Source organism: Mirounga angustirostris, unplaced genomic scaffold (genome assembly GCF_029215605.1).
Source record: "Mirounga angustirostris isolate CCGP_5_RB_7025 unplaced genomic scaffold, mMirAng1.0.hap1 SCAF_6, whole genome shotgun sequence".
Classification (NCBI taxonomy): Eukaryota; Metazoa; Chordata; class Mammalia; order Carnivora; family Phocidae; genus Mirounga; species Mirounga angustirostris.
The window spans coordinates 141,713,277-141,785,132 of NW_026991714.1; the positions used below are offsets into that span (position 1 = coordinate 141,713,277).

The following is a 71,856-nucleotide window of genomic DNA, read 5'->3' on the forward strand; positions in this document are numbered from 1 at the left end:
GTTTTCACTCTAAAAAAAAACCTCTTAAAATACTAATAACATTTTAATCACAAAATTGCATTTTTAAAATTAGAAAAATCCAGTGTTAACAGTAGCAAATGTGTTTTTACTCCTTTTCTGACTTGCTTTTCTAGGTTGTAAGTTTTCTTATTTCACATTTTAATTATTCTCTGCACTAAATCTGCACCTCAGCTTGTTTTGTTTTGTTTTTTTTTATCACTCAGATTTTTAGAATTCTGCCTTTCTGGTCTTTCATCTTTTCTAATTTAAACCTTATTTTCTGTCACTTCTCTTTATTTTCAAATGCAGAAATTTGCTGTAATATGTTACTCTCCCTGCACACAACTGTCCCTGTTACCAATTGTATTTTTGTATTTGCTGTTTTTCCTGATGGTTCCAGAGTTCTTACAATTAGTAACTGGGTTCCTTTTAATATTCAAGCTTGATTGAACAGTTACATTTTGTTACTGAAAAACTATTAATGTTAATGGAAACTACAGCTCACTCAAAGCAGCAGTTTACTTTTACAGAAGTTGTTAAAACCCAGCCTGGCGTCAAATTTGCTGAACACACAGGTTCACGGTGATGTAATTTTGCAGAATTGAATATTTTAAATACACTTGAAAAACGGTTGGAAAGCTAATCAGTCATGTTTACCTGATGACCATATCTGAAAGGGGAGAAATGAGAACAGAAGTAACTTTATTTGAGAACAGTGTGGTTTCTTTGGACATTTAAACAAATCTCAAGTGAGTTAATTACAGTTTGCTCTGATTTTAGCTCCAGCAAGAGGAATTTTCATGGCATTTAGATAATTTATCAACCGGGCTACGTAACAGATAAAAGGTGACGTTTTCCTTTCCAACATTTGGGAGGGACATTTGTTCAATAAAAGCAACGATTTTGAAAGATCGGTCTAGACTCAAATGAATGAAAATTATGCTTGTTAACTGTAACGTCTGGAGTCTGAGGTGGGGGGTCAGCCTTGCCTATCCGTGGGCCACCGTAGTCAAACAAAGCTGCTAATTCGAATGTTTTAAGTTTCGAATTGAGAAATATTGTTCTAATATGGCAACAATGGGGCTGTTGACCTTCCAAGCGCTCAGCGATGGCAAGCTCCTTACAGCTCGTTTTATGCAAAACGAATGGCAGGTAATTGTGATTTAATTCTTTTCAAGTAAATTACAGTGAGTGCGTGACACAAAGCCGCGGCGGACCCTCCTTTCTCTGTCAGTAGTTGAATTAATGATGGCAGGAGTAAAAACAGCAATTGTGCACAATAGCCCTCCCCGGTCCCCACCCCTGCCAAGGGGGGACATGCCAATCAGGCCGCGCCGCCACGAGGCTGGCAATCCTCCGGTTGCGGAGGTTCGGGGATGCAACGTGCGGTGTCTCGGCGGCGGCGCGGGGGTCACGGAGCCCGGGGCCGCCCCGGGCCACCCCCCCCGCCCCCGAGGTGCCCGCACGTCTGCGCGCTACGGGCCGGGGCGCCCCCCCCCCCGCCCCCGCGTGGGTACCCTGGGCCGGGTGGGCCCCCGGGGCCGGCCTACGGAGCGGGACGTGCTCGGCCGAGTTGAGGGCAGAAAGGCTTCCCGGTGGCCTGGCCGTGCCGGCCTCCCGGAGAGGCGCCCCGAGGGCTCCCGGAGGAGGCGGCGTGGCCGAGCGAGGGTGCGGGGAGGCGGCTGTGCGAGCCCCGAGGGGGCGCGGCGCTGGAGGGCTGGGCTCCGCGCGGCCCCGGGCGCGCCTGCGGTCCGAGGGGCCCGGGAGCAGAGCCGCTCCGCGCGCAGAGCGCCAGTTCTCGCCCCCAAACCCGGGGCGCTCGGGTCGGAAGGGAGACCCGGGGGGAGCCCCGGCGGGGGTGGGGGAGACGCGCCGGGAAGGTGTGAGGGGGGTGGACGGGGGCGCTGGTGGGGTTCGCTTGAAGAGGGGCGCTTGGCGGGTGTCCCGACCGCAGGCAGGCTCACCGCAGGCAGCCTGGGGCGCAGGAGGGGGCTTTGGGATGGGGCTGGGCGCCAGGCACCCGGTGGGCGCCAGTAGTCATTGAACTGACCACTAACATATTGTGTGAGCTGGTCACTTCCCCTTGTACTTGAACAAAACCCGAACTCCCGGCTGAGGCCCACAGGGGCTGTGTCCTCTCGCTCTTGCCTGGGGTCTGCTCCAGTGAGTTCTGGATTTGTCAGAGGTGTCAGAGGCGGAGTCCTGCCTGCCCTGTCCTCAGTGGGTCACTCTGGGCAGGTTACTTAACCTCTCTGGCCTCAGTCTCAGCCACCTAAATGGAGCTGATAATGGAGCCCTACCCTCAAGGGTCCTTCTGGGCACGTAATGAACTGCCGGTCAGGGCCAGGATGGTGCCGGATGCAAAGTATCGTGTCTACACGTGTTAGCGGGTCTCACTCCATCTCAGCCACCTGCACGGTCTCCCTTTTCTTGGACCTCCCTAAATGCGTCCCTGCCCCAGGGCCTCTTGCCCTTGCTAGGCAGAGCTCTTCCCTTGTTCTTGTCCTGGCTACTGTTTTAGGCTTCAGCTCAGCTGTCACCTCGGAAAGATCTTCAAGACCCTCTGGCTCTCCCATCCCACCCCTGGCTATTACAAAGCTCTTTGTTTTCTTCCTAATATCTAATCCTGATCTGAATGTTTTTCTCTATTTGCTTTGTGTTTATTGTCTGTCTCCTCCCCAAATTCTAAGTTCTGTGAGATAGAGACTTCATTGGTCTTTTTCTCTGCAGGTCCCAGCTCCTTGATCAGTGTCTGCTCTGTCGTAGGTGCTCAGGAAAAACTGTAGATGGATGGATGGAGTCACATCTTCTGACCTGTACATCAGAGTGGTTGAACCACATCATACCTAAGTGCCTCGTTCTCTTGTTCAATGAGTGAAATTGTCAGCATGGAAGTTCTATTTTTTTAATTAAAAAGATAATTTTCTGAAAGAGATCGAGGTTTTCAAGAAGGGTGTCATTTAGAGACGTTTCTCAGGGTCACCATCTTTCTACACTGACTAGTTTTGACCCTGAGGTTGGAGCCAGTCTATTTTGAGCTCTCCCCATGGCTACCTGATCCTGGGAGTTCCTGATGGAGGGGCCTTCTGGATTTTCTTCCCAGTCCTGATTTCTTCCCTACTTGCCCGGGAACTCTACAGACCTCCACCCCACAGAGCAGCAATGCCTATCCTCATCTCAGGCTACCTGCCCTTCATTGTCACCCCCCAAACCCCCGCAGTGACTACATCACTGGGCACTGCCCTTCTGTCCTCCATCAACCCAGCCAGAACTTTCCTGCTCCTTTGATGGTCCCTCTTGGCATTAATCACAGATTCACACCTGCTTTTCCTCCTCCCCAGAACCAGCTGCTTCTAGTAGACTGGCTCCTGCCGGGCTTGCCAGACCATGGGAAGGAGCCAGTGAGGGCCGAGAGAGGCTGGGTGGGGCTGCCTCAGCAGCTCAGCTTATGTTGGGGAGATGAGTCAACTGGCTAGGGTCACTGTGTCTCCGTACCCAAGCTGGAGCCAGGGACAGAGTATTTCTGGAAGGCCTGGCCTGGCTCCCCCTCTCACTCTATTTATTTACTCGGTGAGGTCATTATAAATAATGAGTATCTCGGACACGGTCACCATCCTTGGTGGCCAACTCCCATCCCAGGGTCATATCTTTGGATAAGAATTTGAGGACCTCTGGCTATCCAGAGACCAAGAAGCACAAACACTCAACTCATTCATGCATCCAAAACCGATTGCTTAGCTCCTTTGGACTGAGCACAGTGATGGGTGCTGGGAACATCGATACAATAATAGCTCATACTTGTTTAGCCCTTCCCTCGGGCCAGGAACTGTTCTAGGTGCTTTGTGTGTGTTCCATCACTTACTGAGTTATAGCTCTATGAACCAGATTCTATTATTATCCCCTTTTCTGCAGAAGGAAACGGGCTCAGAGTGCACAAACACCGAGTTCACCAGGGTTACACAGCCAGGGAGTGACGGGGTCTGGACTTAGAACCAGAGCCTGCGCTCCTAACCACCACCCCACACTAACCCTCTGTCTTCATCTCCAGGATGGATAAGACAGCTTCGGCCATCCAGGGGCACGGAGCATCAGAAGAAAACAGAGAAGGTAGGTGAGCGGGTGTGGTTCCCCACGAAGGGTATCAGTTGTGATGCCTAATGGCTCTTACTGTCTACACCAGGCCCCGTTTTCATGGCTTTACACATATCTCAGCACTCTAAGTGGGAGGAAGTGACATCAGCTCCATCTCATAGATAAGACACAGAGAGGTCCCGCAGCTTGCCCAAGGTCTCAGGGATAGTAAATGGCACAGCTGGGATGGGGACCCATAGAGCCTCGCTCCAGGGCCCATGCTCTGAACCCTGGCGCCCGCCTGTCAGTCCTCAGGCAGCCGAGAGCGTGCTGAGCCCCTTCGGTGTTGCCAAAAAACACCCTGCGTTTGGAGCCAGAGGACCAGACTTAGAGCCCTGGAGCTGCTACTTGCTAACTGAAAGCCTTGGGGAGTCTCCATTTCCCTGTCTGTAGAAGGGGTCATGAGGTCGGCTCCACCTGCCTCCCAGGGCCACTGCGAGCATTAATGAAGATCGTGTCCGGGGACGAGTGCAGTAAAGGGCGAACTGCTGACCTCAGAAGTGTTTGGTTCTGTGGGCACTGGTCCCTGCTGGGCACGGTGGGCCGGGGGACAAGTGACTGGCCTACCTCATCGATCCTGCTGCACGGCCCAGGACAAATGAAGAGGTGATTATTTTAACTGCAAAACAAATGACTATAATGAGGTGTCTTGTTTGGTGATACAGATGACTAGACAATTGAGTCTGTTACTTGTTGTTTGTTTGTTTCTAAGAGGACCGTATTCAAAGGCCCTCCGGGCCAACACTTGGATTTGGCTTCATGCCAGACCCTGTGCTTGGTGCTTCATGTGCTCAAGTCCCCAGGCCTTCCAACAGCCCTGTGAGGTGGGACAGACATTATACCCATTTTACAGGCCGAGAGACTGAGAGGTAAAACAATGGGCTAATGAATGGAGGAGCCGGCCTTGAAGCAAGTCTGGCCGACTCCAGTCCTGGTGTCTTTGCCAGAGCTCCACAGGGCCCAGCGTGGAGCCAGCATGGAGGAGGGGGGCTGCCCTCATCCCTTCTGCTTCTGAACGTTTGGCTTTAGCTCTACATTTGTCTGAAGGTTCCCCCCCTTCAGCCTTGGTGTTTTACATCCTTCAGCCCTCCTCAGTCTTGGGGGTCCGTCACCACACAAGGCCTCTGTTGAGTGCCTCCGGGCTGATTCTGTATCCCCTCCACACACCCACCCACCAGCCTGCTGCTTTTGTGCAAGAGCTTGAGGTCGACACCTTGGCCTTGTACAAGGCGCAAAGTGAGGACACGATCTGCCATCCCCAGGACCTCTCCCTGGGGAAACAATCCCTAGGAGGGCCAGGGTGGTGTGAGGAGAGATGTTGTTGCCTTCGTTCCCCTCCATGTTCACCCCAGACCTGCTTCTGGCCCCATTAACTAAATTTATTTTGGCTTAAATGACGCAGTGGTTGGAGATAGTAAAAGATCTACCTTCATGAAACCATCAAGTGGATTGAATGGGGTTGGAAAGGGGAGGGTAGCCACCCCGTGGGGTTACAGCAGCGACCCTACATGGGCTGATGGGCTCTGTCATGGTGCTCCCAGATAACGGGTGGCTGGGGACTCTGCTGGTGTGTTGACATGTCCTTGGGAGGATTCCCACTGTCAGGCTATGGTTTTGGAGGGAGAGGGGCAGGACCGGGCTGCATGGTGGGGGCTCAAGGATGAAGGATACACAGTCTCTATTTGCCTTGATCTCATGGGGTGGCCTAGAGCAACTGCACCCTGAATGGGTGTACGCACGGCTTGGTGGGGGCAGTGCATACCTATGGGACTGGAGTAACTGCCAGGGATGGAGTCCCCGTTCCCCCACTTACTAGCTGTGGGGCTTTGGGAAAATTGTGTCACTTCTCTGTGCCTCCATTTTCTCATCCATAAAGCTGAGATAATAGCTAGATGATCTTATAAGGTCAGTGGGAGGAGTTAATTATGCAATACATGGAAAAGCATTTTATTTTTATTTATTTATTTATTTTTATTTTTTTAAAGATTTTATTTATTTATTTGAGAGAGAGAGAATGAGAGAGAGCACATGAGAGGGGAGGGTCAGAGGGAGAAGCAGACTCCCTGCCGAGCAGGGAGCCCGATGTGGGACTCGATCCAGGGACTCCAGGATCATGACCCGAGGCGAAGGCAGTCGCTTAACCAACTGAGCCACCCAGGCGCCCTGGAAAAGCATTTTAAATGGTGTCTGGCACAGAGTAAGCAGTCCATAAATGTTAGCTGACCCTAAAATACAAGCTCAAAATTATCTTCTCCATTCACGTTTGCTTTCCCACTCAAAATATGTAATACACAGAAGTCATAGAATGGAGTGCCTTTAAAACTGCATGTTGACAAGAGAGGAGCCTGAGGTATATTCTGGGTTTCACCATTCATTACCGTGTGATCCTTTGCAAGTGACTTACTCTTCTGAGCTTCAGTTTCCTTATCTAGTAAATGGATATAAAATAAAAAAATCTGCTACTAATAGTTAGGATTAAATGAATAATGTACATAAAGCAAATGGTATTTATTAGTCTTCTTTATACTCTGCCTTTCTTCCCCCCCATACAAGTCCTTTTTGAAAGACTCTGAGATACATTCTGGAAAACCAGTTTTCCTTCCCTCCTGGGTACCCAGGAAGACTACATTTCCCAGCATCCTTTGCAGTCAGGGGACCCATGTGACCAAGTTCTGGCCAATGGAATGTGAGCAGGAGTAACGTGGGCTGTTTCCAGGCCTGGCCCCTAAAGTTTCTTGTAAGATCACTCATGCTCATTTTCTCCTCCATCTGCCAACAGGATGTCAGTGTTCACGGTGACCTCGGAGGCCACGTGGTGGAGATGGTGGAGCCCCTGCCAGCCCCTGCTCTTCACCACTACGCTTTATCAGCCTGCTTGGACTGTGACACGCTGCATTAAGCCATTGAGACTTAGGGGTTGTTACTGCAGTGAGCAGTTAGTCTCTCCTGACGTATACAGAATCGTATAGAACCTCTACCTAGTAGAAACAGCTGCATACCTTCATGTAAGATTTTGTACATATTTGAGAGACTTCCTGGGTCCCAGCCCTCTTAAGCTCATCCACATGGCCCAAGGTGAAGACCTCGACTGCCTTAAAGAATAAGATCCAGCAGAATGTGGCAGTTAAATGGTCCTGGGAACGTCTTTCTGGTTTCAGGGCCTCCCTGCAGCAGAGAGGTTCCGAAGGTGACACCTTACTTAAGGGATTTTAGTGACGGCCTAGCCTCCCAGGGAGAAGGTCTCCTATGAAGGCCTCGCTAATCACACAGACGCTCTCTGCCATGCTGCAGCTGCCAAAGTGCTTGCTGTCATCCTCGTGGCACATCCAACAGATCTGATGGGTCACAGGTCACAGGACCAGGCAGCAGCTCCTCCCAGCTGAGTCCCTGGGACTTTGCTCAGGGCCCCCAGGCATGCAGCCCTGCCCTCCTCCTGCCCTGGGGGAGATCAGCTCTTTCTGTCCTGCCTCCCCTGTTCAAATAAGTGCCCCCTGGGTGGCTTCTATCCCCTTTCTCCTCACAGCCTGCTGCGGAGTTGGAATGAGGCAGACATCATGTGTTTTGCACAAGGTGGTTGATTCTGGGGGTCAGGGACCATCTTTATGGTGTTCTAGAAAAGTAAATATTCTCAGCTTGGCTGAAGGTTATATTAATTAAAAATAAGATATTATTACTCATATATTGAATGTTTGTTCTGTTCCAGATCCATCTGTTATTTCATTAAATCCTTCCCCCTAATCCTATCAGGTGAGTTTGAAATAGCCTATGTTCCAGGTGAGGAACTGGAGGTATAGAGAGGCAGGGCCCAGGGCCCAGAGCTGCTGGAGGTGGTTTAGAGACTCTACTGGGGTCAATCCAATGGTAATGACTACAGACTTTTTCTAAGCCCCTAATATGTGCTAGGGACCATGTATCCTAAGTGCTTTTGATGCATTATTGCATTTAATTTTGATAATTTCCTTATGGCGTGTGGACTATTTACTTCCGTTTAGAGGTGAGAACACCTAGCTCAGTGAGGCTAATTTACTCTTTTCCCCAAGGTTGCATGGTTAAAAGAGGTGGTGCCTGGATTGAAATTCAAGTCACTCTTTAGAGCTTGCACTGTCACTCACTTGGCACCTGGCAATGCCTTTGTCCACCTCTTGGAAAGTGCAAGAGGGACCAGGTAAATACTCTTCTGGGGCTGTGACTATGGGGTGCGGAGCCACCCTGTGGTCAGGTTGCCAGCCTGCTTGAGTCAGCACCTACTGTGTGCAAACTTGGGTCCTAAACCCTGCAGTGATACAAGAGAGGCCCGGACTGTGCCAAGGCATCAGCATCCTGGCAGAGAAGAGAGCCGTGTACGTGTACCTGCTGCCTGAAGAAGTCTGCTTGGAGGAAAAAGGGCACCTAGGTAAAGGCAGGGATGGCTTTACCAAGGCAGTGGGATTGAGATGAGCTTTGTCTACCTGGTTTTAAACCCCAGCTCACTGAATGACTTTGGGGAAATTAGCTAACTTCCCTGAACCTCAATTTTGCCATCTATAAAATGGAAATAATAAAGGTACCAACCTAACAGGATTATAAGTATTAAATAATATTTAAAGTGCTTGGAATATAGGAAGCTCTATGTTATGTACTTATTTACTCTTGTCGTTATCAAGGACTAGTAGAGTTTCAGCAGGTGAGGAAGGGAGGCGTAACGCACCAAGTGAATGCCATGAGCAAAGCTTGAGAGTTGAGAAAGCAAAAAAGTATTTTTAAAGAATAATAAGTAGCTCAGTCTGGTTGATTGATATGGGGGCAATGGACGACGAGGCTAGAAAGAGAGTCTGGGCTCAGGTTGATGAGTATATATACTTAACAAATGGCAATGGGGAGCCACTGAATGTTTCTGAACAGGGGAGTTTCATCGCCGGAAGTAGCTTTGGCTGCAGAATGTAGGGTGGATTGCAAGGGAGGTGCTGGGAGAAGCCCAGCGGAAAACTATGGTCATAGGCCAAGGGAGAGGGTGGTGAGAGCTGGTAGGGCAAAGAAAGCATGAACTGGCACTCATGGTCGAGGGACGCGTGTTGGACACACCCTTGGCCACAGGCAGCTGTGGCATCAGTGCCCATCCAGGTCCAATCGAGTGGCTGGGAACCCACAGCAGGGCTTTCCTTTTGCAGGCCCAGGCTTGGGATGCAGTCCCTCTGGGCATCACATCATCGGTGGCGTCTTTGTGCCAAGAAAGACATAAATGAAAGGTGGAGGAATGGGGGGCCACCCTCCTTCGGTCCTGAGAAGCCAGGGCACCTGGTATCCTTGGGGTGAAAAAGCTCTTTGATGGTCCAAACACGGGTTCCCGAGGACTCATTTGGGAGGGACAAGAGAGGCAGGCTCCTTTTGGGTTTTCCTCTAGGTTTTTGAAAAGCGAAGCAGGCTGGTGAGCGCTGCCTGTCTGAGGCGTGTTTTATCTTAACCTTTCCATGTAATCCTGAAAGCCCATCTAATCAATTGAAGATCATAAAATATTAGACTTAATGCTGCAAAGTGCTGCTTTTTAATTCACATAACAAGCTCCTAAATAATTCAAATAGCAAACAGACCCTGCAAATCAATGGTGGGAGGCTGCTTGGATCAGCGGGAGAGTGTCAACACATGCCACATTTCCCGGATTGACTCCATTTCAAGAACCCTATTAAGTTAATTGCCGGTTTCTGACAGCAGAGAGCATGCTGGGAGCACAGTAAGCTTTATTAGCCTCCGTGGCATCTGGAGACATCAGCCATTTTGCCCCTACTTGCAGGCACTTGGAGCAGCCTGGAAAAAAAGTAAATCAAATTATGAGACAATAAATGCTGCTGGCAACACCTGGGCATTAGATTCATTGGTGAATCCAAAGAGTTTGAGTGTCAGTTGCTGGCCTATTAAATTCTTTATGGCAACACCGTCTCTATATTGCAAAAGTCTCAGCGGATGCCATGGGGCAGTTACATCCGTTGGCACCGCATGGCTGATGCAGGTAAATGTGAATGCAAGCCAGTGTTCCCCACCTCCTAACGACACTGTTGGGTAAACAGAGTCTCTAGAATGGCACTTGGGTGGACATTTGGAGAGACCCCCAGTTATCCCAAATATTCCGTGTTACACGTTCCGGTTTGTAAGCAGATCTGCTTGGGTTTGGAAACTGAGGAGGGACCCACAGGGTTCTGGAGTTGGTGTCAGGGGTGGGCAGGGAAGAGAAGACATGTGAAGTCAAGGTCGCCAGCCATCTGTCCGTCCCATCGGTGGTTCCCAAGCAGGGCATTGTTCCACGGCTGTGTGCTCTCAGCTTTGCAGCCTCGGTGTATATTGACGATGGAGTGGGACGGGGCATCCTGACGACTTGGAGATCCTGCAGAGTGGGGCTCGGATCTCTCCAGTGCCCACCTGTATATGAGAAAACACCAGCAAAGAGAGATTCTGGGACGGCGTTGAGGTCACACAGACAGCCACCGCCAGCTGATTTTAGGATGAAATTCTGTTCTGTTGCTGGGCATCATCCCATCTGTGCTATTTCTCTTTCGGATGTGAAGGTGTGATGGTAACAGCCTAGATTAGCTCAAGATTAGTATCCCAGCTCAATCTCTGATTGGCAGCATGACCTTAATTTAAGCAAAAAACATGTAACTTTACTGTCCCTCTATCCTGCTAGCAAAATGAGGACGGGAGTGCTTGCCTGATGGGATTCTTCTGGAAAGGACTGAGTTAGTGATATATGTTAACCATGTGGTTAAGGCCTCAAACTAGGTAGCTAACACTCAGCATGATTTCCTTCCCATCATCAATGCACAGATGCCTATGAGCAGGACTCAGATGAGCAAAATTGTTTGCATTTCTAGATGATTCTTTTTTGTAAACTGAGAATCTTCCAATTTATTGGGTTTGCACATCTGAATTTTTTCATCAGGTGTGCATAAAGGGAGGCAAACTGCTCTCTCAAATCTCTTCTTACCCCTCTCCTCAGATCAAGCCTTAGTGTCTGCAGGAATAATGCTTCTTCCCGAATCAGGCCTTCAAAATGACAGGAATACAATTGGAAAGCATATCTGAGAATGGATGGTAGGGTTGAGGACGCTGGGGGCAAACTCGGTGGATTGGCTGTTTCCATCCTGGTTCTCCAGTCTCTCTGTGTCGTGGGATTGCTGCACTTTGATGCTGGGAGGGGACTCAGACATGGGAGCTGGCATCCTCATTTCGTGGGGGTGGGGAAACTGAGGCTCAGAAAGAGGCCGTGACTCACCTGAAGTCACACAGCTAATTAGTGGTGAAGCCAGTGACGGAAGCTGGGTCTCCTCCTTCACGGTTCTGTCTTCTTTCTAGCTCGCAGACAGTTGGGAGTGACGTTTGTGCTACCCGAGCCGATTTCACCCTACCTGGGAAGAATGGACCACTGCCACTGGCCAGAGCCTTGCTCCCTCCTGCCTTTCCAGGGAGGATGTGCCTTTGCCCCAAAACCTCCCTCTGAAAATAATGTCAATTCACAACTCATCTATAATAATCACGGCTATCATTTCTGAGGGCTGAATTCCAGGTACTGTGTTTACACTTTCTACATAACCCTTTGAGGTGGGTGTTACCGTGAATCTCATTTTTCAGAGGAGGAAACTGAGGCCCGGGGGTGAAGTGGCTTCACCAAAGTTGCACCGCTGCTAAGTCAGAGGTAGGGCTTGAACCAGAGTTCATTTTGACTTAGGCTGTTTTCCTGTGGCAGCACCCTGTCCCCTTTTAGACTCTGGCTTAGGCTAGAGGGCTCCAGAAGGTGACACAGGGAGAGATGGATCCCTCACCTGGGGTCCAGCACTAGCTGGATTTAGTAGGCACTAGCCAGGAGGTGCTGTTGGACCCTCATCCTGCACATGTTCCATCCCCTTCCTCTCCACCTCCCACCTGTGTCACCTGCCTAGGACGGATCGGTAGCCAGGGACCCAGGGCTCCTCTTCCACACACTCACCAGCCTCTAGTAACTAAGTATATACATTAGGATTAAGTTCAGCTGTCCCTAACAGAAAACTCCTATAACAAAGGCTGAAATGCCTAGTTTCCCCTCTGATGTACAAGAAGTCCTGGGTAGGCTGGTGTGGCAGCTTCATGATCCTGTGGGGCCCAGGCTCTGTCTCTCCTGTGCTCTGCCATTCCCCACATTTGGCTTCTGTCCTCAGTGTTTCAAAATGCCTGCTGCAGCTCCAGCCATCATGTCCACATTCCAGGCAGCAGGAAGCAAGAAGAGGGTAAAGCAAAAGGGTCTTTCTCTAGTTGTCTTTTCTCCCTTTCAGAGAACCTTTCCAGAATTCCTTGTATGAGTTTCTCTTGCTTCCATGGCCACAATGTTGTCATGTGGCCACATCTGGCTGTAAGAGAGGCTGGGAAGCAGATTCTGCAAGTGGGCACATCATCGCCTCCAGACTCTAGATGCTCATGAGTGAGGGAGGATGGGTACTAGGGAAGCGGCAGGCACGCTCTGCCACAGCACGATGCTGTGCCCCCTCTCCCACTTGCCAAAGTGCTGATGATGGAGAATGGTGGCATTTTGAATGAGAGAAAACTCAAGTTATCTTTGGTGAGCATTTTATAACACACTTTGAGATAATTGGAAATGCCCTGGGATGCCACAGGCTTAGGGTTACAACCACTGTGCTTTCTGGGGCTGTTTGTTCTGGGGATGGCAACAATGATGAAATCAACAGTAATTCACGCTGTCGGCGGCTTTCATCCCACATCGTCCCTTTTCAAAGTATGGATAAGTTTGATTTCTCTGGATTTCTTCTCTTCACGACGCATTTATCCTGTGGGTCTTTTGAGGTTGCTTGGAGAATGGGTTTCTCACTCTGGAGGATTCTGATGATCACGGGGCTATAGAAGTAAATGCAGACCACTATGCTCGCTCTGCCTGAGTGCCAGGCACTGTCCAAGTGCAGGTCACAGCATCCCCAGACCCACCGCCAGGGGGATGCTGATCCCATTTTACAGATGAAAAGTGAAGGCTCAGAGACGGTAAGCAACTTGCCCAAGATCACACAGTGGTGCTATGGACTGAATGTTTGTGTCCCCCTCCTCCGGCCCAAATTTGTATGTTGCAGCCCTAATCCCCAGTGTGGTGGTGCTTGGAGGTGGGCATTTCAGGGGTAATTAGGTTTGGAAGAGGCCATGAGGGTGCAGCTCCCATGATGGGGTTGGTGCCCTCATAAGTGGGTAAAGGGCACAGAGCTCTCTCTCCCTGCCATATGAGGACATGGTGAGAAGGCAGCCATCTACGATCCAGGAGGAGAGCCTTCACCTGAAACTGACCATACTGGCACCAGGACCTCAGACTTCAGCCTCCAGAACTGAAAGAAAGAGATGTCTGCTATTTTTAAAAAAACTTTATTTATTCATTTGAGAGAGAGAGAGAGAGGGAGCAAGCAGGGGGAGCAGCAGAGGGAGAGGGAGAAGCAGGCTTCCCGCTGAGCAGGGAGCCCGACGGGAGGCTCGATCCCAGGACCCTGAGATCATGACCTGAGCCGAAGGCAGAAGCTTAGCCCAAGGCAGACGCTTAGCCCACTAGGTCACTCAGGCACCCCGGCTGTCTGCTATTTAAGCCCCCAGACTGTGGTATTTCTGCGATAGTGGCTGAACTGAGACAGGTGGTAAATGCAAGAGCCCGAGGTTGTACTTTACACTGTCCCCGGTCCCTGACGCTGGGTGCATTCCCCAACTTCACCCTCACCCCCCTTGCAGGCAGTGGCTCCCGGGACAAGGGGGCCATCGCTGAGACCTCCAGGTGTATGCTGTGGTCCGGAGTTCCTCCCTGCCTTCACCTCCTCCTCCTCTCTCCTCTACTCAACACCCTCTCGTAGCCTTGGAAAGACCCAGGCCGGGGTCTCGCCCCATCCCCCCAGCTCCCCTGTGGGCTCAGGTCAGTCACACCTCCTTTCTGGGCCCCTCGTGGCTCACGCCCTGGGGCCAGCCCCCTTCCCAGATCTCCGCTCACGCACAACCCTGTGCGGACAGTGGGGCTTACCACGTTAGGAGCCGCAGGGGCTGCTGCCTAGGACCAAGGTTCACAAATAGGGACGACACGGAGGCTGTCCTTGTCCCCCTCTCAGTGAGTGAAGGCACCGAATCGGAGGACCAGACCGGAAGCCCTCTTCTTGCCACCCCAAGGGGCAGGGGGAGCTGTGTGTGCAGCTGAGGCCGGCTGCCTACCAGGTTTCCATATACATAATCTAAATATATGCTTTGCAAATTGAAAAGCATTCACATATAGAATGTGGCTGTGGGGAGCGAAAGCTCTCTTTGAATGTGTCTCTTTAAAGACAGAATTTGCCAAGTGTTTTCCTGCCCTTAAGGAGCCACTTGAACGTGGCAGCAGATGTAAAATGGAAATTGAAGTGTCTCTCCCAGGCCTCCGTACATGGATAAAACAGGCACAGTCTATTCTGAGCGCTCATTAATAGCAGGTCTCTGAGGGCCCCGGCAGCAGCCAGAGGATTTTACTCATTAAAAAGGTGACGAGGTAGAGTTTTGTGCCTTCCCTGCTTGTCACTGTGGGATCCTGGCGTTCAGATGTCGCCCGCAGACCCCAAATGAGTGTCCCCAGCTTGCTGGCGTCGGTGACTATTTTCTGAAGGCTTTGAAAGCGCCTCCCACTCGTGGATGGGGCGAGAAGCCCTTGCTGTTTATCAAGTGGGTTCGTCTCTCTTCCGAGGCAGGCCCTGGATGGCATTATCTCGAGACAGAAGCAGAGAGAAGAGCTTTAGCTCATCAGCTAATGAAAGATCATTGGCGATTCCCAGCATGGTCCTCCAGACGGCATAGTGAAGGACCCAGAGCCTCCGGCGTGGTCTGGGGCAGGGGCCTGGGGTCTTCAGCAAAGTCTGGAAGGGACCAGACCCTTGGAATCCAAGGGACTGGCTGACGGTTCCCCGGGTGTCCCACGTCCCAGCAGTGTCCCCTTGCACAAGGCCACTGGTTTGTGTTAGAAGAATGGGGTTCTTGGCTCGTTTTTTACCCCCACTTTTTATTCTCTGTTTTGGGTCTCCCACTGTCAGGATCTATGTTTTGTCCTCTTCTCCCTCTCGTGTGAGGGGGGTGACATTGGGTTGTCCCCATAGGTTTATAGGCGGGGACTCTGAACAGTTTCCCCGGGCATCCTGAAAATTGCCTTTCTACCCTGAAACTTCAGGTGGAGGCAGGCATCCTCGATAGCCTTTATACCCCTGCGTTTTCCAGGTCCGTATTCTTTCCTGTTCTGTCGTTTTCCTTGACTTTCGCTTCCCCTGCCCTTTCTGTGGCCCGCTCAGACATCACCTCCTCTGAGCGGCCTTTCTTAATGTGTCCGTCTCCCCCTCCCTCTGCTCCTTGTTACATTAGCACAGGTTGGAATGACCTTGTTCGTTTGGTAGCTCCCTTGCTTCTCGTGGCCTCCCCGTGCTGTGAGGTTAGGTCTGGGGCTGGCGGTGGGGCCCGACGCTTCTTCATCTTGTTCAAGGGTCCCCCCTGCTCAGCACAGTGCCTAACCCGAAAGGTACTTGGTTGATTGAATGGGCCAGCAAACAAAGGAATGCATGAGGGGTTCTCCCATCCCAAAGCCTGGCCCTTGGTCACTCTATGAAGAGCAGCCCTTTGGGGATTTTTTTCCCTTGGGACCCTTAGTAGCTTCTGGGCCACGGCCCCCAGCTCGAAGTCAGGGTCACCACAAAGGCACAGATCTGAGGAGATGAAGACAAGAAGAAGATCATGGCCTCAAGTTCCTATACGGAGTGTTTTCTCTTGTTTGTTTTTATGACACGGTATCAATACTGTGTTGAGAAATAGGTTTATTTTTACCCCTCATTAGCAGGTAGAAAATGACTTTATTACTTATGAAATGCTAACAGTAACTTGGGTTTAAATTAAACTACACTTCAAAATAATTAAGCTTAATATTAACAAAATGGGTTCAGGTTTGGAGGGGGTGGGGAGGTAGGGAGAACATTCTGCAATTTTTTCTTATGCAAAAGAAAGACACCTGGCTCACCTCTGAGAGGACTTGAGTTGCCCTACAGAGGTGTGTCTATTACCACTTCAAGAGCAGACGAGAAAAAATAAAGAAATAAAGAAATAAAGAAATAAAAAGAGCAGACGAGAAATCCCAGGGAAAGGGAAATGTGGCGCAAAATCCGCTCACCTGAAGAGGTACTATGCAGCACGTCCCTCATAGGGCCTGGAAGGCCATGGGCTGTACGTTTGGCTCTGAGTTTCTGAGAAGCCAAGGCGAAGAGAGAAGGAAAAGCAGTGATGAAGTTGTAGGAGGTTCAGGGCCTTGGGCTTTGGAGGGAAGAAAACCAAGGGGGAAGAGTAAGGATAACCTTTGTCCTTTTTTTGGAAAAGAGTTTCAAATAACCCCTTAAAAGACCAAAAACTTGTCACTCATGGTCTCAAGGTACCCATCCTGCTGCTGAAATATTCCTCCCCAATTACTTGGAACTGCCTAGTGGGTGTGTCATGGTGTTCTGACGGCCCAGGGGTACTGCTGCTAAAAATCGCCCCAGACTTCTGTCTGAAGACCCACCATTAGGGCACCCCTTCCTGGGAAGAGCATATGATTATGCCACTGGGTGATGGAGGGCCCAAGAGCAGGCCGCGATCAGAGTGAGGGAGGGCCTCGGGCTGGGGCCCTGCGATTGGGTGGGGTTGGAGGGTGAGCGTTTGGGGGGATGCTGAGGACAGTTTCACACTGATTTCACTGTGGGGTTAGACACTATGGATGGTTGGTGGGATGACAATCCAGTTATGGCGTTACTGAGCCATGTCAGATGTGACCTTGGTATCTCCTTTGCATCAGGTACCCAGAAGTGTGAGTGGGCCACAGGGTTCTTGGAATCTCTGGATTGCCCTGGCAACAGAATCAAAGTCTTCTCCTTCTTTAGTAGCACTTCATGGGCATCTTTGTGTTATCTGACCTGATATGACACTCATCACAAGTCCCTCGAACGAGGGAATGAATTAATGATTGAACAAGTGAGTGCCACAACTACCATGGTCCAAATCCCATCCTTCCTTCAGCTGCTGGTCAGGGTCACTTCCTCCAGGAAGCCCTCCCTGAATTCTCCTGCCCTTCCTTATCAAGACTGTAAGGGGTGCTGGGTGCTGGGTGTGTGACCAATATGTAAATGCCTTCCTAGGTGCTAAGATTCGGAAGGTCTTTCTTGGGTTTTCTGGTGGTTCCTCATTCTAGGCAGACAACAAACACATTTCTTTAACATGCACTCATTCAGCTCTTACCATTGGCCCCACACTGTGCTGGACCCAGGGAATTCAAGAGGAAACTGGACAGATAAGGAACTTACAGTCTAGTGTTGGGGCTGGCAAACTGCTGCCCATGGACTGAGCCCAACTGCCACCTGTTTTTGTAAATAAAGTTTTATTTGGTACACAGCATCTCCATAGTCCATGTGGCCTATGACTGCTTTTGGGCTACAGTGACAGAATGGAGTTGCTGAGACAGAGACCATGTGGCCTGCCAAGCCCAAGATATTTGCTCTCTGGACCTTTACAGAAAGGTTTGCTGCCCCCAGTCTAATGAGATAGACAACCTAGAAAAAGATCATTCCAGCATGATGTGTGAGAGACACGAACAGGGTAATATGGCTGAGCCTGGCAGGCCTGGGATGCATGTGTTACAGTAGGTAGGGTGGCTGGGAAATCTGCTCTCGTGGAAATGTTATGTGAGCTGAGGCACAAAGTGTGAGAAGGCCACTCTGTGAGGAGCTAGGGAAGAGCCTTCCCGGGGGAGGGAACAGCATGTGCAAAGGCCTTTGATGTGTTGGAAGAATGGACAAAAGCTTGTGTGGCCGGGAATGTGGTGGACAAGGAGAGAGTAGGACAAAGCCAACGTTGGAGAGGTAGGCAGGGGCTAGATCAATGATTCCCAAGGGAGCAATATTGCCCTCTTGAGTTTGTTTGGGATATTTGTGGGGGGCGTGCCATCAATTCAGTGAGTAGGCACCAAGGATGCAAGAAGATTTCAAGCAGTGCATGGAACAGTCTGACACGACAATGGACTGTCCTGAGTCCTGTGTGACTTTGGGGTGTCCTAATGGATATTCACGTGGGTGGAAAGCCAATTTCTGATGATCTTACCCTGGACTTAACTCTCCTATTCATATAAACTGAAGATAACTTTGGCACGGGATCAGTTATACATTGCATTGTCTAAGAATGGATCTACCATATAAATTAAGGGAAGATTGTGCTGTGTTTTGTTTGCAACATTATCAAGTGCTGTTCGCCATGTTGGGATATTGTCTGATGGACGCACCAGGGCTGGATCCCACAGTTCTGTGTGGATCTTGAATCCAAGTTTGGATTTTATGCTAAGAAAATTGAGGAGCCCTGGCAAGATTGTAGGAAGAGTGACGGGTTCTTGCAGGCAAGGGTGCTGATTACACCTCCTCTTTTTCTCTTTGATCCTGCACCCGTTCCCCCCAGAACGTGGTACAATGCAGGTGCCCAGCAGACAATCTGTAAATTAAAATGCTAGCAGCCAGCACAACCTCAGTCTGGGAGCTTAGCAGGCCTGCACCTCTCCTTACAAGTGAGACTGCTCTGGCCAGGAGGGGTTAAGTGACTTGTCTGGGCCAGGTGGTAAATGGTATCTGGTAAACACGGTGTATATATGTGCCTGGGTTTGGCGCCTGCCTCCCTTTCCTACCCCTGAGAGCTGTCCTGGTCCTTTCTGACTTTCCTGCGGGCTGATCTAGCCACCCACCTTGGCCACCCGCCCAGGCCCAGTCCTGCTCCCAGGCCTTCCGCCTCACTCCTGTTACTCCTGTTACTCCCGTCCCAGGAGCCAGCTTCTCAACCTTTAGACCCCAGGCCAGGATCTAAGAATATCTCCAAGAGTATTCCCCAACACCTGCAACAGATGTGCCCGCAAATTACCCGGTCCCAGGGGTGGGGAGCAGGGGAGGAAAGGGCATCGTTTTTCTAAAAGCATTACACACTTAATTTGCAAAGTTACATCACACATCCGTGCACAGGTCAACTCTCTGGGAGCTGATTTCAAGACCAGAGGCAGGTCAGTGTTCCTGAGTGCGTTCTTCAGAGAGGACAGCATGGGCGAGGATGTAGAGGATTGTGCAGGTCAGATGCTTTCGCGTATACAAGGTCAGATGGGGAGAGATGGATATTCGCAGGGCCCCTTCTCTGGCCCCGTCCCCATAGACGTCATCCTTCGTCTTTCAAAGACCCCGTGTGCATTTGCAGCACCCCCATCTCACAGTGCGGAAACTGAGCTTCACGACATTGTGCATCTTTTTACCCCTTACACGCCCTGTGATACGGGCAAACCTGAACTTGAACTCAGGTCTCTAGACTCTCACCATGCCTGGAGACATGTGAATATGAAGTATAGAGCATGTCACATGAGTATAGCGTGTACGAGCACGGAAACAGCGAGGTACACTTTATTTTTTTATTATTGGATAGGTCTGGGGTCTTTATAAGAGTCACAAAAAACCATGGAACCCATGTGAGATTATAGCCAGGAGTGATAGCGAGCTGTCCGCAGAACAAGTTTAACAGGACATGGTAAAAATAAATAAAGGTTGAGTTCACTCTCCTATCCCATAAAGTCCAGCTCAGTCAACTGATAAAATAATTGTCTTGAATTTTTGTTGTTGATGTAAGGATTTTTGAATATTAACGTGAGGGTAGTTTCACATGCAGAAGAGACCATTTCGAAGTATTTGGCTTCCAAAATTAACGTTAGATACGTTATAGTTACAAAGTTAAAAGCCCAGTTCTTCCTTATGCTTTCAAATTCTGCTTATAAATGATATTATCCTGGGCGCCTGGGTGGCTCAGTTGGTTGGTTAAGCGACTGCCTTCGGCTCAGGTCATGATCCTGGAGTCCCGGGATCGAGTCCCACATCGGGCTCCCTGCTCAGCGGGGGGTCTGCTTCTCCCTCTGACCCTCTTCCCTCTCTTGCTATCTGTCTCTCATTCTCTCTCAAATAAATAAATAAAATCTTAAAAAAAATAAATGATATTATCCTATTTATTCTCCTAGTAATTTTTTTATTGTAGCTATATATATATATATATATATATATAAAAAATAAAATTTACTATATTAATCATTTTTGGAAGTTTAACCTGATAATTTATTTGTGAAAAAAGCTAGTTTTGAGGAGAAAAAATTCAATCCTTTCCCTGTACACATAAAGAAACTCAAAAATACGGAACGCTTCACGAATTTGCGTGTCATCCTTAGGCAGAGACCATGCTAATCTTCTCTGTATCATTCCAATTTCAGTATTTGTGCTGCACTATTTTAACCATTTAATGGTACAGGCCAATGACACCAAGTACATTCACGTGGTTGCACATATCTACTTTTCAAAAACAACGTAAGAAATCTTTTCTAAAAATTCTAGCAAAGGACAACTGGATCAAAGTCTTCCGGGAGAAAAGGCAGCCCCAGAGGCCACCTTGTTCACGTCCCCGGGGGGGCAGGAGTGCACTTGGAAGCATATGCGCTTATCTGCTAAGATGTATATTTCGGCCAGGTTTTATCAGCCGTGAGACTTCTTTGCTTGCTACCGGCGGAGATAGCATCTCAAAACCAGGCTACCTCTTCCTCCCGCTATTTTTCAAAGCCATGTTTCCCCAACCAGATTTACATTTTCAAAAACCCTTCAGATAATCACAGACCCAAGAAACTTCCACTCCTCTGAGGTTTAATTAGGAGAAACTGTCTTTCTAGTACTTCCAAGAGCCTTGCTCTGAATTTCTCAGCAGCAAGAGAAGGTTCACGGCAGATGAGTGGGAGCAAGAGGAACCTGTGAACAGCCGCCCCCTCCATCCCCCTCTGTCCCTTGCAGCGAAGATCAAGCCATGTTGCAGGTCACTGAAATCACATTGTGAGTGTGCCCTGTATCATTAGGACCCAGAGAATGGGAATGATCGGAACGCAGGATAACACATTAGCGATAGATAATAGAGTCTAAATAAACATAATCAGCTTTCCTCTATGTCTTCAGACCAAAGCTTATCTATAAATACCCTAATGACACCCAACCAGCCAATTACTCGTTTCTTGGAAGAGCCCCTTATTAATGGCGTTGCAGTGAGGGAAAAACATTAATTATTGGACACAGTGGGATCTTTTACGTTCTGTCTGGTCCGGACAGCACCAATTAATGCAACAATTATTATCAACGACCGTGGCAGCATACTGAGTGCAGCCACCCCAGGCTGGCTCGGTGGGGTGGGACGAACGTGCACACTGGGGGAACATCACCCACGCTCTTTTCATGGAGCCTGCTTCTTCATCACTGTGGAAGCTGCTGGAACAAAGCAGAGGGTGGCCAGAGTGTGTTGGTTTTTCTTTTTAGGCCACAAGATAGTGTTCCTGGGGGTGCTAAGTGGGGGAGAGTGGGAGGAGTGAGGCATTGGTCTGTTGTGTTGAGTTGCTAAGGGAAACCAGGCAGAAGATTGGAGAAGAGAGGCCACCTTCAGAGCATGGAACATCTGGCTTGGCTCCTACCCACTCCTCCAGGCTCCTCTCTCCCACCCATGTTTCTCCCACAGCTTCTCCAGTTCAGCTGTGCTCCATCCTGCCCCAGGACATTTGCACAAGCTATTCCTCATACCCCAAAGATCTTCCCCTGCCCTTTGCAAGGCTGACTCCTTTCTGAATGCAGTACAGAAGTTCTCTTTGCAGAAAGGTCTTTGTTGAGCCTGAACCCAAAATATACCTTTTCCTTAATATTAGTCACTTCTTGTTTCTGTTTTTTGTACAGCATCAGTCACAAATCATGAGATATTTAACATATATATCTTATTATTTTATTTGTGTCTGTCTCCCTCACAAGAATGCAAGCTCCATGAGGGCAGGGACTCTGTCCTTTTTCTCCAGCATCTGTCCAAATGTTTTGCATTTAGGAGAGGCTCAATAGATAGTTGGTGAGTGAATAAATAAATCCATACACTGTGTAGAAACAGATTGTACTTGCAGGTACCCCACAGACTAAACCAGCTATTCTCTTGCAAAAATTCCATAGGAAAAAACCCCCCAAATTATCCTATTCAGAGCAATAACATCTCCTGCAAACTCTGTGTCAGCTCTACTTCTGCACGTTAAAGGTGATGGACATGCTTGAAGGGCCTTTGATGGGCCATCCTGTAAAATATTGGCCTCTATTATTACTCACATCATGGCACTTTATTTGAGCTGGCTAAAAATGAATCAGCTCTGCCCAAGGTACAAAACTGTTGCAAGTATGCTTTTATTTTTCTCTTCTCAGTGACAAGGAGAGGATCTCTTCTGGGAGGCATTAATTACAGAGCACTTTGGAAAATTGGTCCAGCGAAGGATGAAAGAGCTCCCCAGAGCCTTGGTCAGGGCTCTGTGAAGTGGGCATGCCTTGTGGCCCTTCTGGAAAAGGATCTCCAGGTTATTTGCACTAGAAGTTACCCTTTGGAGTGTTAAAGCAGTTCATATGTGTTATTCAAAGTCAGAGCCAAGTTCAAGAAGCTTATTTGACCTCCCTGAACCTCAGCAATCCACAGCCACTAACCACAGCCAGCCCTGTGCACCCTTCACTGAGATGACCTTCTTCTGAGGTTTTCTAACCCAAGTGGAACAATGGAAGCTTAGAGGCAGTCCTGGGGTGTCCTCAGCTTAGGACTGCTGTACAGATGTGGCCACGGCAAGCATTACCATCCCATTTCTTCCAAATAACCATCTCCAGGGAAACACTTAGAAATGACAAGGACACTCAAGGCATCTGTCAGGGCTGTTTTTGCTCTCATCTCCCTGAGAATGGCAATGACCTCAACTCACAACGATCTCACCCACTCTGCACGTCTCTAACACATTTGGTCTTGACCCTGCAATTGGGCTCAAGTGTGGACCGCCCAGCTCCTGGTCTGTTTGGGGGCAGACAGGTGGGGAGTTGCTGGAGGGCAGGGTGTATAACGTCTCCACGGCCGGCTCAGCGCCTAGCTCACTGATGCCAGGTTGGCCGTGTTCAGTAGAAGTTTATTTCGATGCTACACTGTATTGACATTCTGGGCTCTTCCTCTGCCCACTGAGCCCAGCCTGTGACCCATGGAGAGCGGGAACCAGAGACTCTTCATCCTTCTATCTCCGGTGTCTAGCAGCAGGGTCCTAATCCCAAAATGACTTTCAGCCTTCACAGTGAGCGAATGAATGTGTCGGCCCTCGAATGAAGCTGCCCTAGGGGCATTTTGAAGGTGGCGGTCCCTGCTGCAGAATGCCCTTCCTCTCCCTTCCGCCGGAGAAGAAGCATTTGGGGTCACTGTGTGCTTCTGGATGCCCAGCAGGAAAATAAAAATGAAACATTATAGCGAGGTGTTTCCAAGCAAGGAGGCTGGTGGATCTGAGTTCGAATCCCAGTCCTGCCACCTACGGGCAGACGGTATTGGACATGTTCCCGAATCTTCTGGTGCCTTAGTTTCCTTGTAAGGAAGATACAAATAATGGTCACGGTCTCACCACGCTGGTGGGGTGTTTGGCTAACGTCAGTAGAGTGTTTAGCATGGTGTTTGGGACAAAATAAACCTCCAATAACTATTAGCTGCTGTGATTACTACTGCTATCAATGAAGAGCTTTAGAACACAGGAGTGAGGTCTCCAAGGATGGTCAGTTGACAGGTTTATACTGAATGCCCACCGGGAGCCAAGCATTGTCTTGGGCCCTGGGGATGCGGTGGTGACAAAGACTGGTTCTGTCCCAGAGAATCTGTTGCACATTAATCAAATACAGTTTCCTGCTGGCTGGAATCTTGCTTATTTTGGAGACCCTGACCCGTGTCCTGCAGGAAGATACCTAACACCGATGGAGGTGTTTGATGAACAAAAGGAACGACAGTGACCTTGGAGTGTGGACTGCTTCTGAAGGGGCCCGAGGTGGTGTGTGGGGTGTATTTTCCCCTTGACTGTAGTCTCTGAATCGTGCTGGACAATCATTAACCATCTTTAAATCAACCAGGGCCTGTAGCCATGTAGAAATGCCCATGTCAGAAGGCTCTAGATCAAAAATCATGGGCTGTAATTCAGATGGTCTGCTGCTAGGACACTAGATTGGGATTCATGTTTGAAACTACTGTTTGTTTTCCCTGTTTGTGGCTTCTTGGTATGTTTGACACTATCAGATTGATCGTGACAAAAGTCCTCTGGTTACTACCCACTGCGCGGGAGGATGACTGTCTCTTTCTCTGGGATGCCTTGGAACCTTCCCGAGTGAAGTTGCGTGGGCTAGATAGTCACTATCTTCTCTGACCATCTGCGCTCTCCTTTCCCCATCTGATCACCCTGCCTTCCTGCTTGTGTCTCATGACATTTTGTGCAAGTTTGGTATCGTCCTCAGCATGGTACCTACCCGTGAACCTCGCATAATTGGGGTCCCTCACGTAATATGTGTACCTTGCATAATTGCTCTAACCACCTACCTTATTTAATTGGAAACCAGGAACCTTTGAGCTATCTAATGACATCATCTGGCTTTTGTTAATTTCTGCCTATTTGCTTAGTTGCCAATTTCTCAACTTGTCCTGAACCTTGATGAGGGAAGGAAATGCTGAGCAGGCGGCTACCAATAGAGTTTGTTCAAGCAATAAATGAAATATTAAATGAAAAGAAATGAAACCAGTAATAAAGGAAACCCACAAACATATTAAGCCGTGGTACCAAAGGCCATCTCTACGGAGTCCCAACACTTTCCTTTACTATGAAGATGGAAAAGTCTCCTGGACTCCAAATTGGCACTGAGTAGTGTGTAGGAGGAACCAGCAGGCAGAAGGTTCGGGGAGGCCCTAGTGTAGTGAGTGGCTAAGAAAACAGGCCTTGAGACAGGCAGCTGGCTAGCCACACGATCTGGGGTGAGTCATTTGGTTTGTGGGGCCTCCGTTTATTCATCTATAAAAAAGGAGCCAAAATTAGCCCCCATATCATAGGGTGGTGCTGGGCTTAAATGAGGTCATTCGTGTGAGGCACTTAACACAGTGCCTGGCTCATCAAGAATGCTCAGTAACGGAAGGATGAGTGCTTTTCTAATAATTGGAACCAGTTAAAGATGGCCTGAGCTTCCTTGGGAATGGGCGAGGGAGTCTCCTGCCACTGGAAGTCCTTTAGAGAAGGCGACAGGCTCTCAGAGTTTCTGGTGCAACAATCGGCCAGGGAGAATGTTAAAGTTCGATTCTGATTTAAATACGTCGTGGGTGCGGCCTGAGATTCTGCATTTCTAAGAAGCCCCGGGAAATGCTGATGTTGCCAATGACCACACTTGGGTAGCGGGGAGCTAGTTAGTTCCTTGGGGAGCTGCTGCAGAAGGTATGTGATGATCCAGATGGAGCAATGAGCTGGACCCCTGCTGTCCTAGGTGGTGGCCCCTGGCCACATGCCTCGAGCATTTGAAATGTGGCTTAGTCCAAACTCAGATGTACTATGAGTGCAAAATACACAAAAACTTAGTATATAAGAAAAGAATGTAAAAGATCTCAATAATTCTTATTACATGCTGAGGTGATAATATTTTGGATATATGAGCTTAAGTAATCTATTAAATTAATTTCACCTGTTTCTTTTTACTTTTTTTGTTTTATATGGGTGTTGGAAAATCTAAAATGACATAGGGGGCTCACATTTTATTTCTATAGGGCAGTGCTGAGCTGCATTATCCCCCAGGTCCCTTTGTAACGGGAGCCCCCAGGAGACTGGCTTCTCACTAGGGCTCTAAGCTGATGCCCCCCTCCCCTCCATGTCCTCATGTGCGTCCCCTGGGGAACCCGTGTGGCCCATTTCTTCTCGGTGCTGGAGGCAGTGAGCAGAGAGAGACAGAGCTCCAGGGGTCTCCAGCCTCCTGTCTGCCTGGGTTGGGGCAGAGAGCGAGGAGGGGGCTTGTGTGTTCTCTCCCTCTCGTTCTGTCCAAACTAGCAGGACACAGAATGCTGTGCAGTTACAGGGATCATCGGTTCCTATCTTGAAAATGTGATTTCTTGGAACTGCTGCTCTGGAGGGAAGCAAACTTTATCTTCAGCCCCGAACTCCTCACTGAATGGATACATCACCACCCAAAGTAAAAATGGCTGCAGGGGTGGGGCGGCGACACGTTTCCTTTGGGAGCTGCGTGTTTAGGAACCCAGGCGGCAGAGGCCCTGGCAAAGCCCATGAGGCAGCGCTGTCTCCTGGAAGGTCATCCGGTGGCTCTGGGAGGGTCTAGGGAGCGGAGGCCTGTCACTCTGCAAATGACAGGGCCACCAGAGCCTGGCGTTGACCTGTCACAGGCAGCTGCTAATTCAGACCCTATCACTGAAGCCTTCTAACATCATCTCTGATCTCGCCTACCCATGTCCAGCCTCCTCTCTTAAAAAAAATATATATTTTTGTCATGCATGGTTTTTGCATGTTTCAGAGTGAAACTTGAATCTGAGAACAGCCTGCTAAGGTCATCCCCAGCTTTTCTGAGTCTCTTCGTTTGTCCATAGTGACAAGGTTCTGGCTTGGATGTGAGTAACAGGCTGAGAACCTCGTACGACTCGGAAAAGCTGTTTCATTGCATGAGACCCAGCAAAGCAAGCAGGTAGCGGCTTGAATCCAGTCCCTACCCCTTTCTAGCTGGAGACCTCACACAAGTGATGCAAGGGATGCCTTGGTGTCCTGATCTGGAAGATAGTGATGATGACAACACCTGCCTCCCAACCCGGCCGAGCTGCCGGGACAACTACGGGCTCATTGTGGTAAAAGGCAGAGCGTGGTAAGCCTAAACACGTGGGACTGTTATTCTGAGCTAATGAGGGCTCCCTGAATGGCAGCCTCTTTTTTCAGCTGGAAGATTACTTAGAAAAACCCCCAAATTGCACACGGGGTTGAGTAAGAGGTCCTGTGTGGCGATGATGTAACATGCCTATTTTGGGCAGATGTGGTCATTCAGGGAGTGACCCACTTTCCTGTACTTCATCGAAGTCATTGCAATGGGTTTCATCAACCATCAGGCTTGGGAATGAGCCACGGGGTTAGAAAGAGGCTTTTCTGCCACGCCAGGCTGCTTTCAGCCCTGTGTAGCTCAAGTCGGGGCTGCGAGAGCACAAAGGGATGCTTCTATGGTGACATCCATCCCTGTTCATAATGGTGGCAACAGAGATGGGCAGAGGAGAAGAGCACGCGTGCCCCCTTGATTCTCCAGGGGATGTGGGCTGCATCCCCAGAGGAAGTGGGGGGATTTTTGCTTCTTTGCTTGGTGTTTGGCCTGATAAAGGGAGGGTCGAGTTTCTAGGTATCCATAGGACCTTTGGAACATTGAACAACAGCATCCAAGGGGAACACCGGACAGAGGGTGAGAAGGTTCCTTGTCTGTGAGTTTCTTTAAAAGTCTGAACGTGAACCCTGAGAAGTCATTGTCATGGCATTTCTGTATGCCAATCCAGCTGGAGCAGGGGGCTCTATCTGAAGGAGAGTATAGAGAGGCCAGCAAGCACAGAGAACCTGGGGGTTCAAACCCTCTTTGGAACGAGGCTGAGTGTGAGTAAAAATGGATAGACCATCAGAGAGGGAGAAAAACCATGAGAGAGTCTTAAGTCTAGGAAACAAACTGAGGGTTGCTGGAGGGGAGGTGGGCGGGGGGGAAGGGGTACCTGGGTGATGGGCATTAAGGAGGGCACATGATGTGATGAGCAGTGGGTGTTATATGAAACTGATTAATTATTGAACACTATATCTGAAACTAATGATGTACTGTAAGTTGGCTAATTGAATTTAAATAATTAAAAAAATGAATAGACAACTAACTAGTTAACGAACTGACCCAGTGTAAGTTGAGTTGTCAGTGGTGGTAGCTGATGTATCAGTGAGTCAAATCAAAGGAAGCCAATGCTAAGAGCAGAGATTTGGGCCAGATGTTCTTGGATTAAAATCTTGCTCCATTGTTATTTGCTGTGTGGTGAAGCTCAAATCACTTCACCTCTCTGAGCCCCCGGGTTCACGCCCGTGAGGTGGAAGAAGATGCTGACCTTGTGGGGTTGTCAGAACGACTAGACAAGGGGTGGCTCAAGGCCTCCTGAGCTGCCTGATGCAGATCCAGGCTCTGATGGTTCTACCTGGCCCTTGGTTGCCCAGCTGCTTCTCATCGTCCAGGTTCAGCTTAACTGTCACCTCCCTGAGAAGCCTCACCTGATCACCAGTGGAAAGCTGCATGCCCATTCCTCCTATGTCCCATGACCTTCCATCACTGCTCCTGGTTTCTTTCCTTTCCAGCTTGTGACACAGTTGTGATTTCCTTGTTTGTTGTTCTTTTTTGTCTTTTTTGTGTGTGTTGACTGCTGGCTATCTCTGGCCACTAGACTGAGGTCACCGAAAACAGAGGAGTGATCTCTATTGTTTTGGGACTTGGAGTACCTTGATCAGTGCCTGGCTTACATACGGCAGGTGGCTGGAGGATTTGACGGAAGATCCCTGTCACCAGGCAAACTTCTGAGCCTTGTTAGTCTGTGGCTTTTCTGTATCTTGATACCATTTTAAAGGGTGTGCTATGGTAAAGATGAACAGAGATCCAGGGTGGGTTTCAGTGAGTACAGGAGGTACGTGACACAGAGTAGGACCCCATAGTGTTAGACAAGCTCATGGGATGGCATGTGGAATGCTCAGTACCCCCCCCCCAGATTACAAATATTTTTATTCCTTTCCCCTCTGTTCTTCTTTCGATGGAGTTTGTACTCCTTGCTTGCAGATACCAGCCACATAGAACGCAAAGTCTGGGAAAAAAAGATGTAGCCCTGAAGAAATAGAAAAGGAAAAATAAGAGTTTTTAATATCTCAACTTACAAAACCAATGATTTCATTTATAATGTCGGTGGAAGTGGCCAGTGAGTGAATTCACATGTTAACCCACAAACTGACCAAAGAAGTCAGTCTAGATGGGAAAGTTAGTATCTTAGGACTTACTGGTTTATTCTATCCAAAAAAGGGCACAACTCTTTTCCTCCGTAAGTTTAAATAAGGACATTTTTTCACGAAATAATCTCGAATAAAAAGAATGGATGTTTCCTCATCAATAAGAACTATGGAACACTGTGGGTTTCTCTTTTCACCTGGAGTGGTAGGAAGCTCAAAATTAATTTCAACATTCAATAATAATATTTGCTCTCAGGTTGTTACTCCTACTTATTTCTGGTTTTGAAAAGAAGCAGGACTTGAGTAAATAAGTGCATTTTGGCAATGTGATTTGCTGACCGAAAGCCCGGGGCTAAGTTTTCTCAGATAGGCAAGTTACTCTGACACTCATTTTTCCTGTAGCATTCACGGAGAGATCTCTGTGACCCTGAGCTTTTCTCTCTCCCTTGCTATGGTCTGCAATTTCCTCAGCTCTTCAAAGCAGAGGTTAGACCGGGGAGGGTCATTTTGGGCATTTGCAGATTGAAAAAAAAATGCTTTCATTCTTTCAGTGTTCTGGGGAGCAGAGAAGCCTCCTGTTCCTTTTCTGCTGCATTTCAGTGCCGTAAAGCAGGGATTCTTTCCAAACTTTTTTTAAACCACATTGTCTTTCGTCCAAAATAAAACTGATGGGGAATCCAAATCCAGGAAACAGATCCTAACGGAGCAGCAGCGGTTGACGTGAGGGGTGGGGTTGTGGGCAAAGAAGCCTCACCTTGCCCTCCGCTCCCCTCCACACCCCCGAGGCTTCCCTAGAGTCCCAGGGGGGCCCATCTCAAGCCACAGTATTACAGGATTGCTCCACATACCCAGAATAAAATTAGTACCTAAATTTACCTGCCCTAAACCAAACCTGGGTTGTAAGCCCCTCAAGAGCCAGCAGTACCTGATGCCTCCTGAAAACACAAGTGTGTCTGTGAAACAAACAGATGAGGGAAGCCGTTTGCTTTCACGCCAGAGGTCTGGCTTAGCTTCGCAAGTCCTGGAAGACCCCTCCCTCAATCCTTTATCATCTCTTAGGGCAACGGAGTCTCTGCTCCAGATCCACAGAGCGTGTTTTTCTGTTGTCTCTGTATCAGAATGATCTGTGACATCCTAGGTGGAACGTCTGATGATGTAAACATTTCAAAACTTTGCAACTGCAACTTTCATTTCTTTTAAACATTTGGGGCTGTTTAAACAGTAGCCTGAGTATTAAATTTGCACTTTATGGGAGCTGGGGAGAGGGGACGGGGAGGGGGAGGAGGGGAGGATTTCTCCAAACCATAGGAAAGGATGGAAAACACTGTTGAGTTTTTTTTTTTTTCTGGGAAAACTGGTTTTTTTTTCCCCCTCTTCAATTGAAGTATTGCTTTAAAGCATTGGCAGGCTTACAGAAGTGAAATGAAAAACAAATCCCACAAAAATCCTGGAGTACCATAAAAATAATGAATAAAGTAGTGCAAAATGCTTTGATTTCAGTAATATTTTTCAATAAAGCTGGTGCATTCCAAACAGATTGTATTTATCTTGAAGAAGGCCCTTGTGCATGTGGCTTTAGAGTTTATAACAAAGTTTTGGTGGTCTTGATTGTGATATGATAATAAGAAAGTATTCAAGTAGTGAAAACAGCATAGACTTTGTAAGTGGGTCAACCAGGGTTCAAATCCCTCCTTCCCCTTTATATGTCCCTGGCCACTTTGAGTAAGTGACCATTCTGTTGGGGCTGAGTTTCCTCGCCTGTAAAAATCTGAAGAGTAATGTCTACCACCATGGGTTGCGAAGTTTGAGAGAATGTGTGCGAAATCTGCAGGGAGGGAGTGTAGGCACCGAGACTGAGTTTGAGTCAAGAGGGTGATTGTGTATTTGTGTCCAGAGCTGCAAAGTGTCTACTGTTCTACACGAAGGCCAGTCCTCCAACCACATGGGGGGCTCCTGCTGTTCCCCTGTTTTCCCCTGGGTTCGCATGGCTTTTTATCAGATTATATATGGATACATATTTACTGGAAGAAGCTTGAAAACTAAAGATGGATGTTAAGAAAGAGAAGTCGCCCACAATCCCAGTAAAACTCTGGTGTGTTTTTCTCCATATATACATATAAATATATATTTTTTTCTTTAGTCAATTTCTGCTTCTTGGCAAGAGAGCAGTTTTATTCATTGACATTGAATAGTGCTATGCCTACCATTTTTCTTTTATAATTTCTTAAAAAACTCATTTTATTAGAACAAGAGTGATACAAGTGCATTGTTAAACATTTAGAAAAAGTGAAAGCATAGGAAGAAACAAAAATATCACCCATGATCTCAATACACAGAAAATCACTGCCGACATTTATATGTATATCCTTGTAGTATCTCTCTTTCTCTCTCTCTCTCTCTATATGACATATTATATATATTTTCCTTCCCCAGTTTTGTTTAGATATAATTGATTTATAACATTGTATAAGTTTAAGGTATACAGTATGATGCGACATTTGTATATATTGTGAAGTGATCACCACAGTAAGTTTAATTAACATCATCAGCTCACACACTTACAATTTTTTTCTTGTGATGAGATATATAAATTTAAATTTAAAAACTCAAATTGGGAACTTCTTGAATGATCACAACTGTAGACTTCTTTCTTTTGCCAAATATTGCATTGTGAATACTTTCCTATATCATTAACTTTTCTTCTATGTCATAAATTTTAGTGGTTGATATTATTTCATTATTCTATATCATAGTTTATTTTATTAATTCCCTATTATTAGATAGATTTCAGTATTTTATTATTATAGACAATTTTGTAGTTAACATCCTAATAGCTAAATTTATGCTGTATTCTTTAAGTAAGAATATGATATATTCTTTAAAATACATTTCTGAAAGTGGAAATTCTAGTGGACTTGCATGCACATTTTTAAATCTTTTGCCAAGTTGCCCTCCCTTAAGTTTATACCAGTGTATACTTCCTCTTGTAGTATATAAAAGTATCAGCTTTCTTGTACCCTTATGGTTATTATACTGGTAATACCATCAAAAAGAGGAAAATTTTGTGCTAATTTGTCAAAATAATCATACTTATTATTACTTATACATTTTTATTAGTAATATATTTTTTCTATTTTAAATTATCTGCCATATCTTTTATATATTTTTCTTTTTCATTTTGCTTTGTTGTGGTAAAACAAACAGGGAGAATAGATGAAGTATATTAATTAAGAGTATAGTTAGATTAGTTTTGACAATGGTACACATCTGTGTTAACATTCAGATTAAGATATTAAACATTTTTAACACTCCAGAATAGAATAGAACCTCCATTGATCTACCTGTCTATCCTTGTGGTAATGCCATATTCAAAAAACATATACCTAGAAATGAATCTAGCAAAGGGTATGCAAGAAAAACTACAACACATTATTGACAAAAATTAAAGAAGATCTAGTAAATGGAAGGATATACTATGTTCATGGATTGGAAAGCTTTCTATTGTAAAGATGTTGCTTCTCCCAAAATTCACCTATAGATTAAATGTCATCCCAAACAAATTCTAGAAACCCTTTACTTTCTGTGGAGTCTATGAGTTGATTCTAAAATTACATGGAAATTTAAGAGCCAAGAAAAGCCACGGCAATCTTGAAGAAGAAATAACAAAAGTGAAGGATTTACACAACCAGATATCAAGACTTATTATAAAATAATAGTAATTAAGACAAGGAGTATAATGGGTAAAAAACTTGAACAGACACTTCAAAAAGAGGATATTCAAATGGCCAATACATATAAAAAGGTTTTAAACTTCATTAGTCATCAGGGAAATGCAAATTAAAACCACAATGTGATATCATTACAAATTTGCCAGAATGACTAAATTTAATGTGGAGCAACTGGAACCCTCACATACTGCTGAGAGGAATATAAATTAGTACAGTCACTTTAGAAAAAATGGTCTGGCCATATCCATTAAATGTAACCTACCTATGATGCAGCAATTCCACTTGTACATATATACCCAGCAGAAATGCATATACATGTTCACCAAAAGACAAATAATGTTCATTAGTGAAATGTCCACCAGCAGTAGAATGGATAAATTGCAGTCTGTTCATACAGTGGAATCCTATATGGCAACGAGGATGAGAGAACTACAACTATACGCAAAAACATAATGTTCAACAAAATAAGCCAAACACAGAAGACTACGCATGGAATGATTCCATCTATATTAAGTTCTAAAATAGGTTAAACTAACCTATGGTGTTAAAAGTCAGGATGGTGGTTACTCTGAAGTATAAGTGGTTGTTAGGGCACAAGAGTTCTGGGCTGATGGTCATGTTCTGGTTCTTGACTAGGTGCTGATTACATGGGTGTTTTCCTTTTGAAAATTCATTGAGCCATATACTCATAATTTGTGTACTTTAAATTTTGTATATTATTTCTTACTTTTTCCCAAGAAGAAAATAAAAACCCCCATAGCTAATGCTATATAATCTTTTTGTTTTGTATTGCTGGGGAGAATTCTGAGGCCAGATAGGTTTTCTTTTCTTGGGTAGGATTATAGAATTTCCCTTACCTAAGACTAAAACATTATTTCCGGAATATTTCTATATAGCGGCTATTTTAATTAATATTGTCTGACTTTCAGGGAGCACTGTAGATCTAAAGATATTATTCTTTTGTTTAAGTTTTATAAAAATTTTCTTCTATTGTTAGATTATTGTATCTTCCATCTTTTTGACGTTCCTGATAAATGATAACTGAATCTATTGAATCATTTTTTAAAAAATTATTTCCTTTTAAAATGCTCATCTCTTTATTCTGGGAAAAATTCTTGACTTTATTTTGTATTTCACTGACTTAAAATTTAAGAAGTATTCAAGCTGCTATTTGTTGCTTTCAATTCAGCGATTGTGCTTCTCATCATTTTATAGAATTTCCTGATCTCCGATATTCTTTTTAAATTATCAGCTGCTCTTGATATAGTGTTGAGAACACAACTAGATCATTCCTGAAATTTCTTCTGCTTCTTGCCGTACCAGTTTCTTAGGATAGTATTTTCTCCAGTTCCCCAGAGTGGCTCTCCTTTTGCACATCAGGATCATTCTTCTTTCCAGCTTCTTCACTCCATCTGCACATCCTTTAGAGATGCTCAGAAATGACAGCTAAGATGGGTTCTGTTATTAGATACATTTTTACTAAGTACATACATATTGCTAGTCATTCCCCTAGGCCCTGAAGACCGAACAGTGAACTCTGTAGAAACCATCCCTGTTCTCACGATGTGGTCCCGACAAACCGTAGGAAGCCAGCACACTTGGGACCTGGGCACTTCCTGTAAAGAAGGAATGTTTTCACACTGAAAATCTTCTTTTCATGGAATGCAGGACTCATACATGCTCTAGGAGGAGGACGAGGACACATTCCAGAATTGGCAACAGAAGGAACATCTGCACCAGCTTCTTCTCCATGAATGCAGCCCATTGAGAGCTGATGGAATTTTGAGACTGGCAACGTGGGTTTTGATCTTTGCAAATACTGGTAATGAAAAATGTTAACTCCAGTCATAGGCAGGAAACTCATGAACCTGAACTTCAATAACTAATGGACCAAGGACATCCTGGAGAATACTCTGTGGCCCACAATTCAGTCAGTACTAAGAATAGCCCGTCCGTGTTGTTAGGATTAGTGGAAAGAGTGACCCCTCCCACTATCATTCCCTAGACAAATATTGCTGAGAAAGTTGGCAAATGGGAAATGGGAAAAAATCACTGTATGTGATGCCTAAATCCTGATTCTGCCTATTGGGTTCATTTTGCTACTAGTTTGCCTTGAAGAACTTTCCAGGAAGTTCTATTGCCCAATTATACATGGGAGATGGGGACATTACCAAGATAAAATTAAGACCTAAGTGGGACTTGGTTTCTTGTGCTTTAGGAGACTTCCCAGCCAAAATGAGTAGCCATGTGAGATGGTGGGTTTGTTAGAACCTCTACTGCCTATCAGTCTGGGTGTCATCCCAGAACCAAAGTCACTTTCTAAGGAGAATCTGGCAGGAGAGGGGAGGACAAGGGGGATTCTCTCATTTGCTGAGGGGCAAGTGACATATTCATAGTCCAGGAGTCAGGCCCAAATCCCCACCAATCCAGACTCCCTGGGTCAGATTATATTGCTTGAATCAGAAGTAAAGAAGTAACAGAAAATTCTTTGGGATTTTGAGTTTGTTTTTGCCTGGACATGGGAGGAGGTCTCCCACCGCTTCTCTGCCCATTTATCCTTCCAATCACCCCCAACCCTGATTTCCATCAGAAGCCTGGCATTGAGGAAAGATTCAATCAGTGGTGGCTCATAATGTTTGTTGCACTTTGTCCATTTCACTGTCTGTCATAGGAAAGGCCCATTCCAGGGCTCACAGACCTCCTCTTCCAAGAGGCCAGGATGCAGGTGTCCCTGACACCATGTGAAACTGAGCTATGAATATCTAGCCTCAAATGAAAAATGCAAGACTTTCCATCTCCTCCCATTTTCTCTACGAGATCCTGCTTCCCACTCACAGGAGAAACTGTTTAGAAAAATCAGGCCACGATTACCCCCAGGAGAAAATATGTTTTGAGTCTAGTGAAGGCCTTTGCTGAGTGACATTAATTATACTCGTTTAGGTTTGACATTAGTAATTAACCTTCCCAGCTGTTTATATTGTAGCCTCCTATTAAAACAATATGATTAAAACAAATAATTAAAGACTATTACTACCACTTTAAATGTGTACACCATTTTAAACTTACAAAAGGCTTCTATCCACAATCTCATTTGATGAAACGCGTTGATTCTACAATGTGAATATAGCACGCTTTATTCCTTTTTCTCCATTTTTTATTGTAGTAAAACATATATAACATAGAATTTACCATTTTTACCATTTTAAGTGTAAAATTCAGTGGCATTAAGTACATTTACAACATTGTGCAACCACCACCAGTATCCATCTCCAGAACTTTTTCATCAGCCCAAACAAAAGCTCTATATCCATCAGACATTAAGTCCTCATTCTCCCCTCCCCACAGGCCCTAGTATCCTCTGACCCATATTCTGTCTCTATGAATTTGACTGTTCTAGGGGCCTCATGGAAGTAGAATCATACTTCTCCTTCTGTGTCTGGTTTCTTTCACAGAGTATGAGGTCTTGAAGTTTTTCATCTATGCTGCAGAATGTATAGAATTTCATTCCTTTTTAAGGCTGAATAATATTCCATTATATGCACATATCACATTTTGTTTATCCATTCACCCGTTGATGGACATTTGCATCGTTTTTACTTTTTGGCTATTGTGAATAGAGCTGTTGTGAAAATTGGCAAGACTTATTCTTATTTGACAAATTTGGTTAAGTGATCCACCTTGTCTCACATAGAGCCCGCTTCCTAATTCTGACTGGATGTTAGGATGACCTGGGGAGTTAAAAACAAACAAACAAACAAACAAACTCAAGAAACCACTCTGTACCATTAAAACGTCACATTCTCTGGAGGTGCAGTTTAAAGAACACTCTAGGTGATTCTTCTGTGCATCTGGAATTTTGCCCATGGACACCTAATAGTAGGATTCCCAGCTTGGGCCACTCAAGACCATTCCCAGGCTTCCTCTTTGGGTCTCAATTTTTGTTATTAAAGCCACCCATCACAATCAGTGGATTGAAGTGAATCTTCTTTATATCATGTTAGCTTATAATTTGGAACAGGAAAAATATACCAAAGATTTTAAAATTCAAAATTGTAGCTGAAAAAGAAAGCATGCTCTCAATACTGTGAAGCTAAATGCTGGTTTGTTGGCTAAATATATGAAACTATTTGTTTCGTGAATTTTAATCATCTCGTTTTAATAACACACAATGCAAACAATTGTGTGAGTTAATTCAGCTCCGTTTAAGAAGTCTTGTTCTGTATGCCAAAGCTTGTTGTTCTGTCTAGTTAAATGCTCATGCATTAAAATGCTAATAATTAAACTGTTACAATTGACTAATGAACTCTGCCAGGGATAAATGATGGTCTTGTTAGATTCCCGGCGCAGCAAGCCTCCTTTTGTACTGAGAAAGTTAAAGGTTAAAGCGCTCTTGAAACCAGTGAGTGGATCTAGGAGCAATTACAATTTTGCCTTGAAACTAACAGTTACTACAATAATGTTTCAATTCCAACCCACTAAAAGTAAAAAGCAAAAAAAAAAAGGGGGGGGGGCTGTCGAAGGAGGATGACTCTGAGCTCTCTATTCATGGAGAAGGATGTGTGGCTTTCTTTAGCCCACAGGGCAGATGGTGTGGTTGTTCAGACTAAAGCCTCCTGAATTACAAACATCCTTCTTAGAACCTGTCTCCCAAAATGCGGGCAGAAATGGTGATTTTTCAGGACACAGCAGGAGGTGATCCAGCGTCAAGGGTACTTACTCTTTGGAGAATAATGTTTAAACAATGCCGACTATTTCTCCCAAATCTCTGTGTGATTTGGGGGAAGGTATTTAAATTCAATTTTCTCATTTTTAAGAGCAGAATACTAATAACAGTTCTCTATGGTGAACATTTGCTTTGTCCTGCTGAGCAGCCAGTTCCCATCCTTGCAGGAACAGCCTCCAATGCTCGGTGCAGCCTCGCTCCTTGGCTTTTAATTCACACGGTGCGGTGGGAGTTGGTTCCAACACCCAAGCTCCAGTGACCGTGTGACCAGCACTGGCCAATCAGAGCGTCCCATCCCTCTGGCCTCAATGAGGCCCAATCAGAATGAGTCCGAGCAAAATCCTGGGGCTGTGTCCAGAGAGCTCTAAAAGCTGTTCGCCCCTTGCAGGGGGCTCGAACCTAGAAGGAGGGGCGGGGTGGGGGGGCCTCTGCAGAAGGCCTTTCTGTCGCAGACCAAACAGAGAGAGGAGGAGAGGCAGGCTCTGGAGAAGCTGGATCCAGCCTCACTCTGGGATCTTTCGGTGACATAAGACAAAATTTCCTTTGTATCTTCCCGCCTCCTCAAGCCAGTTGGAGTTGAGTTTCCGCTGTTAGCCAGAAATTTATTTTCATGGCTGAGGACGAACTGTAAGGCTCAGGTTCAGCCTTGTCTCCAGAGTAAGAGGAGGGCCTCCCTTCGACTCTCAGGATCCCTCAACAGGTTCTGAGCAGCGGCTGGGGCTGACTTTGCATTTCCTCTCCATCAGAGCGGGGGTGGGGGTGGGGAGGTCCCTCAAAGGCAGGGTTACCAGACGCCCTTCCTTTGTGCTCTTCTTCAGATCCTTAAAGCCATCTGCAGGGTGAGCTGGACTTTTCAGGCTTGGCAAAGAAGCAAAATTGACCGAATTTGGTAGTGAAAATAAAACCGTCATGCGGGGCTGTGGAGCAAACCCTAAAGACTCTCAGGACCTTGTCTTGCAGAAACCCCTTGCCCTTTTCCAGCTCTACATTTTTTTTCTCCCCCCAGAGGAAGAAATGGAAGTCTGCTGAAAAAATCAACCAAGATCATGAACTCCATTCATTCGCAATATTCCTTAGGTGTTTCTGATTGACCTTTGGACTCAAACTTAGCAGTGGCCATATTTAACCAACCAGCACAGGTTCCGAGCTTTTGCTGAGAGTCTGCATTTGAAAGGGTTATGAAGAGGAAAAAGCTTAGGATCTCAAATGGGAATACTCTCCAGGTAACCTAAAGCAGGTCACTGCCTCTCTCTGAGACTCCTCATCTGTAAGATGAGGATAAAAATCCTTGTCCTGGGATGAGGGATGTTGAGGCAGTAACCACAACTACAGGAAAGAGGGGTAAGTAACCACTAGTATGGAGGTGATCTGGATTCCATAGAGTTGTTTTTTTTTTTAAGATTTTATTTACTTATTTGGGAGAGAGAGTGAGCGGGAGGGAGAGGGAGAGAGAATCTGAGGCAGACTCCACACTGATCGCGGAGCCTGAAGCGGGCCTCGATCCACGACCCCAAGATTATGACCTGAGCCGAAACCAAGACTCTGACGCTTAACTGACTGAGCCACCCAGTCACCTGTGGGTTCCATAGAGTTTTCACACTTAACCTTTGTGCTTGGCTAAAGGCAGTGTGAATGAAAAGCATGATACAAATATAAGGGGATTATTATATTCCCTTAATTTCCTTTCTGCTCATTCCATGCATTTCTTGCCTTCCTAATATATTAAATTCTTTTGATAAATACGTATTTACTACATATGCAGCCCTGTGCTAGGTGCCGAGGATATAACTATGAAAACACAGATGTGATCTCAGCTTTTATGGACGCTTATAGTCTGGGGGGGAGGGGTGCAGCCCAAAAAAATCCAGCACAAAAATAAATGTTTAATGACAAATGTGGTAAGTCCTATGATGGAAAAGAATGGAGGGAACTGAGAGAAGAAAATCAGGGATCCTGCTGTGGATAGTTGTCGGCAGGGGGGCGGTAACGGGAGCTCTGAGAATGTAAGGTTTGGTCTGAGACCTGCAGAATGAACTAGAGTCAGGGCTTCTGTGGGTGAGAAGAGGGGTCCAGGCAGATGCATCAGCAGACATGAGGGCCAAAAGGCAAGAAAGAGGGAGCAGGTGGAGCGCCTGGGTCACTCAGTCAGTTATGCGTCCCACTCTTGGTTTCGGCTCAGGTCATGATCTCAGGGTCCTGGGATCAAGCCCCGCGACTGGCTCTGTGTTCAGTGGGAAGTCTGCTGGAGATTCTCTCCCTCTCCCCCTCCCCCCATGCTCATGCTCTCTCTCTCAAATAAATAAATAAATCTTTAAAAAAAAGAAAGAAAGAGGGAGCAGGCTCTGGTTGCCTGAGGACAGAGCCTGGGTCCTCTCCTTTATGCACCATCTGCTATTCCACCTTGCCCCCCAACTCCCGACCTCCAGGGCTGCTAGCCCAGCACTGGGCTATTTGCAGGGAGAATAACGTGGTAGTACTTAGGGCTGTTGACCTACAGTCCTCTTTGCCTCTTTCTAAGCATAAGTTTGGGTTGTCTTTCCATCCCTGTTCAAGTTAGGCATGAACGGGTGACTTGCTTTGGCCAGTGGGGATGTGGAGAGAAGTGACGTGGGTCAATTCCTGGCAGAGCTTTTAAGATGGAGTGCTCGAATACCACTTTTCCTTCTACCTGCTACAGGCTGGTATGTTCCCAAGTGCAGGCTCTATTGCTCTGGGTCCCCAAGGGAGGGGAATGCAAAACAGACCCCCTGCTAATCCAGATAGACATGAAATATGAGCCAGAAATACAGCTTTGCTCTGCTCAGCCACTGAGATTTTGGTGTGTTTTGGTTACAGCAACATTGCACGGATTACAGTACCCTGATATGAATTCCGGTAGTATAATCATGATGATTAAAACAGACAATGATTGAGGGCTTCCCAAGAGGCACAAGCAAGAGTATAGAGAAAATGAAAAAGGGGGGAGAAAAATCAGCATGAAGGCTGTTAATGAGGTCACTGCCACAGGACAGTGAGGGCTCAACTCCCTGAACTTCGGAGCCTGCTGACTGCCTTCTAGAACTTGGGGGCCACAGGACAGGACTCTGGAGAACTTAGCCCCAGGTTCCATCCTCCGTTGCTTAAAGGCTGGCCCAGTGGTGCTTCCTATCTTCCACGTCCACACTGCACCTGCAGGTGGGCTCAGTAGGACCCCCCTGACTTTGAAGAAGATTCTAATACAGAAACGGGGGAAACACTAAGAATGCCCTGGAGGTAGGACTCTGCAAGCATGCACAGAACTGCCCACCGCTTCTGGTGAAATCAGAGATGGAATCAGACACAGCCCAAGGGAGCATGACACAGGACACTGAAAGTAGCCTGCTGCATTACCACTTCACCTTTTGGTTTGTGTTTGAGAAGAGCCTTCGGGAAGAAGTCACAAATGCAGAGAATGCAGCTCCAAGTGCAGACCGTGAAAATCTAGGAAAGGTGCTGCTTCAGGGACTAAGATTAGTGGGTTCTGAAACACCTCCTCCAAGAAGCCCTCTGGGATTCCCTCTGCTAGTGTACTCTTGCCCTCTTATGAACTCCCCTCTGAACTCTTTCTGCCCCCAAGTAGAGCTCTTTAGTCTGCCCATGACTGCCCACAAATCTCCCTTACTCGGTTATCGTGTATCTGGAAGCAGAACTCACACCAGATTCATCTTTGTGGCCTCACTGTGTCTAGCTCATGGCGAGCAAACAATAGTTACTTTTTTTGAGTGAATGGACAATTAGCACCAGTAGAACTGTCCATTTTCCTCTTCTGTGAGAATCGTTGACCACGAATCATAAAAAAAACAGTCAATATTTATAAAGTTCTTCCTGGCTTGTGTTAGAAAACACTTTTACAACCATCTCCATTCCACTTATGGCAGAACTGAGGCTGAGGGGGTGAAGTATCCCAAGGTCACACAGGTGGGAAGAAGCAAAGCAAGGATTTGAACCAAGGAGGTTGACAGCATGTTGAGTGCTCTTCTTTGTCTCCGAGGCATTACTAAAAGGGTACCAGGAGATGATGAAATACTTAGTTGATTTCTAGGTCCTCAAAAGTTCTGTTTAAGTCTCGACAAAACCCTCTCCCCAGCTAGCACCACTTGGCTAAAATTATGTTTTCAATCTTGTTTTGCAACCCCACTATGGTCCATCATATCTGGACAATTTTTCTTAGAAAGGGGCGAGTGCTTCCTCAGAGGGAGGGCCCCACCCACGCAGATCAGGCCAAAACCTTTTGTTGGATTCTTCCCTGAAACTGGATTATTATTCTTTCTGGCATTTTACACAATTGCAATTTTACATTGATTTTGTTCTTGGCTCTTAAATTCATTGTCTTCTTCACAAAACTCAAAACTCCACAAAGGCAGGGACCATATCTGTTTTCTAACCATCTGTTGCTCCATTCATCATCCATCCATCCACCCAGCCAACCATTATCCATCCATCACCCATCCATCATCCATCCATCATCCATCCATCCATCCATCCTCCCATCCATCCACCCAAGCCAAATATTTCTGAGTTCCAGTCATGTGCCAGACACGGATGTGGCCACGAGAGAAATCACAGTGAACAAAACAAAATCTCTACATGTCTGACGCTTACGTTTTGGTAGGTGGAGAGAGATGATAAAAGAGAAATCAGGTAAATGTAGAACATATCAAGGATAGTAAGTGCCATGAAGAAAAATAAAGCAACATGGGAAAGGGAGGAGAGAGTGATGGGCTACAGAGGCTTCACCATCAAGACCTCAAAGAAGCCTACAGACTTGCCTCCCAGAATTTCCTTCCAAAGGACAGGAAGTCTTGGAAGTCACAGGCAACCAGTGGCAGCCCACTGTCCACTGAGACCCCTGTGCTCCTGCCTCTGTCCTCATTTTGGGAAACAATCAAGTGAAAACAGAGAAATAGGGAGTGCAATTTCTAGTATCCAGCAAAGTTCCTGGCATTTAGTGGGCATTCAGTGAATACTGGATGAGTAAATACATGGATGGATGGATGGATGGATGGATAAATGGTTGGATGGGTGAATGGAAGGGTGTTGACATGGGAATATTTTGAGGTGGGCTGGAGCTGAGGACAGCCCTGTACCCATCTAGGGGAGAGATGGACTTTGGGAGTGTGGGTGGCTTCACCCTGGCATTTGCCCACTGCCCCTAAGGGACACTTTGGGGAAGATGAGACAGGCTTGGGTGGCACTAGAGGACTCCCTGAGTCTTCTGAAGCCCCTCTCCACCCCCACTTCCTCACTGGCATGAAAGGCAACTAAACCTGGTGCCGGGGTCAACGTCCTGGCCCAGAGCCTTGAGGGAAAGGGCAGGCATCCAGGGTGAGGCTCAAACCCAGGCAGCCAGGGGGAATTCCTCTTCCTGGACCCACTTAAGTGCAACAGAGGCTCAACTGGAAACGAAAGTAAAAGTGAATAAGAAAGCCACACTGTGTACCTAATGAATTTTTTAAATCAATTATGGAACAGTCTTATTGATCATATGTTAACATCTTGGAACTTTTACAAATTAACTTTATTAAACAAACTCGCACGGTCTGTTAACTGCATAAATGTGCTTGAAAACTGTTTTCGAATGCAGCAATAAGCTGTGTTGCGTGTGAGCGCGCGCGGTTCAGTCTGACCATTCTGAAATCGGCTGCTCTGCATTTGAATGGGGCCCACCCGCCCATTCACAGAAATGCTGCCTGTTCGCCTTGACCGTGTCAGTGTCCGTCCTCCCGTCCAGGTGGTACAGTTGCTCAGGCTGTCTGTCCCTGGTGGAAAGGCTGCTTAAAACTGCCAGCCCCCTTAGGGACTGCTCTTCTCCTGCGGCAGTTAGTGACTGATGACGGTGGCAGGGGGCACAAAGAGAAAGGGACAATGTGAATGCAGCCATCCTGAACCCAAAAGGCAAAGAGACCCAGGAATCCGAGTCGTGAGGCCTCGCTAATGAGGGACACCGAGGCCGTCACCTGATGCCCGGTTCCCCGGAGAAGCGGCCAGCGGTCCTGTTGACAACGTACTGTGTTCTCTTTTAAGCCAGTGACAGGGGGACAAATTAGTGGGAAGGGGCTCTGCCAGGCCCATGAAGTACAAGTGGGCTTAGCCATTTTAACCGTGGCCAAGTCCGTTCCTGAGCTCTGTTTCGGGCACCTGTTTGGGGAATGGTGCAGAGATCCTGGAAAGAGGCCAGAGAGGCAGAAATCACGTGCAAGTGTTGGAAAGCAGGATTCAAGGAGCCAGAAGTATTTTGCCTTTTGAGGGGGGAAGGGCGGCGGGGCCAGGATGTAGAGAGCCTGGAGGGGCTTGCTGACTACCCACTTTCCAGTCTGCGGACGGCTTTTGTAAGAACATCACCAGACTTCTCATTACCATGGAGATCCGTGGCTATTTGGTTTTGTTTTGCTCTGTCTTTTGAAGCAGGAGGGAATTAAGTTAGATCTGAGGAAGGCTGACTTGAAGTCAGGGTAATTTATCACAGCCATGATCCTGGGACCAAGGTTGTAGAATCCATCCCATCCTGAAAACCCTGGAGAACCAATCAGACATGTCTGTCTTCTGCACAACAGGTCCAGCCTTCACCGCAGCCTGGAGACTCTGTCTGATCTGATAATTAAAAAGAAAAATCAAAAACAAAATGTTAAATTTTCTTGTTTCCCATCTTCTATTTCTACATAACCACATTTCTCATAGTCGAGTATAGATAGCTGCATTAAATTTTTATTTTTATTTATTTATTTTTAATTTGTATTTTTAAGTAAAGTTTGTTTGTTTTCTACTGACTATATGCTCACTGCAGGTAATTTGGAAGAAAAGAAAAATATGAAACAGAAGAAAAATCAAGATAATCATTGTTAGAGTTTCCTCCTTTCTTCTCTGGACATATAAGTACATAGAATTGTTCTATGTAGGGTGCCTGGGTGGCTCAGTTGGTTAAGCGACTGCCTTCGGCTCAGGTCATGATCCTGGAGTCCTGGGATCGAGTCCCGCATCGGGCTCCCTGCTCAGCGGGGAGTCTGCTTCTCCCTCTGACCCTCCCCCCTCTCATGCTTTCTCTATCTCATTCTCTCTCTCAAATAAATAAATAAAATCTTCAAAAAAAAAAAAAAACAATTGTTCTATGTAAATGCTTATACCTTGATTTTTTTTAAATTTAACTCTGATTCGCATTTATTTTGTCATGTCATTACAAAAACCTTCAAACCCTTTTCTATATTACATAGTGTATTTTTCTTTTTCTGTTAAATGAAATACAAAGCAAAACAGTATTTCAGAATGACCTGATAGAAGAAAGTAAAGGTACCATGCCTCCCATAAACCTCTCTTCAGAGACAGTTTCTGTGAACGGTTTAGAGCACATTCCATGAGCCAAAGCGGTTTTGATGGCTGTATAACATCTCTTCAAATGGATACACCCCACTCTATTTACTTGTTTGCCTCCATTGTTAAACATTTATATTTTCAGGTTTTCACTGAATTTCTGGTCTTCCCTTACTGTGTATTTGTTTACACATTAAGTAACTGTCGGGAAGCTCTGTGTGCACTGTTCTAGGTCACGAGAGTATAGCAGTGAACAAAACAGACAAGAAGACATGACCACAGAGACCTTACAATTTAGTAACGGAAACCTGGCCATAAATAAGTAAAACACAGAGTGTGTCGGATGGTGGTAAGTGCCACGGAGAAAACTTTGCAAAAAAGTGGTAGGTCTGGATGGACAGGCTGCCACGTTCACTCCTGGGCCTGAGCAGAGCTCCAAGTCTTGACCTTGAGTTTATGACCCTGGCTGATCTCCACAGTAGTCCTGTGAGGGTTCCATACCTTCCTCCTGAGACAACACTTATGGACATCTGATACCCGACTTCCACCTTCCTCCTTTCCCATCCCTGTTAGGGTCGAGTCTGGAGAAATTCTACCTTATGCTTTTTCCTCCCCAGGAAAACTTTGCAGGAACTAAAATTCATATCAGCCTGTACTTTACCCACGTTCTCACCGGCACGAATATATATCACGATTATAATAAGGCAGGCTGGCTGGTAGAGACCCAAATCCCCACAACCTGAGCCAAGTCACTTCCTCAGGACCCCAACTCTGCCTCCTCAGAAAGCAGTGTCTCCGACTGAGCCTTCCACAGTCTTGAGGTTGGCATGGGTGACAGTGTGATTCCAGGGGCCAGGGGCCAGGATGGGCCACATGGCTTTGTCTAGCCGTCAAAGGAGCCCAGAGGCATAGTACCTTCCCTGGGTCTGTGTGAAGAACGTGTTTTCACCTGCACTGTGGCCAGGCCTCGCCGTCCATCTGACAGGAGACAGCGCGGCCCTTCACCCAGGTGCCCTGAGGCGGGTCCCAGCTGCCCAGCCCCGAACCCCCAAGCAGTGCCTGTCCCAAGCCTTCCCCACATTCAAGGACAGCCATCGTTGGCTCAGAACACCAGTTAGGGTTACAGAATCACTTAATGTTTCAAGGAAGGCCATCAGAGAATCGGCACATTGGAGCATTAAAAACAATGTCAATTAGATACTTTTCAGAATACAAAAAAAAAAAAGGTTTTTTAAAGCATTAAGTGAGACAAGACAAAGCTGCGTAAAGAAAAGCCGTCTGGCCACCTGTTCCTACACCACCCTCGGTCAATAGCCAATGTTCGTGGGCATGAGGCCTTCCACACTGTTCTCCTTCTCCCACACCCTTCCCCAAACACGTGTGAACACACCTCAGAGTTTTATTTGTTGTTTTCATGGAAATGGAATCCTACTTTATAAGGTTTTCTCAACCCACCTTGCTTTGAATGTTTGATGGCTTTACGAGTCAGCTAATCTGAATCTACCTCAGTCTTTGTGTTTGTTGAAGTTCATGTGCCCCCCACACACGTGACTTGTGTGTATGGCCTAATCACATATGCTGATTTTCAGCACAAGCTTTCTTTTTCACTTGCTTCTCCCCTCAATTCCCCCACCGACGACTCGTGCCAGCAGCCTGTTCTGTGTCCTTCTCTACCTTTCTCAAGGCTTAGAGAACCATACACAGACATACAAACATAAACACATGTACGAAATATATACATATATGCCCCCTGCCTCCTGCTTTTCTCCCTCACCCCTGTCTCATGGAAATCCATCCCCCAGTTCTGACAATGAAGCCCTCATTCCCCTATAGTGGGCATGAACCCTTATATGTTTGGCCATTCTTCTACTGATGAGAATTCATTTCGTTTTTAATTTTTATTTTTGGCAACAAGGAACAATGGTGTGCGGAACATGCTTCTGCGTTTATGTGTAGATCTGTATCTTTAGGAAATTGTGCTTTTGTTTCCATGGGATGGATTCCCAGGAGTGGAAACTCTGAGACTTTGGGATCATTTAAGGCTTAAAAGAGAAAATATGAGAGAAGGAAGACAAGTGATGCATGTGGTCCAAGCCCCAAGCTCGGAGCTTCTGATGTTGGGACATTTTCAGTGATTTAATTTTTCTGCCCTCATTCCTAAATGGGTCAGAGTGTTCCTTCCGCCTCCTGTAGATAGTCAGAGCAAGGAGTCCCACAACTATTCAAATACTCCCTGAGGCTAATACAGGAAAAAAAATACTGGAGAAGGGGGCAGAGGCCTCTTATTAGCCCGTGACCTTGAAAATCCACCCGGCCTCTCTGCACACCTTTTATTCTCCTCCACTGCAAAGGAAGCCCTGTAGGTCTGGGTGGATCTCCCCAGAGGGCTGCTGGGGATCCCCAAGAGGAGGTGAAGGCGCAAGCACCACGCCCTGGGACGGGTGGATGCTGTTAGCACCAGCTTGAACTTGCTCTCGGAGGCCTTGGCAGAAGCCCTGCTACAACCCAGCTGTCCTCCCTGTTGCCCACCTGCTGCTGTGGTCTCAACTGGGCTATTCGGCCTCACTTAAAGCTACTGCTTGGAACATTGGTTCTTTCTTGTCCTTGATGGGAAAATTACTGCAACTGGACGGAAAAACCACCTTCCATTTTAGCGTCAACAAATGAATGAGTCATGATGGGCGAGAAGGAAAACCATAAATGCTTAGGGTAGCTGAAGGAAAAAAAAAAATCTTTGTTTGAAACAGGCTGATAGAATCTCCACCCATTCATTTGGCCACGTTGTTCATTAACCATGTGGCTGGACCAGGATGAGCGGAGGGGTGGAGCAGGCTGAGGGCAGGGCAGTGTCTCACACTCGTCCCGTGTATACAATGGGAGCATGGACAAGAATAATGTGTTGAAATCTGGCGTCACGCTCTACCCCAGGTCCTGGCACCTACACGGATATGTGCCATTGATTTGTAACCCTGCCATCGGTCCCATAACCTGGGGATAAAGGGTGGAGACGGATACTGCATGAGGCACGTTTGCTTTTAAGCCAGTTGAGGAATGCTTAGTTTCACTGAGAGGGAAGGTAGTTCTGTCCATGCAGTCGGCTTTATGGAAATATTTATCAGAATCTCAGAGACATCACAGGACTTCTTGGAAAGAACTGGGATAAGTTAGGGGACCTGGTCTCTGGTCATGGCTCTGCCACCAAATAACTTGAGGACCTTCATGGAAGTAACTCACTTCTCTAGGCCTCAGTTTACCCACCTGGAAACTAAGGCCATTAGACTGGATGAATTCCAAAGCTACTCTCAGGTATGAAACTCTAAGTATTTTCTTAATTAAAAATAACATTTAAAAATATGTGACAAAAGAAATCATGTTTCGCAGGGAGAAATTGGAAAATACAGATGGACCCAAAAGAGGAAAAGTGAACAAAATATTAAATCTAAAATCACAGTACTGAGAATAAAAATTGAAAGAAAATTAAATTTGAAATATATTACTGAGTAGTAAACATTGTTAGCCAACTTATGTCTATCCTCATAGGCTCTTAGAAATAGGTATACTTGGGGAGCCTGGGTGGCTCAGTTGGTTGGGCCACTGCCTTCGGCTAGGGTCGTCGTCCTGGGGTCCTGGGATTGAGCCCCGCATAGGCTCTCCCTGCTCAGCGGGTACCCTGCTTCTCCCTCTCCCTCTGCCGCTCCCCCTGCTCTCTCTGTCAAATAAATAAAATCTTAAAAAAAAAATAGGTATACTTATCTTGTAGTATTTATATATAAAATTTGTACTCTAGCAAACAAGGAATCCTTCTAGACATACAGCATTACAACATACTTATTTGTAACTCAGCCTGACACACGAAATTCTTTTTATGTTGCTATCAACCTCATTTAAAATGCCTGCCTAGTTCTTTAGCATAATGGCTGTTCCAAATTTTATTAGTGCTGAACACTCGAGATGTTTTGTATTTGCCACTATTAAAAATAATATTATGAAGGACATCCTGGTCATTATGTCTTTACATATGTCTTAAAATTATGTCTTGAAATTGGATGGTGAGACAGGTATGGATGCATAGTTAATGGGTGTTGTATGCTGAGAACAGCGAGGAGAGGCCAAGCTGGCCGCAGCGGGCTTTCTGTTGGGAAAGGAGAGGAGAGATGTCTGAGCCAAAACACTGACCGTGATTTTGTCAAAGGGAATCTACTGTGTGCTGACTGGCGGGGGGTTGGGAGGGGCTGGGGGGCTGGTTAGTGAGATGTTTATGACAGTGTGCATCTGAAGTATCCTCCGTGTGGGGCAGGAGCTATGAGATGTGGCTCAGTTTCACGTACCCAGAGCCTACAAAGTCTTTCAGAGATGTGCGTTGAGTATCGGGCATCATTGAGGGGGAGGTGAGTAATTTTGTATTGCCGGGAAATCAGGAGAATGTTCTCTGATAACAATCGCTGCTCAACTATTCCCCGAGGAAAGAACTAAGGGGTTCTCCCTCATTGACTCTTGGAATGCCATTTCATGGCCCTCCTCATTATGAAAGGGGAAGAATAAAAGTTGAGGTCTCATAAGCAACTGCTTGCAAGATTACAGAGATAATATGTTCGGTGTATTTGCGTTCTTTCATAAATAAGAAAAATGTAGGATAAGAAAGGAGCCAAGAGCTCTGATCACTCAGCAAATGGTGGTGGCGCCCGTTCCGGAGTGTGGCACATGCTGGGATTTGGAGGGAGCCTCTCTGTACCCATTTCACAGACTCAGAGTTCCGAGCGATGGGTCCAACATGGCAGAAAGCCACGGTAGAGCTGGAAACCCATCCTGGGTCTATGGAAGAGCATCCCTGCCTTCATGGCTTTACTGTTGAAAAGTTGCAATGAGGTAACGTCTCAGAACGTCCTTTGTAAACTATAAAATATTATAAGTCTATGTGAGAGATTACTATGACTTATAAAGCTAAGTTACAGCAAATTTTAAATGAAAAGCTCAAATCACCAAGCTGTAGAATGCTCACTTTTCATATTCATTTTTCCTAATGGGATAATAAGAATCGTGAACATGTATTGAATTCTGCTATGTGATCTAAGTGCTTCTATGATGTTAACCCTGTTTAATCCTCACACAAACCCTGTGAGGTGGGTGCTACGCCTGTCCCCGCCTTACAGATGAGGAAACGAGGCTATGAAGAGGTAAAGTAATTTGCGCAGAATCCCACCGTCTATCCGTACGAAGTCCACTGGCTCTCATAGTCTGTGATGCATTCCTAGATCACATAAAAATGTACTCGTGCCCAGAAAAAGAGGACCTGGGTTTAACCTGACCATTAGTGTGACTTTGGAAAGTCTAGGCCAATCCAGAGATTTGCTCTCCCCCCTTTGGCTGGCACAAGATGGACCACTCCAACTGGGGATCCAGGCAGGGGTCTCTCTTGGAACAGAAAGGGTTAAGCTGACCCATGACCTGGAAGACCCTGAGATTATTTTCCTTCTGTGCCACATATGTAGATGGGCTCTCAAGACTGAACATCTCTCCTCATTGGGAATCATGAATTTTTATGAAGCCAGTCCAGAATTCCCAGAATTCAGTCGGGTGCACTTTGCAGACCCTAAAATGCTGTCACCATGGAAGGTTTCATTGCTTGCACCTGCTAAAACATTTGAGGCATTTGAGAGGCAGTGAAACACATTTGCTTTTCATTTTATCTGACTTTGGAAACCTTTGAAGTGTTTAATAGTAGAGCCCAGGAAAGATCCCCGCCTCTTAATCATTTACTCGTAAGGCACATTCTCGGCTGGTAGCCTGTCAAGCAGAAACTGACCTGAGCCCAGTTTTATTAAGTGTCACATGCCCAGTCACTGTTCATTAAAGGTGTTTTAAGGTTTGAATTATGTAATTTATGAGAAGAAGAAATAAAAATTCCATTGTTTTATTAATATGCAGCCCAGGATCTCTTGCTCATAACAAACTTGAAGGGAAGTTGGGCAAAAGGACGTGAGGGGGAGGATGGAGGTGGCCTTCTGTCCTCTGGCCTTCCTTGGCCCCCTGGCCCTCCCATGTCCTCTCCGTCTGAGCCCCGGCAGGAAGCGGGTGGGCAGGCAGAGCTCTGGGAGGGAGCCGTCCCTGCCTGTCCTCCTGTCCCCTTGGTCTGAGAACCCATGTGACAAAGCACCTTCCTCCTCTCTTCCCAGTTCTTCCGCCTTTTTTCCAGAAAGGCCTAAAACAAACAAACAGCAGGAAAAAGCATTCCTAGAGTGACCCCGGATGACCATGTGGGTCACAGTCATCGAGAACTAATACGCTTGCCTCTCAGGAGAGTTGGGGGCGGGCGCGGTGCTTGGCACTTGACCAGCTGCGGTAGGTAAAGGATCTTACCGGATCTTCAGCTCACCTGAAGGAAAGGGGTGATCATCCCTACTTTAGAGAAGAAATAGAGGCTCTAAGTTTGGGCCCCAGGGCTGCCCCTGTCCTTTCTTCTCGGGTGCTTAGGGCATTCTTAGCCCGGGTCAGCCTTCTTAGAATCATGCTGATGAGCATGCCAGGAGGTGTGGATAGACCGGACCAGGCAGTGTGTGCCTTATCTGGACTTGAACTCTGCCCAGTGGCCCAGCAGGCCCCCAGCAGGCCCCCAGCAGGGTTGGAGGTCTTCACAAAGGATTTTTTTTCTCTTACCGATTCTCCATGCATTGTCAGAGCATTTACAAGTCCACGTGCACCAGAGGCTTTGTTGAGGGTTGCTCCTGGCTGGGTCTCCCTCATCTGACAGGTGGACCCCCACCCTCCCTCGCCCAGGCCCCCATTCTCCTCCCCAGTTTCTGAACAAAGCCCTGCCTGCTGCATTGGTGGGGTGGCCTTGAAATCCTCCTGGAATTGTTCACATGTAGGCGCCGCCCTCGGATTAGCCCAATAAAGCACCAGAAAGGAAAAAGATATTTTCCAAGATGTGGCCAGCCCAGAATATTTAGATCATGGTTGGGATTTGAAAGCTGTTGCAGCTGAAGGTATTTCTCGTTCTCCACCTGCCCCCCACTTTCCTGTACCCCACACCAAGAATCATGAACTTGATTTTGGGTATTTTCCTAATCAAGTGACTCATGGGTTACAGGTGCAAAGTTGTACCAGGCTTTTCTCCCTTGGTTCAAATTTGTGAGTTTTTATTTCCGAAAGGGGATCTCAGGTGCTAAGCCTTTTCTAAGACACCTCACAGGAATGGTGTAGCGTTTTTGAGAACAGGGGCCCTTCAAAGCCGGGTGGGGTGGGGTGGGGGCGGGGCAGGGCTAGCGCTAAATGAACTCCTGTTTGGGAAGCTTAAGCTCCCAGACAACCCAGAATAGGAAAGGCCGTGTGTGTGCAAGAGGCGAGGTGGTGGGCTGGGTTTTACAAACCTCTGTCAATCATTAACCCACTTAATTTTGAGTTCCCAATTCAACTGATATTTCGATAGTGCTGGTGCTGGCTGCTGACATCTGGACCGAAGGAGTCATTGCCTTTGATCTGCCAGCCCAATTTCCATTAGCAGTAAAACCACAGACCTCTGCCGGGCCGTGGGCCTTGGGGCAGCTCTGAGCTGCTTGCCCCAATGCTGAGAGAGCTTCGGATCGAGTCTCCAGAAGTAGTCATCCCCGACCTGTGAACTCATGAATTCTGTGCAGTTTTCAGCAACGTACTGGGCGCTGGGAAACAGAGAGGAGTCAGTTAGTTCAGCCTCTCAGAGAGACAGGTGCACAGGCACCTGTCAGTTTGATACATGTTTGGACAAGAAGGAATAGGCAGCTGTGGGAGCTTTGAGGAGGTGCATCAGGGAAGACTTCCCAGAGGAGGTGACACCTAGGCTGAGAACTGAAGCTGGGGTAGGAATTAGTGGGGCATTGGGCAGAGAAGCGAAGGCAAGCTCAGAAGAACCTTCTAAAACCTGGGAAGGAGTTTGGAATTTCATCCAAGGGTTATGGAAGCCATCGGTTGGTTTTAAGAACGGGTGGGTAACATGAGTGGATTCATACTGTAGAAGGCCAAGTGTGGAAAGGGGGCAGGGAGACCAGTCTGACGTTAGCAGGGAGTGCTGCTGAGGGGGCATTTAGGGTTAAGCAAAACCTAATTTGGGCAGATGTGCTGCCATGGAGAAGGGGGGAGATCCTGCCAGGAGGCCTGGCTCTGGGACAAGATGGGCCTTTCCCAAACCACAAAAGGCAGGGCATCTGAGCCTGAACCCACTGAGCTTCTGCTCAGAGGTGGAAACTCAGAAAAGCACAGACAGGGGAAGAGAGGGCTCAAGGACAGACAGGTGAGGGAATAAGTGCTCCTTTTTCAAATCTAGAAAGATTGGCTTTCCCCATTGGAGTTGGATGGTTTTCAGGACTGAAAACTGAGGGAAGAACTTCCCTTGGACTCTAGACACGTTATCAGGTAAGAGCTAGCCCCGGGCAGCCATGGACAGCTGTGCAGGCTGAGCACACAACCAGGGAGCCACGGCGGGCGGCTGCATCAAGATGTCTGGGCCTGAGCATTGGAGACTATTTTTTTTTCCTCATGGGGTGTGATGAGATAGACAGAGGTACTCACTATGCCCGGTGAGACTCTAGGCTCTTTCTTTCAAAAAAGGTGTTAAATGTGAACATTACCTAGCAATCATTATTTAAAAAAATTAATCCAACACTGACTATGCGCTGGCTCTGTTGCATGCTTTCCCAGGTTAGCCCATTCAATTCTGCCATCTCTGAGAAGTAGGCATCCTTGCGCTCATTTTCCCTGATGGGAAAACCGAAGATCAGAGAGTAAATCATTGGTGCTGGTCTCACGGCTGACTCGTGGAAGAGTCGAGAATTATCAAAGCGTGACAGGTAAATCCAGCTGTGGCTGGGGCATGGGGGTGGGAACGGAGAGTCATCTGGCTCTGCAGTGGTGTCCAGCGACATGAGCAGGCATGATGGTTCCTGGGGAAGTGGCTCCCCTGAGAAGTTCTGTACCCTCTGTTCACAGTGTCCAGCTCTCCGAATCTTCCCCGGCCCCTCTCTTTACCAGGCTGAGGAACAGGAAGGCACGTTCGTCAGCTGGGGTAGCGTGTTCCTGATTTCTGCATGCCTGCCCCCCATTCTGACCGTGCAGTCATATGGCTAAATCCATGTACCCGGGGTGCCTGGGTGGCTCAGTCTTAGGCATCTGCCTTCGGCTCAGGTCGTGATCCTGGGGTCCTGGAATTGAGCCCCGCATGGGGCTCCCTGCTTGGCGGGGAGCCTGCTTCTCCCTCTCCTTCTGCCTGCCACTCCCCCTGCTTGTGCGCTCTCTCTCTCCCTCTCTCTCAGTTAAATAAATAAATAAAATCTTAAAAAAAAATTAAAAAAAAAATACAAATCCACGTACTTACCATTTCCAAGGCACTGAATGCAGCACCTTGGGAGAGGAGGGGGAGGTTTGCCTAGCCCAGCCCACCCCCCTCACCATGTCTCCTGCAGAGACAAGAGGAATGGAAGGAGCCCACTGAATCCGGAGATGCTAGGAGTTGACAGGTGAGATGCAGCCCACGGCCTATGTCACTGTGGTTCTTCAGGGATCCAAGCGGCCATGGGGACAGCAGGCTGCCACAATAGAGAGCTGATGGTAAACACTGACCAGAGACAAGTGGGGAGCGTACTGCTTATTATTCAGCCCGCACACATCAGGGCAGTCTGCCCCCAGCTCAGAAAAGCTGACATTCAGCATCCTTTTGGGCGATGCATTATCCAACAGACAGCTTTGCCCCCGGGATGGCCAGAAAGAGAGAAGACTCCCTTCTGATGTCTAGGAGTGCGAGGGGAGCACTTAGCCTCTATTCTGCACTGGTTCCTTTGGTAGGTAGTTATTGTGCCAGGGACAAACAACCCGTTTATTTCACTTACCCCTCACCCTCTGGGGGTGGCTGATGTGCTCCACATTTCACTAAGCAGAGCACTGAGGCTTGCAGATTCAATCAACATGAGGTCCCAAATCTCAGCAGCAGAGTTGGGTGTTCACTTGCTTCTGACTCCTTCCGCGCCGTGCTTTTTCCATGTGGCTGTGGGGGCCTCACACAAAGGAGAGAGTTGGGGCAGAGGGGGTGCATTTTGGAAGATGTGCAAAAATGTGTTGTAAGCAAATTGCCATCATTTTAAATGGACTCTGGTATTCATACATGTGGCGCCTACCACTCTCTAACTTTAGGACGGGATATTTCCAAAATTCCTATTTGAAAGTTAACCTACTACCATGGAGATTTTTATCTGGAGGAAAAAGGAAACAAACGTGAAAACTCGAACCTGCCCCCAAATGCAAGAAGACAGGTGCTGGCTTGCCAGTTGAGGGGGCTGGATTTCACGCTGTGGGAATTAGCTCCAAGTTGCCACCCAGAAGCTGGGGGTGGGCACAGGGATGCAAGCCAGGTGTTCATTCCCTGAGGCTGAGAGGTGACATGATGGATGAGACAGAGTGGCTTGGGCCATCCCTCCAGGCTGCCCTGGCCTTTTCCAGATGACCTCCACATGGCGGCTCTCCCTAATTCAGTGACTCCCCAAGTGCAGTCTAAAGACATAATCTCAGGAAGCTGTAAGTCCCATACAAACTTGAAAAATCACGTTTTCTTTCAAAAGTGTAAAAATAATTCTCAAACCAGACATCTAAACACATCTCCTTTGTTGCAATGATAATATGCTTTGCTATAGAATAAGCTTTTCAATTCGTCGTGTCTCCAATTGGGGTCCAAGATGAATTCTCCAGAATGTATGAATTAGTTTTTCCTTTAAATGGAACCCGTGAGCAGTTGGAGTTGAGAAACCCCATGCTCACATAAAATTAGACTCCTGAGCCCCCGAGATCAGAAACAGTGAGAGGACCCGGTAGCCTTGCTCCAGGCCTGGAGGCTGTGGGGCCATAGGAACGGAAGAAAATCTGTTTGCCCTCTTCCCCACTCTGAACAAAGCCTGGCTTCAGGAAAGATGAAATCTGGCTGGGGTGGCATGGCTACCAAACAGGGGGACGCATCAAGGTCCAGCCCCCTGGACACCCAGCCCCCCCCCTCCGTTAAATGAGAGTAATTTTCTGACTAACCCCTGATTCTCTCTGGGGGTGGCTCCTGGAATATTGCTGAGCTTCCAATTTGGCTATTTTGGTCTGGAACATCAGACATGTGCCTCCACTTTCACGTGCATTATTAAACAGGTAGAACTTCGGGTCCAGTGCATCCATGGATCTGTAGCCTTCTGAGTCTCTGCGGGACTTGGCTGGACACAGACAGCTGGGTTCACTGCCCCAGGAACAGAAATGGAGGACTAGTCACACCCAGTGTTTACCAAGGTCTCACTGTACAATGCAGCCTCACTTTATTCTCCCCTAGGGAGGTTAGGGGGTGTTATCATCACCCCCTTTTCTAGATATCCAAGGCTTGGATCGATCAAGTGACCTGCCCAAGATTCCCCATGCGGGAGCTATATGCACAAGCACTTCTCCTGACCTCAAACTGTCACAGAAGGAGTTTGCTGAATACCCACTGTGCACAGATCCTTTTGTCTGGGTGTTACTGGGGATGGCACATCCTGCCCTTCAGAATCATGATGTCCCCTGCGGCTTCTGAGCACTTGGAAGGGGGCTGAGATGTGCTGTGAGTGCTAAACACACACTGGATTCCCAAGACAGTGCAAAAAAAGAGAATGCAAAAACATTTCATGAATATTTGTACATTAACAATGTGTTGAAATGATAATATTTTACATACATTGGGTTAGAATGAAGCTTGCTGGGTTCTTTTTACTGTTTGTAGATGGGGCTACGAGAAGATTGACGATGGCATCCACGGCTCTCGTTCTTTCTCCACGGCCAGCGCTGCCCTAGAAGTTCTGCGCGTGCGCACACCAGTTCCGTCCCAGATCCTGGGCCGGTTCAGACACCCTCGTTCTTCCAGCATCTATCACTGCGGTGAGGATGCGTCCTGACAGCAAAGCACGGGGTTTGTCCTTCTGCCCCCAAGAGCAACAAGCAGAGGGCTGCACTCGTAGGAGAAGCATGAGAAGTACGGTCGATTTTTGTTATTCATGGTAGTTATGTTCTAGAAGATTGCCACAGACAATGAATTAGTAAATACTGAACCACTGCTCCTGGGGGAAATACAGGGTTAGGCTCCTGCAAGCCACTTCTTATAGTTTTGCCGACTGATCAATACATAACCCCGTGTAGTTTGTGTTTCTGGTTAAAGATATGTATATATATGTACCTCTTCAAGCCTCAGCTACCCAATCAGTAAAATGGGGTCACGCTACTCATTTCCTCCCTTGTGAATGCTGTCGTGAAGATCTGACCAGGTGACTAGGCAAAGGGCTTTGGAAGCAGCACCCAACACGTGGACGCACAGAGTGCCCATGCTTTCCTGATGGGCTGCGAGCTCAGGAAGGCAGGACTCATCAGTGTGCAGGGGTTGAGAACACAGGCTCTGGACCCCACTTGCCTGGGTTCAGATCCTGACTCTGTCCCTGACGGACTGCATGAGCTTGGGCCAGTGACTGAAACTCCCCAGGCCTCAGGCCCCCTGTGAGATGGGGATGATACTAACAGTTTAAGGATTCAATGAGACGGTGCTGGCAAAGTGCTTGGCACAGTCCCCAGACAGAGAACGCCCAGGGAGTGGTGGCTAGTCTCCCTCTCGTAGTAACTGTGCCCTCATCTGGGCTGAATGATGGGGGAAGGGAGAGTCCTGTGAGCCTCAGCTTCTTCATCTTAAAAGCTGGGAAATAGTACTTCTTCAGAGAGTGGGGTAGGAAATAACCCAGAGCATATCAAAGCTGGGCTCATAAGAAATACTTCACGCTCCTTTCTCTTCCCCCTCTTCTGTTTGATCCTTCTGGACCAGCATTTCCTCCCATGTTAAAGGGGATTCCTCACTTTTTAAAGGAGAGTAAAAGCACCTGCTCAGCGAGGCGGTTGTCTGATTGGATAAGGTAATTCACCCAGAGCACCAAGCACAGTGCCTGGCACCGGGGAGTCGCAGGATGGTAAGTCCCTCCGTCCTTCCTCCCGTCTCCCCGCCAAGGCGATCCAACACTGCTGGGAAGAAACGAACAAAGCTTCGCTAACTGCTCCTGAAGAACGGGAATGTCCTGAGTGTTGGGAAGGCCAGCCTCACGGATGCCTAGGAGGGAGCCCGGCTTAAGGGAAGGGTTGGGGGGCGGGCAGCAGGAGTGGGTTACCCTCTGGGCTAAGGAATTTGATTCTCTGGAGAGCTTCAGATGAAAACATCTGGGCTGACCTGGGGCAGATCTGCTGGGTTTGGAGAGCTAGCGGGGGTGGCGTCAGGGGGTCATTTGTCTTTAGCCTCAGGAGACAATGAACCCTGGGCCTCCTGAGCAACGAGACCGGGGACAGGGAGGGATGTCCCTTCCTCCTTCTGCTTTCTCTCACGCAGCTTCTAAGGAAATTCCACTGCATTGTATTTACAAGGCATCCCCAACTGTCAGCTTCCTTGAACACAATGTATTTAATAAAAAGCCATTAAGCCTTGTAAAGCTGTCAGAAATCTAAATGACACTTGTAATAAAATCTTGTCGGGTGACCTGTTCCGGTTAATCAGGTCCAGTGACATCATCACCCGCAGATCTGTCTGGTACCCAGGGCGCTAGGTATATTTAGACAGCTTTATGATCCACACGGATTTGAGTTATTAAAATTGTACAGTTTTGCAAGGAATTTGGGATTTAATAAAGCAGTGGAGAAACTACAAAAGGAGCAATAACCTTCCAAAAAGCCAATCCTCCCGTGTGCTGGGGGCGTGTGCTTGAGCTAGTGGCCAGGCAGGTCCGATGCCAGGCCCTCACATGGGTGATTTTATGTATCTACAATGTGTCTTTCTGGCATTTGCAAGGCTAGCAAATACATTATATCGAACCCAATGACTTCAAGGTGGTGAATTGTGCTTAAACGTAAAGATTTATGGATGTATTCAGATTACAAGAAGATATTACCGCCAATTGCGTATTAGCTCTAATCAGCCTCTTTTGAGCAAATAAACTGCTAGATTGTAAATATCTTTGTCCCTGATTACCCGCCTGGGTAGTTTCCGGAGCTCTAGTCTCTTAAAGGCATATCTTTACTTATCTTGAACTACAAAAGCCAGCTTTCATGTAGCAATCAGGATGAGACAGATGGACAGACACAGACAAGGGCTATCTATTTGCTCAATAATCTATAAATTTAGACTAATGAGGCAGATATCAAAAAAATGTGTTGGGCACAAGGTAAATAAATCACACCTGGTCTCCTGGCATAAACTGGCACAGCGTTCCTGATATTGCAGTCAAATTATTCCATTTGTTTTTAAAGATATTTTAATCCCACATGACCTCAAACTTCCCGTGAACCAGGGACTGGACCCAAGGCCGCCCACGGCCTTTGCAATAAATCCGTTGTCTCCCTTCCCAGACCTCAACCCAGCTCCATAGATCACCTCTCCCTGCATCTTGCTTCAATTACTCAATTAACTGCAGTAAAGTTCTTGTAGGTTTTGCAGATGTTGCTTTATTATCAAGGCCTCAGACGAACAGGAGAGTTCAGGAGCTGAGGTTATAGGAAGGTTGATGGGGGAAGGGCCAGGATGGAACATGGGGGGATATTCCCAGCAGCCGTTGGGGCCGAAGCCCGGAGAGGGGCACTTTGTTCCCCCCCACACACTTCCCTGTGCTCTTCAGTGCCCTTTGCGGCTTAGGGAATGTGTGATGTTATCTCACTGAGAAACTGCTTGAGAGAAGTAGGTTTTCCACCTTCCTATGAGATAATGCTGTGATTAACAGATGCTTAATTGGGCCATTTATCACGAACAGGACCTGCCTCCAAGTCAGTGGGCTAAGTAAATTATTACCCACCCTCCAGGTGTTGGACTGGCAGATCTATTACTCTTCTCGAAATGGTCTTCAGAAGATTTTATATGAAAAGATGATTTATTTCCCAAAGGAATTCTACTGTGCTCTTATTTATCCAGAATGTAGCAAGCAGGGTTCTGCTCGGCTCTTACATCCTTCGTGCACAGAAGAGTATGGAAAATTAGAATCCTGGAGTGGGTCAGAGCCAGGACACTTAGAACTCAATTAGGACAAACTGGCCATTTTACAGATGACAACACTGAGGCTTGAGTAAACTATGTCGGATTACACAGCTAGTTAGCACATTGCCAAAGGGTTTTTTTTTTTTTTTTTTTTTTAAGGTGTGATTTCTCTAGCTGATGTAACAAACTTCCTAAAAACCAAGAATTTAATTCTGAACAAGACGTTTTTATACTCTAAAGTGGGGTTTCTCAACCTCAGCGTTATTGACACTGGGGTGGGATCATTTTGTTGTGGGGGCTTTACTTTGTATTGTAGGATATTTAGCAGCATCCTGGCCTCTACCCACTAGATGCAGGAGCAGCCTCCCTCCCAGTTAGGACAACCAAAAACGTCTCCCGACATTGAAAACGTCCCCCAGGTGGCAAAAATCATCCCTGGTTGAGAACCATTGCTTTAGAGTATTGTCATCACCATCATCATCGCAAAATTAATGATATAAATAACAGCAGCTCATGTTTCTTGAATGCTACACATGGCTGAATACTTGATACACATCCTCTCATTTAATCTTCACGTAGCTCCGTTATGTGGGTATTATTATTACTCCATTTTACAGGTAAGAAAATCTAGGCTCAGAGAGGTCTGCCCAAGTTCATATGGCTAGTATGTGCCAGAGGTGGGGTGCAAACACTGGAGCTCCTATGCACACCACTGAATAAGGAACGAGGCAGCTGAATTTGGATTTGGTGTTAAGTGGTAAAACTGTACACTGTCGTTTCCCATTATCCCTAATAGTGAGCTTGTCTTTAAGAATCTGTTGGCATAGGGGCGCCTGGATGGCTCCGTCGGTTAAGTGTCCAGCTCTTGATTTGGGGTTCAGGTCATGATCTCAGGGTCTTGAGATCGAGCCCCATGTCAGGCTCCATGCTGGGGCTGGAACCTGCTTAAGATTCTCTCTCTCCTTCTGCCCCTCCTCCTACCCCACTCTCTCTCTAAAAATAAATAAATAACGTTTTAAAAAAAGAATCTATTGGCATAATAAGTCGTCTTCCCACATTAAAAGGAAAAACAACTGCACCACGTGGCTTGTCAAAGGGAGGCACTGGTTTCTCTGTAGATTCAGCGTGGTGTCTTTCTGGCATCCAGAGGAAGCACAATCCTAGTCCACATGATGGATGGAAGCACTCAACAGTTAGGAACTTCTTTTTTTTTTTTAAAGATTTTTTTATTTATTTGGGGGGAGGGGCAGAGGAAGAGGGAGAGGTAGACTCCCCAACGAGAGCATGGAGCGGGAACAGACACGGGGCTCGATCCCAGGATCCTGGGATCATGACCTGAGCCGAAATCAGACACTTAACCGACTGAGCCACCCAGGCGCCCCCAGAGTTAGGAACTTCTGAACAACTCTATTTCACTGAGCAAATATCCCTTCTGCTTGTCCAAAATTTCCAAAGATGCGGAGCCTGGTCTTGTTCCTCGGCTGAGGCAGATTGCTTTCCCAGATCAGGGAGCTGTCTGAGAGCTGGGCTAGGAAATCCCCAGGTGAAAAATGATGCAGGCATGGGCCCTCAAGGTAGAGTGGGTTTCATGCCAGGAAACAAATTCAGTGTAAAACAGTGATCCGGGAGAGACACCGCCCCACAGGGCATTTGTGATATTGTTGTCTACAAGTGTGTCTAGGCGACTCAGGGCATGGGATTTGGGGGTGAAACGAAAGAATGTCTTTGCAAGAGCGTAAATAAAGCCCAGTTCTCCATCCCTTGATAATTTAACATCAGAAGTCATTTGTAGAATGTGCTCCAGGTGTTATGGCCTAACCCTTAGATTGTTCTGATTTTACCATTTCTACTTCCCCTTTACCCTCATTTCTCCATCCATTTATTTTATTCTATTTTCAGCTGTATATGTATGCATGTGCGTGTGTTAGTGTATGCATGGATATATGTATGGGTAAGTGTGTGTATGTATACAAATATATGTATGCATATAGTGGTTGTTTTCTTTGGTGAGTCATGCCAAATCCTTATTAAAGAGGCAGATACAAGTCAGAAAACTGTGACAATTTAACAGCTCAAGTGGCTAGGCTTCACTATGGAGTTTTAGGGGACTGGTTATCACTATGGAATTCCCTCTTTTTTTAAGATGTATTTATTTTAGAGAGAGACAGAGAGAGACAGAAGGGGAAGGGCAGAGGGAGAGACACTCTCAAGCAGACTCCACGCTGAGCATGGAGCCCGATGCGGGGCTCGATCTCATGACACTGAGATCATGACCTGAGCCGAAACCAAGTGTCGGATGCTCCACCAGAGTGTGCCACCCAGGCGCCCTGGAATTCCCTCTTTTTTAAAGAAACACTTTAGTAACGTTCACGCCAGTGTTTCCGAGGGCCACCGAGTGCTGTTGGCACATGGCTGGAAGAGCAAGCCCAAGTCAACCGATGACACCCCATGCCAGAAGCGCACTCCAGGACAGGGGCGCTTGCTAGAACATCTGTTTCCTAGCCGCCACCTGCTTTGTGTTTTTCATTCCAACAAGACTCCTTGTCTGTCAAGTGAGACTGTACATAAAAATATTGCCAACCATGAAGGGCTTTTCAAAACTCAGTCTGTTCTCATCCTAATCATTTACTGTAATTTTTCTATCCAAGCTAATACACTAAGGAGATGTGCAGGGGATGTGAATCCTCAGATAAATTAGAGTAGGTTCCAGACACTGGCATGAATCTTAGGTGGGGGTGGGGGGGGGAGAGAGAGAGAGAGAGAGCGAGAATGCTCCCCCCATTTAAGACCATGTTTTCTGTCCAAGGCATACATTTCCTTCACTACATTGTGGACAGCACCCATAACTTCACCCATAACTATCGCAAGGACCTTATAAGGGAGGTCTCTAACCCACAAGGAAGATCAAGGAAGATGAAACTAGATAAAGCTAAGAGAGATTAAGGACTTGTTCAAAGTCATTTGGTGACCACGTGACCATGTTTGGATTTGCACCTTGCTCTGTCTGGCCCCAAACTCAGCATTTCTCCATTATGTTTCACACTAGATGAAGCAACCCCAGAACCTTCTGTGTACCAACCCTCGCCCTGGTACCCTGGATGTGGCTTTACGGGAGGCCCGTGGCTTCTACCCCTGGCCTCTGGGGGGCGCTGGTGGGGACCCTCCTCTGCCGCTCTCCCCTGCTGCAGCCCACAGGGCAGGCCCGGGTTTGCTCTGTCCTCTTCCTTCATCCGTGCTATTCCACTGTTTCTCGGCCGGGTTCTCGGCTCTGGCAGCCGGCCCACTGGCCCTCGCAGCCCCTGGCACGGCCCGCGCGGCTGTGCAGGCCTTGTAAATCCCAATGACGGGCTGTGGATCGATCCGGGCCCAGTTGTGATGGGTGTGGAAGGACTTGCTAAGTTGCTCCTGACAACTGTGCGCCTCGTTCCATCGCCAGGCCCAGCCTGAAGTCACCAGCTCATAACACACCTCCCCACCCACAGGGAAAGGAGAGAAAGGCAATCATTTCAGATCCTGAGATGTGAAAACTGCCTGTTGGCTGCCCCCTCCTCACTCCCCCCCCGCCTCTGCCCTTTCTCTCTAGCCTTCCCTGAGGTGACAGTGCCTTTAGCTTGAGGGAAGGCCACTCTGGTGGCTCAGCCACCGCGGGGTGGGTGTGCGGGCTGTTTCCAAGGGAGACAAATGTCAAAAACGGTCCCCTTCGGGAAGAGGGCATTTTAGTTGAAGGGAACATTTGTTAGATTTGGCTGTTGTTCAAGTCCCACTTGAACACAGACCTGAGTCCACTGGGAGTGAAAGGTGTGGTGGTGTGAGACTCACGTGATCTGGGGGGCCCTCAGCTGAGCAGACAGAAACCAGACCTGTTCTTCCCTTAGTGTTTATGTCACATGTCCTGAGCTTCAAGCGGGAATTGATAACTTGACCCCAAACAACGTCAGGAATTGTGCTAACTTACTCATTTACCAGCTCTTTATTGAGTACCTACTGTGTCCCAAGAGCCAGGAGAACTGTGGTGGCCAAATGGCGAGTCACTGCCTTCGAGAGATGTAAAGGTTAGTGGGTATCAGAGGTAAGTATTAATCAGATATTCCCACAAGAAAGTCTGTGAGGAAAAACTGGCTTAAGGCCCATGAAGGAAAAGCAAAGAAGTACGGTGAGAGCTGAAGACGGGGCTTTATTTGGACTGGTCAGCCAGAGGTGGGGAAGCTGAGTTCTGAAGGACTTGAGCTGGGAATAAGTAGGTCAAGGCAAAGAAGAGCATGTGTGAAGAAACAGGAACAGGAGACGGGTTGCTTTGAGGCTCTGAAAAGAGGGCTGAAGTGAGGGCAGGATTCCTCAGGTTGAAGCCGACAGAACTTTCCAGAACTTGCCAAGATGGTGAAGGCTGGCTTTATACAAAACTGTGAGGTGGCCTCTCTTCAGTGTTTGCCTCTAGCGGTCTCCTCCCCCAGACGCCTATGCTTACCCCCAACCGCTCTCCACCAATCCTGCTCTCAAGAAGTAATCTCAGGCCATTGGCTTAAATTTTAAAAAAAGAAGGAAGGATGGAAGGAAGGAAGGAAAGAAAGAAAGGAAAGGCTCCTGCTAGGTACCTATGAGGGATAGAGATGAGAGGATGTGGTCTCTGCTCCAGCATGCTCACAGCCTCCTTAATCCACCCCCATGGAACCTTCAGCAAGATAAGGGCCCAGGATAGGGGATTATGGGAATTCAAAGAAGACCACATGGCCACCAGGAGAGGTGGTTGGGGGCTTCTTATAGGAGATGGATTTCTGCAGATTAACCTGGTGACAGATTAAGAGAACCATCTGGAAGGGAAGGCCTGTGTCTCCTCTTCATGGAGCTCTGTTTCCCAAGCCTGATATCTGATGGTGAGACAGGAGGAGTTTTAGGGACAGGGAGGAGACTCTGGGAAGGACAGGGTCCCCTTTTTGCAGAAGAGTCCGTGCTCCATGTGAAAAGAGAAGGTCCTCCCTCTGGTGGGCTTTCCCCCCTTTCCTGGGCATTGAAGAAACTTGTCAGGATAGAACTCGGTGTCATGGTGCAAAAAAAACAGAAAAATATCCCCAAACCTGGGTCTTGCTCCTAGAGACCTTCTGAAGGAGGGTGGGGCTCAGATCCCACCGAACTGCCCACTGCTTTCTTATTATTTCTTTCAAACTGGGCTCCAGTGTCTTTGCTGGTCTTTTGGGCAGACAGATGTGCCGGTCACTCTGTCTGTCCGTGCCTCGGCTGTGTTATCCGGAGCCTCCCGATCCGCTCTTCAAGAACGTGACAGAGTGTGTGACCCTAAGTAAAGCCATCAAGCTAGTTCTGAGAAGCGGCTGCCTACAGGCCCAGCACTCCCTTTACTGCTGATGGTCTACAGGTGGATTCTCCTCATGCCTCGCTGTTCCAGATGAGGGAACTACATTCCAAAATCGCTCCCTCCCCCAGATCACACAGTTTATACCAATGCCTTTGAGCACAGCGCCTGCCCTCTCGGGCTCTGGCTAGCCTCGGTTGCGTCTCCAAGGATTTTTCCAGCACCCTGAGCAGTTGCTAAAGCACGGCATGTCCAGCCAACTGGGGCGCTCTGAGCCTGAGGACGCTGAGGTCCCGAGAGCCCCATTTTACAGATGGGAAGGCTGTGGCCGTGAAGGGCCAAGGTGTGAGGGGGAGGTGCGTAAGTGAATTACTCCAGCCCCAGAGGGGGTGGTGGCGGCCGGAGCAGTCGGCGCGGGCTCGGGCTCAGCTCGAGCCGCATCCCCGCAACCCCCCGCTCCCCACTGCCTCAGCCGCGCTCCAAGAGCCCAGCTGATAATTGCTCATTATGTGCTTAATCTGGGCACAGGGAGGCCTGGCAGCCGCATTGCATCACATCAAAGCGAGCTCTTCAAAGGAGCAGAAAGGGGCCTCTGGGGTAATTAGCAGAGGGCCTATTCTCTCCTGCTCGGGACAGTTGGAGGGGTTTCGGGCAAAGTCCAAAAAGCACCAAGCAAAACTCAGAGTCGTCAACTCTGCTGAACTTGGACAGGCCAGGCGGATGACGCAGATCACTTTTGAAGGTGGGTTTTTTTTTTTTTTCCCCCTTTTATAGACTGGTAAGATATTTTTCTGGCTGCCTGGCCCTGATGCCCTGATCCACTGATTGTCCTCTGCTTCCCTGGGACCCTGTGCACCCTCTCTCTCAACTGCCATGTTCTTCTTCTGGGGGGACCTGGCAGAACACACACACACACACACACACATACACACGCCGACTCGTCACCACCTTGACCCAAAAACAAAAGCTGAAAGAAGGCGACAAAACCTGGCTTGTGCAGAGAGATGCTCGGAACCCTGTCACGATGACTCAGTTTCCCCAGTGGCCCCAGGTGGCAGCCCTGGCTTGGGGAGTGTTGGTTCATCCATCGGAGCAGAACTCCGTCGGGGGCGACGGGCCGGCCCGAGGCCTCGGAGAAAGTCACGGGGCCAGGCCGGCTGCTTAAGCGAGACCTGCCTTCTCCTCCGCGCGGCTGGAGGGGCCGGGCAAGGTGATGTTCCGTCTCTAATCCCATTTGCAGTCCCCTTTCGCACAGCCAGGTATCCCACCGGCTTGGCGCCGAAGTGCAGAAGGTGCTAAGAGACGTTATAATGGAGTCTGGTACCTCTTCCCGATGGCCTGTGGGGCACTCAGGCTAACAGGCCCGAGAGAGGTTGCTATCTGAGCCGAAATGCTGCTGATCTGGCCAGGGGGGTATAGACGAGGCCTGCGCAGGGCAGGCGGGCCTGGGCCGGTTCCAAGACTGGCTGGTGCAGATGAAAGCAGACGGCTTTTCACCCCGGCTTTAATAAATGACAAAGTTTCACTCGCTTGAAAGTTTGGAAAAGAACTCACCGTACCCGTCTCTTAATCATATTTAAATAATGGGTATCTTCAATGTTGCCGTCATGAAAGTGGCAGAAATTGAGCCAATGAGGAAGGTGTTCTCAGACGTTGAACAAAATCCTTGAGATGAGGACATGGACGGGGATCACCAGAAACAGGGGCATAATTTTTAATGGAAGTAAAACCGTCTACCTTATATTTGCTGATAATGCAGACCTTTGCCTAACACTTATGATTTCTGAGCATGGAGCTTCCTTGTAGCAGTTATTATGTCAACAGCAGAAAATAAATGATTTAGCAGACAGTCTAAGAGAGTGGGCATCCTTACTCCCCCAAAAGGGGACCCCTGACCCGGACACTATTGCTTCTCAAATGATTTAATGCAGGGTGAACTCTAATTCCCTTTTCAGAATCTCTGTCCCTGACTTCAGGCTCTCCATCCTGTGGTCTGTTCTGTCCTCACATGCTCTGTCTACCTTCTGTGATTCACAAGCCCCATGCTGAAAACATGAGCCTTTAAAATTACTTTGCAAAGTACCTGCAGCCTTGCTAATCCTCAGGTGTGAATAAACCACGCACCTGCTCGGTAGGTGTGCTAACCATGGGAAGTCACAGAAGGTACTTCTGGCTGGAGCATGGCCTCATAGAAGATCCGAGTGTAAGCCTATCATGGACTGGCTGGCTGAACTTGGGCAGGCCAGCTTCAATTTTCTTGCCTCTAGAATGGGTGTGGGGTGATAGAGGTGACTGAGCCTGGTGTGAAGCCCCCTGGACTGAGGATGCACCTTCCTTGGTCCTCCCATAACCCTTTGCCTCCACCACTTATGGGCACTGAGCTGTTTGTCCACAAGTCTTTCCCCGTCTTCAGCTCAGGTTTCTGGAGGACGAGATCTGAGCTTCATTCTTCTCTTGTCTCCGAGCAAAATGCCTGGCACACAGCAGTTGTTCAGTAAATGCTCAGTCAATAAGTGAGCCCTCAGCCTGCCTACCTTGAAGAAGGAAAACATACATGGATTAATGGGTACAATCAGGATGGGCTAACTCATTGATGGGCTCAGTAGCAAAAGGAAAATGTGGAGCTGCTTGTTTAAAAATTATGAAGAATTTTAGGATGGCAAGAGCAGAGCACCAAGACAGGTGCAGGTCCCTTCTGAGGCGGGCCCTGTGTCCCTGCATGGGTCACACCTCCATAAAGCCATCGTGAGCGCAGTGAACTGTCACTAAATGATGTTGTACTAGTCTGCTTGGGCCACCAGAGCAAAGTCTTGGGGCTTCAACTACATGAATTTATTTTCTCACAGTTCTGGAGGCTGCAAGTCCAAGATCAAGGTGTCAGTAGGGGTGGTTTCTTCTGAGGCCTCTCTCATTGGCTGGCAGGTGGCTGCCTTCTCCATGTGTTTTCACATCCTCTTCCCTCTGTGTCCTAATCTCCTCTTCCTATAAGGACAGGAGTTATGATGGCTGAGGGCCCACACGAGAGACCTCATTTTAACTTATAGGCCCTCTTTCCAAATAGAGTCCCATTCTGACATGCTAAAGGTTAGGACTTCAGCATACGGATTTGGAGACGACACGGTTCAGCCCCAAATGGGTGCCGTCAAACACAGATGCTCTTATGATTGTCGCTCTGAATCTGGTCTCAACCCTCTGCGTTTCAACCCTCTCCTGTAGATATTTGTGTCACATCTTGGTTTGGCTGGTTATAAAAGGAAAGGATAAGGAAATCAAGCTCACCATTCATCCCACCATCCAGTGGCTAATGTGTTGATGTGATCCTTTCCATCTTTCTTCAATATATGTGCATCTTGATGGTACCAACTGAGATTGTACATTCAGTATCTTATAAACTGTCTTATAGTTTAACTATATATCCCTCTTCTGCCCCACTGCATATTTCGAATCAGTTTTTGGAATTTTAGCAGTGGCCATATCATCTTCCAAATGCATCCGCACGTCTCAGATGGTGAAGTCACTTCCCACAAAGGGTTGGTAACTCCTCTGCCTGGGCGGTTACACTGATGAGGCCGCCTCTGGAGGCCACCTCGGGGCGCTCAGACCACAGAGGAATGAAACCACTCAATCCGTGCTAGCCAAGGCATTTCTGGACTCTCGATCGTGTTGGCAACATGGAACAGAAGGGGGAGCATGAAGAATAGGATTGTGCTTTCAAGGAGGAGCCTCCATCTGTCTGCAGTGTTTAAAAGCTAATTACAATGAATGTGATGGCTCGGCACCCATTCCTTAATATAGTTCCCTCAAGAAATAACCATTTAGTCCACCAATTATTCTATCTCTTTTAGGGATACTTTCTCAATCGCAAAAGAATCTAAGAATACAATTGGTGTACTTGATAAGTGCAGTATCTTGTTTAGAAACTTCGTCTGGGAGAAAGAAGGCAATTAAATTGTCAAAATGTAATTGTTTCTCATATTTAATTTAGAGTGGTTCATTCCCATTTACTTTTCATGGTTCCAGAGTTCAAAGCAAAGAAAGTTACCAGGACAACTGGTAGCTACGAAATGAAGACACGAGCCTCGGAGTGCTGGCGGCAGCTGGGAGCTGTTCCTCTCTCCGGTGACTTTGCCCTAACAACGCAATATGATGCTCCATTTCCCAGACACCTGCAGCCCAGAATGAGCCAGTCTGGGACACAATGGGCCATTTTGATTAGAGAAATACACTCTGACCTGAGTAGTAACTCCAAATCCCCCTAGACGAACAGTGTGTGTGTGTGTGTGTGTGTGTGTGTGTGTGTTCAGCTACTGTGAGTTCCTGCTGTGTTTGGGTAGCTCTTGGCCTCTTGATAAGTATAATCTAAGGATCATTAGTTAAACAGAATGAACACTCTTAGTCAGTTCTCTCAAAGTGAGAAGTCACCCATCCATCCATAACGGGTGATTACGTAAGTGCCACTTTTTCTGGAAACACATGTTAAGCACTGACTTGGTGCATTGGGCTGGGCTCCTGGGAGCTGGAGATGGACACGATGTGATTTCTCTCATTGAGCAGCCCAGAGACAAGTTCAGAGACAAACAGATCCTTTTGATTGGGTGTCATCAGCACCGAGGTAGGAAACAATAGCCACGTGGCCATTACTGAGGGAAGAGCACCCCGGATGGCTCACAAATCTCCTAGGAGGAGGCAGGAAAGTGGAATTTAATTCAGCAAATATTCATTGCCTGCCTAGCTTGGGGGCACAGCCCAGGTACACAGCCCGTGCTCTAGAAAGGTCTGGCAAGTGGGGAGATGAAATAAAAATCGGAAAAGTGAGCACAGGGTCATAGGAGCTCCAGAAATGTTTGGCAAATGAATGAAATGTAAAAAAGATTAATACTGAACCATGCAAAGAATGTCAAGATGAGTAAGACCCTGCCACGGTTCCTGCCTTTGGAAGAGGTAGGGAGTGGGGATTAGTAGGGAGGAGGCTATGTTCACGTACCAAACCACTTCCTTTTCTTCCTTCCTTCCTTCCTTCCTTCCTTCCTTCCTTTCTTCTTTCTTTTTTTAAGATTTTATTTATTTATTTGACAGAGAGAGAGAGCATGCACAAGCAGGCGGAGTGAAAGGCAGAGGGAGAAGCAGGCTCCCTGCTCAGCAGGGAGCCCAACTTGGGGCTTGATCCCAGGACCTTGGGATCATGACTTGAGCCAAAGGCAGACGCTCAACCTACTGAGCCATCCAGGTGCCCCACCACTTCCTTTTCACAGTGTTTCCTTTTTTATTTAAAAAATATTGCATGTCAAGAAGGACACAGTATCACTTTTGTGGTATTTCTGGCCAACAATGCATAACCTGAATTAATCATGACAAAACATCAGACAAACCCAACTGAGGGATATTCTGCAAAAAATAACTGGCATATGATCTTCAAATATGTCAAGGTCAAGAAACACAGAAAAGGCTAAGATGCTGTTGCCGATTAAAGGGAACTACAAACAAATTTCCTGAGTTTGCTAAGCATGTCATTCACATATTCGGGAGTAAAGAGGTATGATAGCCCCAACTTCTGTGCAAATGGGAGAACGTGAAGTGGGGGGCCAGGAATGCAAGAGCACATGGGGTCAAATGGAATCATTGGGTGAATCTGTGTTACAGGGCTTCTGGAAGTCTCTGGTGCTATTCTTGCCACTTTGCTGTAAGTTTGAAATGACATTAAAATAAAAAGTTAAAAAAAATACAGACTCTTTTTAGAAATTTTGGAAAATTCAGAAAAGCGCTCAGCAGCCTAAATAATTCCATGTCATCCTTCCGAGACGACCACATTGGACCATTTGTCATTTCTCCCTAGACTCCTTTCTGTGCATCTTACAGTATTTAGAATGTACTGGGCAACCTTTTAACTCTGCACTAAATGACATGTTTTGAGCATCACTTGTGGTTATGGACACACATTGGCGAGGAGGTCTGACTTGCTTACTAACATGTTTGGTTTGGCAAGAGGGATTATAATCCTGAGATGTGGGTGTTTGACAGAGTTTTGGCGGCAGCTGCTGACAGCTTTTGCCATAACAGCCAGGGACTGCTCGGGTTCTGACAGCCACAAGCTCTGGATGCAGTTCCCACACCATCCTCTGGCTACACTTCAACCACCGGTCTTTTTTGGTCTTTGCTCTTCTTTGAAAATCAGTGGGAACATGATTTTTGAAGTCCCTGGGACTTTGTCTCTCTCTAAGCCATCTTTAAAGCAGGGTTTCCCAACAGCATTGTGATTGAAACTTTGGGCCAGATCAGTCTTTGGTTGGGGGGCGGGGGGTGGGGCTGTCTTACCTACCGGATGCCAGTAGTATTCCCCCCACCCCTGGTTGTAACCCAAAACGTCCCAAACACTGACAAATGTCTCTTGGGAGGGGGGCAACTATGTCCCCATTTGAGAACCATTGCTCTAAAAGTAGAGAACACAGAGGGAATGGGACCCCCTCCATAGTTTTCATTTCCTCATTGGAACAGATTGGGTCCGATGCATGGGAAGAAAAAAACCCTGAGGCCAGGAGTAACTTCTGCCTCAGCTTCCTCTGTGGTTAAATGGGGGGGGATTAACACCTCTCCTGTCTGCCTCCCCTGAGATTAAGTGATGCACGCAATGCAGCAAGCCTACACAGGGCTTGTATGTAGTTGGTGTGCAAGACAGTTCAGGGTTTTCTTGGCATGAGACTAAAACATGCAACAAAGTCATTTTGTAAACTCAAAAGAATACTGAAATGAACATGAGGA

The 71,856-nt window shown here is 47.2% G+C and overlaps 1 long non-coding RNA gene and 1 pseudogene across 2 annotated transcripts; one reads left to right on the top strand and one right to left on the bottom strand.

Moving 5' to 3' along the window:
- The first annotated feature begins 3,938 nt into the window (after window positions 1-3,938).
- Window positions 3,939-36,927, top strand: LOC123846892 (uncharacterized). 2 transcript variants are annotated; one of them, XR_006791393.2, is made up of 5 exons: window positions 3,939-4,107; window positions 6,911-7,136; window positions 7,835-7,878; window positions 11,455-11,665; window positions 34,405-36,927. It is a non-coding gene; the product is annotated as an uncharacterized LOC123846892 (long non-coding RNA). The 2 variants fall into 2 exon arrangements; XR_006791392.2 differs by lacking the exon at window positions 34,405-36,927 and adding an exon at window positions 22,404-25,704.
- On the bottom strand, window positions 20,328-20,424 carry LOC123847195 (U6 spliceosomal RNA; annotated as a pseudogene).
- Window positions 36,928-71,856: the final 34,929 nt, after the last annotated feature.